The sequence below is a fragment of the Vigna angularis genome, chromosome 11 (assembly GCF_016808095.1).
Source record: "Vigna angularis cultivar LongXiaoDou No.4 chromosome 11, ASM1680809v1, whole genome shotgun sequence".
NCBI lineage: Eukaryota > Viridiplantae > Streptophyta > Magnoliopsida > Fabales > Fabaceae > Vigna > Vigna angularis.
This window is the reverse complement of record NC_068980.1, coordinates 7136100-7205150: the sequence shown is the minus strand read 5'-3', so window position 1 is coordinate 7205150 and position 69051 is coordinate 7136100. Positions and strand designations below refer to the sequence as shown.

Below are 69051 nucleotides of genomic sequence, written 5' to 3'. Positions count from 1 at the left end.
AATTCACTACCTCACTTCCTTTAAAACACACTAAACGCACTCAAATCACCTCACACTTACTTCATCAACACCATAACATATTATATACAGTAACCACTTCTAATCACAGCACTTAAATTCATCCAACCCAGTTCATAATCATCACACTGCAATTTCACATATCAACCCATTTCAATACATTCAATTCACCTCATCCTAAAACTCAAATTTGCGACTTAATCAGTAAAATACCACCACATTCAACATATACACAGATCATACAATAAATTAAAACAGTAGCTAGCTCCCCTTACCTCAGAGATAAACAGCCTCAAACACAGAAACGCTCCAACCGTACCTTGCACTGCAAGGAAACTCAACAGAAACCTACAACTCACCAATTGGTGATAGATAACAACACTTAGAACCTAATTTGAGCTAGAAATTGGAAAGAGGAACCGTTAACCACATGCAATACAGAATCATTGCATGCTCACAGTCTAGAGAAGAACGGACATAAATGGAAACCACTTACCAGCTGAAGAACACGAAATTGATCGGTCCAAAATGAAGCCCTCAACACCAGGATCGCCTGGGCATCTCCTGATCGTTGGACAGATAACTCAGTGGAGATGAATTGTAGAGAGAAGTCAGAGAACTTTGAGGAATAAAGTTCTAGAGAGATGAGATGTTCTTAGAATAATGAGAAGTGTTTATTAAAATTCAATTTATTTTATAAGATTATTTTAAAGTAAAATAATCTATCTCATTATTCTAATACACCAATCTGTTCTATAACACTCTATTTTTCAGGTCTTTACAAAAATGACAAAAAAATAAAAGAAAAAAAAGTATAAAAGAAGGTTTTTGAATTAAGAAAAACTGAATATAAATTAAAAAAAATTATAAAATGATATTTTTTTTTGAAATAACCATATTATCTTTATTATTATAAATTAAATAAAAATCAAAAACATTAAAAAAAAGTTTGTGAGCAACTTAATATATGTCATAAATTCTAAAAAGAATTTTAAAATGATAATTTTTATCGATCGTACCAATTATTAGTATTTATTAACAGGAGAACTGAACTCACAACCTCTCATTTTCTATCTAACTTTACAGCTAAATCAATTTTATAATTCTTAATTATTATTACTCAACTACGTATCATGAATTATTGTTTCATATAGAAGTCTTCTCACTTTAAAAACGTTTGGGGTTCAGCTGGTTTCTCTCTTGTCTATTATTATATAAATAAATTATTATTTATTTTGCAATTCAAATAGATTTATCTTAAAATAAAGACGTAAAATAGATTTATCCTATTCCAGCGTATCTACATTAACATCAGTATATCAATATACTCCTATGTTGATGTAGATTTTTTCATAAGCCAAAAAAAAATAGTGTTTATAAAAGGTGAATGTTGGTTGGTCATTTACATTGAATGCAAAGTGTGCAGATTCATGTGGAGTGTTGAGATTTCTTATATGCCTGACTCAAGGATTTACATATACAATTTGCTACTACTTCGTCTGATCATTTTCACTGTCTTCAAATTGTTTAGGATATGCTGACAGTTCCTGCAAACTACTATACATATTTCTACAAAATTAAGACGTGAAAAAAAAACATTAAAACTGGTTGGCGAAATTTTTAATATTGTCACCCATGTCTTTGTATTGTGTTCCGTATGTTACAAGATAATAACACAGGAGTATCTTTTCCTTGTATCATTGTTTTGGAGTGTTCAAACCTTTTCTTTATGTTCAAAGAAAAAGATACGCAATAAAGCGAGACTCAATTTAATTATGCCTGTATACCCACTGTTTTAATTTTTTTAAAGCAAACATAAATTGATACGCTGGAATATGTATAGATATGATTAAAATTCTGAATAAAAAATGTGTGTGCGTATATATATGAGTTGTAAATTATGTTTTTAAAACAGTTTTATAGAATCAAATAAACTTTAAATTTATTTTTTAGAGATATAATTCATATTAATTATTTATATACTATTTTGGAGAATATATTATCTTCTGTAGATTCGTATAAGACAAAAAGTTTTGTTTGGTTATTGATTAACTAAACTATTGAGTGTTACTTGTATTGTTATTTCTTAATATAATTATTATAAAATTTGTTTTCACAAACATTATTTATATGTTCTTAATATAATCATAGTTTTCTCACAAAAGTTTCATTAAACACTTTTGGTCAATTACTTAAAACCTATAATTTGATATACACAATATGTAAAAGTCAAATCAATATATGATTGTGGAGTTAACTAACAGAGGGTTGGAGAAGGTTTTCCCTTCTACACATCCAAACACTCTTATGAAAAATATATATTTAAAAGTATAACATAGAGCTGTAATAATTTATGTTTCTTTAATTTAAAATTGTCATCGTGTTTATTATTTTAAAGTCATTGTCAAATTTCTTAAGAAATATTTCAATATATTTTTTTTGGATGACAATAATATCTCTCTAACTCATAAAATTACATTTATTTTAAATATTTTATTTTAAACTTAGACCTCATAAATGTATAATTTTGTTCAAACATTGTATATTTCAAAAATTAACTTATCTTCTTTTTAAGATTTAGTGTATACACATTTATTAACATTATTAGTATTAAAATTATTATAAAATAAAATATTATCAAGATTTTTGGTCTTTTAATTTTAAATTAAAATTAAAATTAGTTTATTTTCAAAAATTTGAACTAATTTAATTTTTTTAAGCAAATTTTATTAAATTTATTTAATATTTTAAAATAAAAACGTATTTTAATATTATTTTAAAAAGAACCTAATTATAATTTTCATTAAAAATTAAGATAATAAAAATATAATTAAACTTTATTTTATTTTAGTGTCACTTATACAAATTTTATATTTTGTTATTTAAACCAAGACATATCGATTGAGTAATAAATTATTATTTTTAATTCACAATTTCAAAGATTATCTTAAGACGAATAACTTACTTATCAATATATGTTATAACTACCAATACTCAAATAAAAGAACTTTAGATAAGGACAAATGTATTAAAATAACTACTTATGACTAAGAACTTACTTATGAATGAATGAATAACTACTTACAAAATATACATTAATTATATCTTCTGTCAATGATGAAAGATATTTACACTTCACATCATAGTTTTTATAAAATGTTATAAATATTTCCTGAAAATAACACAATAATTTTAGTTTGAAAGTATGATTTTTAATTAATGATATGATAATTATAGTGTTTGTCGTATTCATTTCTTAATTCTCAATCAACTTGAGGTAATAAACAAGAGTATGTTTTTATAAATAAACTGTTTAATCACTTAATTTTATTATAAAAGTTATTTTAGTTTCTCAATTAATTATTTATTAATCTCAATTTCTTACTCTCATGGTTTTCAGTTTCTTCCCTAACCTATTAAAATATCAGTAAAGACACAAGCTTAATTATTTCTTTATAGTTCAGGTCAATTGATAATTAGATAACTTAAAAATTTCTTCAGAAAAAATTAATTAATGAATATTTTTAAATGACTTATTATAAGTGAAATGGTGAAATAAGTTAGTGGGGGAGATTTGACCGAAACCAGTGACACTAGAAGCAATAAATTGTTGGGTCCACTTCCCAACTCTCCTTGCTATGAGACTGGTTGGTTGGTGTTGTGTTGTGTTGTGTGAGCAGAGTTGGGACTGAGTTTCACACATTTATTCATTTTACCCAACCACACCACACGGAACCTTTGACTTTTGTCCTAAACAATTAGCTAATGTTTCATCGGTGTCTTCGAGAACCTTGGTAGTAGTTTTATTTTTTAATTAAAAAATTAAAAGAAAAATATTAGAAAAATGTGAATTTTATCATGTAAGGAGGGAGAGAGGGACCATTTGAAATTGATGACAGAAGTGGAAGGTGCAAGGGACCCATAAGTGATCTTTTCACGCCGTTCAATAAAAGTGATGGTTGTTAATTTTGAAATTATTTTTGTTGCAGAAAATAAAATAATTGATAAATGGATAGAGATGAGGAAAAAAACATGAATATAGTAAATGGCAATTGTGATTGCATTGGTGCAGGGACAGCTTGCCTGGCTCAGAGGGCATTAATAAGGGAAGCAAAGTTGGAGGGAGAAAGTGTCTTGTGTGGTGCAGTGCAGCGGTGCTTTCTATGGCCAATGCTTCAGAGAAATCAATAAATGGGAATCTTATGATTATTATTAGGCCCACTCTTCAACTATATAAAATCACACATCTCAACTTCTTCCCTCTATTCAACTCTAAAAAAAAACAATTTTTTTTTTAAATTTTAATATATCAATGTTAACTTTAGATGCAAATCCATGTATAATTCTCATGTGAGTTCTCCATAAAATACATATTATTCACAATTCTTTTGTAAGTTTAATATAATTAAATTTATAAATAAATATATTTTATCAATTATGTTAATTGTTCGACCTTGATTCTTTTATTTTGTGGGTATACTAATAATCTACTATCTCAGTTACTTATTTTATAAGGTTGTCTCTTCTTAACTTAACTCAAAAGTCAAAACAAAAGTTGTGTTGACTATGGATACTTTCTTGCATGAATAGATAATCTAAATTTGTCTTATGCGTATATAGTAATGAATAGCAATGGTTCTATGTTAAAAGAAATAACAATACTATATGTTAAAAGTAAAAAGTTTTAAGCTACGAGACAAAATTTTGTAACATACTTTAGAAAAAAAATTTGCAACTTTAAACATATAACAAAATCGTGCAGGACAATTAATAGATTTATTAGCAATTTTTCATAAAAAAAATTATTAACAATTTTTTTATTACTTATAGATTTATTTTGGTAAATTGATAATTCAATCTTCATAGTAAAATAAAATTCTAGTAGAGAGTAATACATATTTATCTTAAAACTGAGTGTATTAGTTAATTAAATAACGTTGAATTAAATAATTTTTATTGTTTGGATACTAATTTTTTTATAAATTAGATATTAAATATTTTTTTATGAAAATTAACCTAATAATTTAATATTTTTTCTTACATATATTAAGAGAAAGTAGTATTCATTATGGGTAATTTTACTGAAAAATTCGTACTCTCTTAATTCTTATAAAATTATCAATAGATGCTATAGAAATTTATCTCAAGAAAATTATAATAGAAATATGTTAGTATTTTATTGAAAAAACTCAAACAACAACCAAGATAAGTTTTACTGTTAAAGTGTCAAACAATTTGAAATGATAAAATACAAAAGTATAATAACATTAGCGAAATATAAATTTTTAATATATATATATATATATGTGTGTGTGTACACACGAAGGTAAAGAATATAACAACTCCTCTATTGGTGCTGTATAATTTATAATTACAAATTCTCATAATATAATTACAAATATATATTCTAAAAATATAAAATAATTTTTTTTAATTATAATCCTTTATTTTGTTTATTTTTTTTTAGTTTTTAGCACTAATTAATCTCATATCTTTAATATTATTTACTTTCATTTCATTTAAACATATCATTACTTAACTCATATGACAATTACAAAATGATAAGGTAAGTAATAATGCAAAATAAATGACAGAATTTAAGATAAGTGAACTATTATATTATATAAGTAAGTATAATTCTTATTTTAGTAAATTAACTTTATAAATTTGAGTTAACATTAAGTTATTCTTTTAAATATCATATTATATAAACGTTTAATTTAATTGAGTTTATAGTTGAGTTTATTATATTATCTATTGTTAGAATTCTATTTATTCTTATGTTTGATGTTCTTAAAAATTGAATATTTTTAACGTCATAGGATATAGTAGATAGTATATAAATAATTATAAATTTCAATTAAACTTAAAATTCACTTTTCAATAAAATAAATATAAAGAAATATACAATTAATTTCATAATATATTTCATATCTTTTACAAAATATATATTCATCAAATTATTTATATAATAATCAAGTTTTTTTTTACCTTAGTTAGAATCTTATAAAAGTAAAATAAACCTATGATATGATAGAATAGTTGTTTAGACATTTATTAAAATTCCTTTCTCTCAAATATATGACAAGAAAATTGATATGGTTCACCATCCAATGCATTCATATATTATCTCATTGATGTACGTTTTATAATTTAATACTCACATTATACTCATACTAAAATAAATAAAAAAGTTGCATATATTAATACTCATTCATATAAAATTAAAATTGTAAAATACAATCTAAAAAGAGTTATTCAGCTATGTGATTTATTGACAAGTATTCGTCAGTACACCAAGTCACTTGTAGTACAGTCGAATGAGAGTTATTTTATTCATAAATATTTAACAAACATATTGATAGTTTATTTTAAGGTTTTTTGTATTTGAAATATATTGATAGTATTATATATTATATAAATAGAGTGGAGTAGAGACTAGGAATGAATTTGATCTCATTCTTTTCCACTGTACCACTATTGATCTTGTTTATGTACTTACGCAAATAATTTACTATCTCGAGAATGCTCTTTAAATGTAACTTAGATCATCAAATTTCAATATGATTCCTCAATAACTGCTGAGTGAATCACTTGTATTACAATCATAACTCTATAACCAACTATAGTCTTATATTTATTCCTAGCATATAAAAGCAGAAGGAAAATTAATTGGATTACAACTTGGAACATGTTCTCACTCAATCTCAAGCTAGTGAAACAAGACCAGTGATCAGTTCATCCAACAATAAACACAAAATAATTCACAAATAAATTGAATTAAAGCATAAATAAATATCCAAGAAGTAGAAATAATAGAATTAGAATTGATTACATCAAACCCAACAACATCTATACATAGGATTTACAATAAGAACATCTCATATTGAGCCTCCAATACTATTCCTACTATACTCAATGCCTAAAATGAGAACATGAGATATGTATTTATAAATTGTCTAGGACAGTGGTCAGCTCCAACTTTAACGCTTAAGCCACAAAGATTTTATTCCAAATTATTTTTCTTAAGGCTTAAGACAAATATTTCGGGCTTGAGCTTTAAAGTTAGGTTTAATAGCTTATTTTGTTCCTAGTTTTGTGAAATTTTGTCAATTAAGTCATTCCTTTTAAAAGTGTGTCAAATTGATTCTCACTTAATAAATTTTGTGTCAATGTCGTCCCTCCCGTTAAATACTCACAAACAGCGTTAACTTCTTTTTTTTTCTCTCTTCTCTGCTCTTCTGTAACACAGGAGACTTTTCTCTTTTCTTTTGTCAATGTTTTCTTTTCATACTTTTGCAATACCTAAAAAAGTTGTAATTCAAGACATTCCTTCTAAATCATATAGAGAAACATTTCACATTTTTATCACTTTTCAACCTACCTTTATAATACGTCTTGTCATTAAATGCATGATTAAAATTGTTCAACTAAAATTAAAAACTTTTAAATATTATATTTGAGATTGCTCTTTCATTATTCCATTTAGTTATTAAATAAAAATAACAATATTTTATTATTATAAATTTAAGAAATATGGAAAAGTATAGCTAAAATTAAAACGATTTATCTTAACGAAATAATACTATATTAGTGTATGTTGGATTTGAGATAAAAAAACAAAATGAATTTAGGATAGTATAATTAAAAAAAAAATCTTTTAGCTTTGATCAATTAGTTTTAGTATATAACAAAGGAACTAAAAGGTAGAAAAAGATAAAAAATTATAATTATAATATTGATATAGATTATGTAGTATGATTACATTTTTAGTTAAGAATATATTTTTCATATTTATATTATTTATGAAAACTATATTTCGTTTTTAATTAAATTAATTATACATTTGTTTTGTTTCTATATGTAAATATTATTGTTGATATACGAAGAAGTTTTATATTATTTTATAAAATTAATAGAGATGAATTTGGAAGACTCAAAATGAGAGAAAAATTACACAAAGAAAAGTGAGAGTGAAGGTGTTTGACTAAAAAAATTACAAGAATTGAGAAAATATTTATAAATTTTTTTAAACAATTTGATAACATAAAAAATTTATAAAACTGTGTAAACAATTTTTATATAAAAAATCCTACAAAATAAACATAAAATTGTCAAATATTTAATATGAAAAAGAATGTTTAATATCATAGCTGGGTGATCCCAAATAATAAGTAAAACTAAACTTAGTTAATAACCAATTTCATTACAATAAACTTTAATATTATTAATTTCATTATGATAAATACTCGTATAATACTATCTTAAAAGATATTTAAACTTAACTCAATATTATATAAATGAGTTATAAAATAAAATTTGCAATTATTTAGATTATCCAATAATTTTATTCTTAACAGATATAAAATTTCCAACCATTTTTACTATCTTTAATAGAAAAAAAGCATTAATTACAAGAATATTTATAAGGACTGATTTAAAAGAAAATTGAGGAATAAGATATGAGAAGTTTTGAAGAGTGAAAGAAAGAAAATTGGGAATTGTAGTGGTAAGTAGTAGTGGTGCAATGAAAATGTTTTGGGATTTGCAAAAGTATGAAAAGATAGCACGGACAAAAGAAAAAGAAAAGTTTGTTCTGTTACAGAACAGCAGAGGAGAGACAGAAAAAATTTAACACCGTTTATGTGTATTTAACGGAAGGGACTACGTTTGATGTGCAAAATTTACTAAGTAAGGATCAATTTGACACATCCTTAAAAGGAGGGATTTAATTGACAAAATTCAGCAAAATTAGAGACAAAATAAGCTATTAAACCTTAAGGTTACATTCCAAATCTTTACAAAGATGAGTGCTTAAAGTTTCTTATTCACGAGGATTTCCTTAACCATTTTTGTGGCACTCAACACCATTTATATCTCCAAGCCACATCACTTACAATTTTTCCAAGATTGCATGATTTTAATTTAATTTTTTTATTTTTTTTACTTTAACCCTCTTTAATGCTTAAAGCTACGAACCAAAATAAATAAGAATGAATTAAGCAAAATCTAAATAAAATCAAAATGATAAATGTTAAAATTATCTTAAAATTCTCTTAATTTTTACAAACTAAAAATTATTGGTATATAAAATAGTCTCTATTTTTTTTTAAATATATAATTGAATTATAAATTAAATTATAAATTGGTCTATAACATTACATGTTTTAATTAGGAAAGAGTTATTACCTAAAATAGTTCGTCATTTGTTATTGTAGACTAATTTAGACATTAATTGCATGTGTTAAAAAGAAATCTAGATTCTAATTCACAATTTTTTTATTTTTAATTTATAATAAAAATTATTTTAAATCTTAATAATTTTTAGTTTATAGATTAGTATCTAAATTAGTAAATGTAATAATTAATTATTTTTTTATCTCTAAAAGTAGATGTTTAATAATTTTCTTGTATTCAATACATTATCATAATAATTTAATTCCACAATTAATAACAAAATATAACAAATAACTTACTCAACACTCACACAAGAAATGTTGACCTAGGAATAGAACTACTTTAACCCAACCAATTTGAAACAGAAAATATCAACTTTATTCATAATTATTCCCATACAAAACTCTCACTCAAATCATTATTGACTATCAATTGTAACTAAAATTAAAAATTAAAAAAAATACTATCTTCCTTATTTTAACTTTTCTTATACTTAAAAATTATAAATGTTTAGCATCTTAAGAATCTTGAATCATCATTCTATATTTTTGAAGTGATATGAATATAAAATTAATACAATTTTTATTGTTATTGCAGGGAATAACAAGATTTCAAAGTTTTCTTTATTAAAAATTAAATGTTTTTATATATTTTTAGTATCTTTATTAAATCATTAAATGTTTTACAAACTTAAAACATTGAGTGGCTTTGTACTTAAAACATTTTAAATGCTTTTACATTCGTAAAGCATTAAATGCTTTATTAAGTAAATAAGAACATAGGATTATATAATAAACTTGTAATTAGTGTGTTTTGTTTTTAACAATACTTCGTCTTTTTAAGTGTATTAGTTTTTTTTTTTTCACTCGTTTTTTCATTCTTAAAATAGTTTTAACAGATTTACTGGGAATACTTTTTTTAGTTTTTTTATTTCAATAAATTTCATTATATTTTCTTTTTTTGTTGTTATAACAAATTTTCTCTTTCATATTCGCAAAATTAAGTAAATTAAGGGTACAATTAAAAAATACATTTTATTTTGAAATTAAAAAAATATTATTTAAAAATCAACATTTTAAAACGAACAATGATGTTTCAATACTCAATTTTTATATACAATAATTTTAAAATAATTAGTCTTCGATTTTTTATAATTTAATGATACTAACTCATATTTGAATATTTAAAAATATGAAATAAAATTAGCTCATGTAAAATTAGTTAATTTCTCGCTCTTTCTCTAAGACCTTTTGTAGTAAAATAAGAAATATAAAAATACTAATAATTATATTGTTTTAGTAAATGATACTTTTTTTACTTTATACACATATTTTAATTGATGATATGACTTTTTAGTTTTTGACCTTTTAAGTAGTCAGGTTTACCCATTTTTCTATTTCTAAGTCATTCTAAAAAAATATATTTAGGTATACACACAAGAATTGAAATAAAATATATGAAATATTAATACAATATTCTTTATTTTCGAAGCGGTGGATAGAGAATAAATACTAGTTTTAATGTTATTGCACAATTTAATAAAGCTTAATGTTTTTAAAATACTATTAAAAGCATTAAATGCATTTTTTTGTATTTTTAATATTTTCATTAAATATATATTTAATAATGTTTTATCATGAATAAATGATAATGTATATAAATATATATAACATCCATTTAATATTGAATATAGTGTAGTTAATGCGAAACAAAATTTAAAATAAAACTCTACTACTTATTTATATATATATATATATATATATATATATATATATATATATATATATATATATATATATATAATATTTTTGTGTTTTTTTGTGCATAATAAAGGTTCATAAATTGGACTATGCTTTTTCTGATTTGCACGTCACAAACGGGTGTCATGTTTTCGTGGAATTTATTATATTTATCTTGAACACTTTCATATAAATGCATTATGTTTTTGTAAAAAAAGTAAATGCATTATATATATACATGTTTAGCAATTGTGCAAGTGCTAAATACACTGTACAATGTGTTACAGAACCTCTTTTTATAATTGACAACGATGTTCTATGTTGTTGAATTGAAAGAGTTACAATAATAGCCAAATCATTATTGATCATCAACTATGCTTGATTCATTTATTTCACCAAATGTATTTCGGTTTAAATGCTTACTCTTTGTACTTACACAAGATACAAACTACGCATTAGTATGTATATGGATACGAACATACATACATTAATTTATATATATATATATATATATATATATATATATATATATATATATATATATATATATATATATATATAGTATACAAGCTTAATATGATTCAAATCATTTTGGAGAAATTGCCAGGTACAATCAATTAAAAGAAAAAAAAGAGTCTACGAACAAAATGGAAAGTTTCTTGTTCCAAAAGGACACTACCATCTGTTGGAATATATATGATGTCATAACATTTCAACCTATGGAAAAAGAATCAAAGGTAGAATCAAGGTAGTCCTCAACGCAATTACAACGGATGATGTAATGCAATTAACAAATTATCAAGTCACGGATCATGGTCATTTACAAAATAAATAAATATGAAATTCTGTAATACATGGTTACGTACAAATTATGATATTTAAATAGTCCTTGTTGCATTTAAAAGGATGATTACCCACAGAAAAAAAAAGGATGAAACTATATAAAGGTAATTTATCCCCAAGTTAATTGACTTTGGAATGATAATAACGTGCAACACAATCATCATGATTGGTTCATATGTAACATGGTCTTAAGTCATATTCACCATACTTAAATCATAATGCCTGCTACAATAAGCTTGTCTAGATATTATGAAGATTAATATGACAGAATAAAGAAGAATTGTTGTCGGAAAGTGAAGGAAAATATCATCCCATTTATTTAGAAGATAAAAAAAATAAAAATTAATTACAGTAGTTACAGAGAAAGTTATTATACTGTTATTAATTCAATTTGTTATAGCAGAAGATATACAAAGATGTACTTTTTTGGAGCTGAAACAATAATAACACAGAGTACGTTTAACTTTTTAATTTTATCCTATCCCTAACCAGTTACCATTAATTATAGTTTGTGTGTGTATGAACGATCTTTTCATTAATGCAGCACAGAGGTGTAGGATAACCAAGTCAACAAAATTTCCTACAACATAACATGCAGATGCGTTTTCAAAATCCAGGCTAGCATCATCTCTTTGTGTTCACACGTCAACACACTTTTTCAAAAATAAAGAAACAAACTTTACAATGAAGGTATCTCCATAATGAAAACCTTCGTCTTGGTTCATACATATGTCTGTGTTTTTACTGTAACACAGTATAAGAGAAAATCAGAATTAGAAGCTGAGCAAAAGTGTGTAGTGTTACAGTATCTATGGTAGAGTATGTGAGAAAGTAAATGGAGTGTATAGAAGCAACAGAAGGAAGTTTGGTAGCCGTCATTTGTTGCACCATCTACTCTACCGAGGGCAAAAAAATTACTTGCAAAACAAAAGAAAAATGTCACTCTCTCTCTATCTTTTTCTTTCTCTCTCATTCACTAGCAATTACACCTCTTTGGCTCACCATTAAATGCAATTGCACCATCTCAATGCCCTCAGCAATAACTCATCGCTGCCACATTTTCTCCATCTGTTTCCCTCTTTCTCCTCCTTTTCTTTACTCCTTCAATTCCTTTGTCCTCTCTCCTCTTCTTTCTCCCCTCTCACTTTCTCCCTTCAAACCAAGCTTTTTCCCATCACAACACTCATCAAGCTTTCTATACTTCCCACATATAACCAACTTTATTTCCATATCTTCTTTCTCCAAGTCTTTTTCTCTACTATGTTTAAAAGGCTCCCTTTTTTGGCAACAAGCTTAGCCCCAAAGTAGATCTAAATACTCATCTTCTTCTACCTATAGCTATCGTCTCCGGCAATCACCATCCACTGGTAAGTGCAGGAGAACTCCTGGTACATGTTGCTTTCCTACACGGTCGGTATATCATTCACGCCACTTCAGATCATTGTTTTGGCCACACCAAACTGTTCATACAGCTAGCAATTTTATTTTTTTTAAATCTTACTGTTTTTTTGTGCATTTGGCTGGCTAGGGTTGCTAGAATGCGAAAGGAACGGTAGGTTTGCCATATATATATATATATATATATATATATGTATATATGTATATATGTATATATATATATATATATATATATATATGTATATATATATATATATATGTATATATATATATATATATATATATATATATATAATTACTGGAAAGAAAAAGAAGGTTGGATGGATTCTCCTATATGTTTAGCTGTTTGTTTCTGATTTTGCAGTATGAGAAAAATTTTCAACACTTTCTGTGCATTTTAATATGGCATATACACTATGCATTTAATTATTCATTTTTATTTAATTATACATGCGAAGTCACGTTTCTGTGCCTGGGTTTTTTGGCTTATTATGTTAGCTTGTTTCCTTTTTGAAGTGAGCTTGTCAGAATCCAAGAAGAAACCCAACCTGTAAAATTTTTCAACATAAAAGGGTCTCAGAAGATCAACACAACACTGGACACCAGAGAGAATTGAATTCTCTAGAGTTTGAAATATGCCAGCTGGTATTATGATTCCAGCAAGAAACATGCCCTCGATGATCGGAAGAAACGGCAGCGTTGGTGGCTTTGGATTATCTTCGGGGCTCTCTCTTGGCCAGGTCAGTGTGCAACCTTCATCATTTAATCTTCGATAATCTCTTTTTTTTTTCTCTTTTTTTTTTTCTTCCAATCTCTCGAATTTTGTCCCATTTTTGTCATAATTTGGTTCTGATTCTGATGCCAATTGATTGATGTGTTGGGTTTGCTCAAATTGACTTTATCCTTCAAAAGAAACCTTGTTTTTTCACAAGTCAAAATTGGTCTCAGTGTGAAGCCAAGCCAGCTCAAACTCTCTCTTCTATTCTTCTCGTTATTCGTAAAACGCGTTATTCCTTCTCACTGTGTGAAGCTACTTGCTCACTTTCCCCAAAAAACCATGTCAAAATCCCCGTGTTTTCTGCACAACCTCATACCAAATAATTTAAATTATTCCATCAATTAGTCCCCTACCTATACATGTGAATTAGACACAAAGCCAAAAAGAAACATAAAAAAGTGTTCTTGTTGCTGCTATTTTATATATACCTTGTCTCTTTGTGGGTACTATACTGTACTATATACCTCGTATTCTTGTGTTGTTAGATTGAAAACCATAAGGGTCCGGAATCTCAAAGATCTGTAGAAATGTTCCAGCCAAACCTGATGGAAGCTGGTCAACTTCTCCCTTTGGACATGCCCCAGAACACTTCAGAGAGCGATGTCCCAAGAATCCGCGAAGATGACTTTGACAGTGCCACCAAGTCAGGAAGTGAAAACCAAGAAGGTGCTTCCGGTGAAGACCAAGACCCTCGTCCCAACAAGAAGAAACGCTACCACCGCCACACTCAGCATCAGATCCAGGAAATGGAAGCGTAAGGCATCCAAAATACACTCATTTCTTTAATGTAATCTCATTGGGTACAGAACCAGACTCACAGTCCTGTCTCAGTCTTACAAAACCATACAGTGGAAACTTAGGGCTTGAATTTCATCAGGACTTAAATTTGAGACTATTGACTAAACTGGAATGGACTTAGTGAGAGTTATTGAGATTAATTAGTTTTTTCTTTCAGGTTCTTTAAGGAGTGTCCGCACCCTGATGACAAGCAAAGGAAGGAGCTGAGTAGAGAGTTAGGGTTAGAGCCTTTGCAAGTTAAGTTTTGGTTTCAGAACAAGCGCACTCAGATAAAGGTACACTCCATTTTTAGCTTTTGTTTCTTTTGTTTAAAAGTAAAAACGAAGAACCCTTTAAACGTGTGATGCTTTGTGTTACAGACACAGCATGAACGCCATGAGAACACACAGCTCCGAACTGAAAACGACAAGCTTCGAACTGATAACATGAGGTTCAGGGAAGCTCTCGGCAATGCCTCCTGTCCTAATTGTGGAGGACCAACAGCTATAGGGGAAATGTCATTCGATGAACATCACTTGAGGCTTGAAAATGCTCGCCTCAGAGAAGAGGTATATTTGGGAGCTGCTGCATGGTAGATGTATAGCAAGGACTATTTATGCTGAAAAACCTTTTCTTTGTGTATATAATTAACAAATTAATATCACTCCATCTTACAGTACCATAACAATAATAAAGACAAGGTTCTATCATTTACACTATTTGTTTAGAAAATATTTTAAAAATAATAATTTAACAGAATGTTACTTTCATAATTATTTGTAAAAATAAAAAATAAAAAATAAAATTAATTAAATTATTCAAATTAACCGTTCATAAAGGCTGAATTAGTTTTAAATAAGGTTTTAGACTTGCATCTTTTGTGTATGTGTATCTTACTTAAACATAAACATGATTGTGTTTCATGAAATATTCATAATCTAGAACTTATTTTTCTTAATTCTTATACACGTCGGTGGTCATGTTCAGATTGACAGGATTTCTGCAATTGCTGCAAAGTACGTGGGGAAGCCTGTGGTGAGTTATCCACTCCTTTCTCCTTCGTCTGTTCCTCCTCGTCCACTTGAGCTTGGGATTGGAGGTGGTTTTGGTGGCCAGCCTGCGGGCATTGGTGGAGACATGTACGGTGGAGCTGCAGGAGATCTTCTTAGGTCAATCAGTGGACCTACTGAGGCTGATAAACCCATCATAATAGAGCTTGCTGTTGCAGCTATGGAGGAACTCATTGGAATGGCGCAAATGAGTGATCCTCTTTGGTTGACTACTCTGGATGGCACAACCACTGTTCTCAATGAAGATGAATACATCAGGTCTTTTCCTAGAGGAATTGGTCCTAAACCAGCTGGTTTCAAGTGTGAAGCTTCACGAGAAACTGCAGTTGTTATCATGAATCACGTTAGCCTTGTTGAGATTCTCATGGACGTGGTAAGTAAGTGTACAGGGAGAATAAAAAACAAAACAAAGTTTGATTATGTCACAACTTATATATGTAACAGTTTCCGTCTTATTTTATCTGACATTGTTGTACTTAGATATTCTCCAAAACAAAATTAATATTTAGCTTCTGACTTGTTATATATTTTGTTGTGCTCTTAAGAACCAATGGTCCACAGTGTTCTCTGGCATTGTCTCAAGAGCAATGACTTTGGAGGTGTTATCAACTGGGGTGGCAGGAAACTACAACGGTGCATTGCAAGTGGTAATGTATTTTATACAATAGAGTGTCTCTTTCCTCCTATGATAGATAGTGAAACTTAGTACATTCAATTTGTTTGTCAAGGATTCATATATAAAAATAAAATGCACGTCAATTTATATTATTATTATGCAGATGACAGCAGAATTACAAGTACCTTCACCCCTGGTGCCAACTCGAGAGAGCTATTTTGTAAGATATTGTAAGCAGCATGGTGATGGGACTTGGGCTGTAGTGGACGTATCCTTGGATAATTTGCGTCCTAGTCCCTCAGCCAGATGTAGAAGAAGACCTTCAGGCTGCTTAATTCAAGAAATGCCCAATGGCTACTCAAAGGTTAGATATAATATCATTAATAAATAATTATAGGGAATCAAATTCATTACATGTCTTTTCCATGTCTCACTGTTAAAAAGATAAGATGTCTTTTTTTAACTTGTAAGCTTGTTTGAATCTGATCATGGATCATATCATATCCTTGAGGAAATATATATATATATATATATATATATATATATATATATATATATATATATATATATATATATATATATATATATATATATATATATATATATATATATATATATATATATATATATATATATAAGTCTTGTGGTTGCATTTGGTAAATGTTTTTGCTCTCCATGTGGCTTAACTTGAAGCTAAATTTTATCCTAGATCATATGGGTTGAGCATGTTGAGGTGGATGATAGAGGTGTTCACAATCTATACAAACAGCTTGTTAGTTCTGGGCATGCATTTGGTGCAAAACGTTGGATTGCCACCTTGGATAGACAATGTGAAAGGCTTGCTTGCGCCATGGCAACAAACATACCCACAGTAGATGTTGGAGGTATATATATATATATATATATATATATATCACGGAATTCATTTCACACACATTTCTTGTTTTTGTATTTTTACATATCAATCTTCTCCTTAATCAACTAATCAATCTTACAAATATTATAATGTAATAATTAGTGATAACAAACCAAGATGGGAGGAAGAGTATGCTGAAACTGGCAGAGAGAATGGTTATAAGTTTTTGTGCTGGAGTGAGTGCATCCACTGCACACACATGGACAACACTCTCTGGAACTGGAGCTGATGATGTAAGGGTCATGACACGTAAGAGTGTTGATGACCCAGGAAGGCCTCCTGGCATTGTTCTCAGTGCTGCAACTTCTTTTTGGCTCCCAGTGTCACCAAAAAGGGTTTTTGAATTCCTCCGTGATGAGAACTCCAGAAGTGAGGTAACATGCATTGCTAATTATGTGTTCAAACCAGACAATAATCATGCACCAATGATTTTCTTCTTGTCCAATGTTCTAGGCTGCATTATTGTCTGCTCATAGGTTACTAGACATTGTTGTTCATTGGGTAAAATTGCCTAGTTTGGTGTGTGATGTATCTCTATGTTGATATATGTAGTCATAATATTTAGTTATCATACGTCAAGTTTCTAAACTAAGTTATTTCATATCAATTACTTTTAATTGCAAACATCCTTTTCAAAGTGCAGAAGACAAAGTGATGATCATGTAGACCATGAAACTTTTTGTTCATATTATTTTATGCCATTTTACATTTCACAAATTAATTTTATCTGATAGCCTATTCTAATCCCTTTTGTAAATTAAACTCTTTTTTCTTTTTTTACTTTTCCGTCAGGAAATTATTTTTTTAAAGTTTTTAGACTTTTGTATATGACCTCATGTTGTCCGTCTAAATTGTCTTAGTTTTTTTAATTAAGAAAGAAAAATACTTGTGTACATTCATATCTTATAAATAACAATTTGAGTCGGTGCAGTTTATATTATATTATAAAAAATATTAATTTTTCAAAACATTCATATTTGTTTTTATCTGAAATTGTCATATAACATGAAATTGTCATATTTTGAAGTACTATTTTATTAAAAAAGTAGAAAGAAGTTAGTATATGGAAGATTGAGGGAAGATTTTTCAAAAGTAAAATTAGAAGTGACTGCAAAATGAACAAAATGGTATAAAATTCTAAAATTCTTTTTTCAGTTATAAAACTAATACACAGATTTAAAAATAAGAGAAATGACATTCAAATGATATTTAAGAGAAAATATAAATTTAAAATATTATTTTGCATATGGAAGAATTACATAAACTTTATTATATTTATAGCAGTTTTTCTTGTTTATTCAACTGTGCACGGATTTGTAAATTTTTTTTATAAATATTAATGAATCTGTTCTTGTTAATAAAAAAAAATGATGAAATAAAATATGGAAGGATAATAGGTGTTGATGTATAAGATCTTTAAACATAATAATATCTATGAATAGTTAGTCTTTGGATTAATATTAATTATCTTTTTTTATCTCACTGAAATTTGTTTATTTAATGATTCATCTAACTTTTTCAACCCTTTGAAAACAGTGGGATATTCTTTCTAATGGAGGAGTTGTCCAAGAAATGGCACACATTGCCAATGGAAGAGACACAGGAAACTGTGTCTCTCTACTTCGTGTGAATGTAAGTTTATCAGAGTCACATTGAAAACTGTTCTCTTTTTCATTTATAGTGAAATCAAGTGAAGATTAAAGCAACCTATGTAACATATGTTTACAATGTTCCAGAGTGCGAATTCAAGCCAGAGTAACATGTTGATATTGCAAGAGAGTTGCGCAGACTCAACGGGTTCATTTGTGATATATGCTCCAGTAGATATTGTGGCAATGAACGTGGTTCTGAATGGAGGAGACCCTGATTACGTGGCCCTTCTTCCTTCAGGATTTGCTATTCTCCCAGATGGGACCACTGCACATGGAGGAAGCATAGGTGACACTGGAAATGGTGGATCTCTTTTGACTGTAGCCTTCCAAATCTTGGTTGATTCAGTTCCAACTGCAAAACTCTCTCTTGGATCTGTTGCCACTGTTAACAATCTTATTGCCTGCACTGTTGAGAGAATTAAGACTGCTTTATCTGGTGAAGTTGCTTGATCTAAGGGTAGGTAAGAACAAAATGGTTTGGTTCTCATTTTCTTCTTTGCAATTAGTCTCTTTAATCTTATTAATGGTTTGTTTATTTGTTAAGTTGGATGCAGTTTAAAAAAAGGATGCATTTTGGAGAAATGGGAAGGTGTTGGAAACTTCGGCTTATAAAAAAAAGATGAGAAGTCAAGAGCGCACCTTGCATGATCCTTTCTTAACACTCAAAACGAGAGGATTAAGGTTCGGGAATTGACTTCCATGGAAATAGTAAATGCTGTAAGAGCTTAAAAATCAATGAAGACCATATACTTTTCTTCACCTTCCAAAAATGCTTATTTATAGTTAGCTTTCTCGTTTGTTATTATTAGGTTGTAGCTTTGAGGTAACCTCTCGTGTTCCTTCTCTTCAGTTGTTATTATTTGAATTTCAGCTCAAGCACCAACACTATAGCTAGTAATTGGGAAGCTTGAACCTTTAGTGTAGTGGTTAAATTATCACTATACTATATGTTTGACCCTTCTAAGATTTTCAAATGAATGTTTCTTCCAATTTGCCAAGCCATCTCCCATGTTCTTTTATTTTTGTATATGTTATTTTTACTAAGTGTTGAATAACCTTTGTGTTTTAGTTTATTTCAAAAGAAATGTAGAAATCTTTGAAGGATCAATCCATTGGAAAAACACTTCAGACTGACCCCTAGGGTTTCAATTATACAGTGTTTTGGAGAAGATAAAATACAGTGGCCAAAGTTCCTCTTTTTTAATAAGGTATATTCTTTAAATGCATGTGTTACATAAAAGGACAATTAAGTTAAGGAAAAAAGATTTTTAAAATACCTACAACTCATTACATAAGAAATTTATTTATTATATGATGGAAAAATTAATATTTTTTTATAATTGATCCAATGGATAAAGAGTTGTTTGAAATCTATATCAATATCCATCTTAGTTAACAAAGTCCAATGGTGAAATTTAAACCAACTAAAGAATTAAGGCAAACAAAAAAAAAATCCATTAGTCTCATTTTAATTTTTGTGGTAAAAAGTTTAGTAGGAGTAGTTAGGCAAGCTATGGGTAAAATTTTGCTAAAAGGGATGGAGATGAAGAAGAATGGAATAGATAAAAACATGCAAGAATTTATTGAAGATACATTGTTTATTTGTCAAGCAAAAATTCAAAGTATTTTGGCTATTTTAAGAACATTATACGGGTTTGGTTCAAAGTAATCTTATCTTTTAAGATAGGATCAAGCGATATATTAAACCTATTTTTAATTGTCATCAGGTTGAAGATTAATTTTAAAAAAAATTAAAGTGGGGCATGAGTAACCAGTTCACTATAGAAATATTTTTAATTGTAAAATGTCTATTTGTTTTACTTACTTTGGCTTAATCATGGGAAAGTGCATTCTAGAATTGTATAATACAAAAGATTAGAAAAAAAGTAGCTAATGTGTACTGATAAAATTAGTCATATAGCCTTACCATTATTTTATCTATCCAGTTTAGGACGTTAATAAAAGTGACGAAAAAATAAAAAGGAATTTAGAAGAATTTTATGAGATTAGGGATATGATTGCAGGAATATAATGGGTAAATTTGGATAATATAAGGGGAATCTAAATATAAGGGGACTTAGGAGTTACATACGAGAAAACATGTAATTCGGTCTTACTTACAAAATGAAAATGGAGAATAGAAAATGATAAATGTGAAAGAAATTTTGGTATCAAAGTAAGGGTGTTGGAGAAATGTAAGATTGAGTAATTATCCTATGAAACATGTTAAAAATGATATGTATGAATTTTTTATTCTAAAGCTTTTGATATAATAACTAGGCCAACCACATTCCTTTCCATATAATTGATTTTGTTTTCCATTTATTTGCATAAGATGAAAGTGCCGGAAATTGACACATGGTTTGTTATGATCCATTATATTCGAACCAACTCACTGATCACACATCTCCCATATTATTTTGATTATTTTACAATCAAAGGAGAGATGTTTAACACTTTTCTCACTTTTTGCAAACAACTTGCATAAGGTATTGCCTAAATGTATACCCTTGCTAACTTTGTCTTAATTGTCACCTTATCCATGGAGCACATTTAAGCACCTTAAAAATTTAAAAACACTACTGTCTTTCCCACCTATAATACCTTGCAATCTATTATATACAAAACTTATTATATATGGTATTTCTTCTTCCTCTGACCATACTCAGGAAAAAATAACAGTTTCTTTTAATCATTTGACCATTTATGATATGTAATACGTCATGTTTATGTATTTCTTTTCTCACTCTAGTCTAGCTCTTCTCCAAATTAAATTACATACTCTAGTCTAGCTTTTCTTGGTTTTCCATCCCTAGTCTTAATTTCCATTTTGCTAAAAGAACTTTGTTAAAATTTTCAATATCTCTAATACCTCTTGTTCCTTATATTTATAGAAATTTTCCTATGGATCCTATCCTCAGATACCCAACCCCATAGGAAGTTTCTTTTCACTTTTATGGACTCTTTACATATATTTCTCATGGTTCTAGAATCTCTTTCCATTTCCCTTGGTTTTCCACCCATAGCCTCCATTTCCATTTTGTTATAAGGACTTTGTTAAAATTTTCAATATCTCTAGTACCTAGTCCCATTGTTCCTTAGATTTACACAAATTTCTCATTTGATCCATGTTATCTTTTTATCCTCAAATCCCCAGCCTCAAAAGAAGTTTCTTTGTACTTGATGAGCTCTTTATGTATATTTTAAGACGTTTTGAAGAATGATAGATAACATAGGAGAAATATTCAAATGACTGATTTTATTAAGCATACTCGATCAATAAAGGAATGAGATTTGTCTTTTTAGCTACAAGCTTGTTTCCCATTTTATTTGTCATTTCTTGCCAAAATTGTTTTTTCTTTGGTTTCTCCCTATTGGTATAGACCTATGTACTTGAACCGGATTTTCATATATATTGAAATCTTTTAAAGATAATATAGGTTAATATATTTGTAGTTTCTTTTTGTAATTTTTTTAGAGTGGATAATTCTATATATATACTAAAATTATAAGAGTTATTTTTGCTATTGACTATTCTCAGGAAAATGATTGTGCAAACAAGTTAATTTCTTTAGGATTAAAAAATAAAATTTATTATAAATTATTATATTATGCAATCTATCTTTATTCTTAATATTTTTCATCTATATTTAGAGTTGTTTAGTTTCTTTTGAAATTGTTATGTATTTTGTGCATATATACGTTTGGTTTCTCTCAATGCTTTTTATTAATATCTTTCTTTTTTAATAATTTTTTTTATGATAACAAATAAGTTATGTATTTTTTAATGTAGTATAGCTTAGATGTCCTAATACATTAATTAGTATTATAAAAGAAAGTGAAATATTTTATATTTAATTTATAACAAATAATTTTATTATTTATTATTTTGAATTTTATTTTCTTATATAAATGTATTATTATAATAAAGAAAAAAAAAACATTCCTCGTGAAATCACATGTAATTTTGTTCACAAATGATTCTTTGAAGTTTTGCACGAAAATCTTCACTTATAAAAGTAATGAAACAAACCGAGTGTTTCATCCTAAAATATCTATAGAATAAGTAGCAGAAATATATAAATTCTACCCCTCACATTCAGAAAAGCATTCCAATGCCTACTCAAATACATTGTAGACTGATATAAAAATTAAAATAAATAAAAGTAGTTTAAGTATTGTCATCTACTATATTACCAACTAATATAAAATATATATTTATTAAAAATTTTGAAAATGAAAAAGTAATATTTTTGTTTGTTGAGAAGTTTTATAGCTAATTTCAAAACTTGTTGCTTTCTAAATGGAACCTCAATCTGAAATGATGTGGAACCTTGAGGTGGATATGAAATACTCTTTTAAAAACAAAGTTATACTATGAAAAACCTAAATCACTAATGCATTATTCAACTTATATTTTTTAAACTCAGAAATATAATTTATAATTAAATGTATTTTGCGAAAAACTAATAAAAAACATTTTAGGTAGGTTCTTACAAAAAAGAAACAGAGCGAACATTTAATTTAGGTCTGATAAATATAAATATAACCAAAAGGAGTATAAAATTAAATTCCTTTCATCTCATTGTTAAACAACATTTTATAATCAAATTAAAAAAAAATCATTATATGTTTTTAATCAGAAGTTATGATTAATTAATTCAAGTATTTGACACTGTTTTAAAATTTGGCTCGCACCTTATACTAAAATATAATTATACAATTGGCCTAAGTCACTCATTATATCAGAAATTAATCACAGCTAGAGAAATTAATCAACAAAGTGTATGATATGGACAGATCATGAGATGTGTTTATTAAATTGATGGAATAGGGAAAGACCTTTGTATTCGAGGACAGAGAGAACTCCTGAACAGAAAAGGGAAGGAGAAAAATACTTTTTTTATTCCCTTTAAAACAGAAATTACAATCGTATATAACCACACTCCAACATTATTCCCTAATGGGTAACAAACATGCACAACACAACAGTTTCTAGAAGTTTGCTGACTCAATATCTAATAATGAATAAAATCATCTCAGCCTGTGGGCTTGTGAGTCACACGTTTGGGCCTCTCCCTGTTAATGATACTAGTGCCTGGAGGAGTTACTGCAACAATACCCTCCCCATGAGATTCAACCTTGTCCTCAAGGTTGTACAAAGACTTCAGATCATCCCAATTTTCCCAAGATGTGTCGTCAGGGGACAGACCCAGCCATTGAACCAACGCCAAGCGGGATGACTTGTTATTAATGTCCTCAATTTTGAAGTCAAGGATAGCTAGTGGAGTGATGAGGGGGTGACTGTCAACGAAATTAGGTGGAAGGTGATCAACCTCAACCAGGGGAGGACCGACATGGGGCTTCAGACGAGAACAATGGAAGACATCATGTATTTTGGCATATGAAGGCAGCTCTAATTTATAAGCTACTGGGCCAATACGCATCAAAACCTTGTATGGACCATAGTAGCGTTTGGCTAATTTATGGTACTTGGAACCTAAGAGGGAAATCTGTTTGTGGGGTTGTAACTTGACATACACCCAAGAACCCACTTCATAAATCACGTCTCTGCGGTGTTTATCTGCGTACTCTTTCATGCGATTTTGTGCCTTGAGTAGTTTTTGTTGCAGCAGCTGAAGGATGGCCTCACGAGATGACAATGTTTCGTCTACGGCAGCAATTGATGATGACCCAACAATATAAGAGGGCAAGGAGGGAGGAGGCTTCCCGTAAATAACTTGATATGGGGAAAGGCCAGAACGGGAATGAACTGAGGTGTTATAATGGTACTCTGCCCAGGGTAAAAATTTGTACCAAAGAGAAGGTTTGTGAAAAATGAAAGCCCTCAAATATTGCTCAATAGTTCGGTTCATCACCTCCGTTTGTCCATCGGTTTGCGGATGGTAGGAAGAACTCATCCAGAGTTTAGTGCCACTAAGCTTGAATAAATTAGTCCAAAATCTGCTAAGAAAGATGGGGTCCCGATCAGACACAATACTCTTTGGAATGCCATGAAGCTTGCAAACCATCGAAACAAATAAGTCGGCCACCTTATAAGCAGTGAAGTGGGTAGGTAACGCACCCAAGTGAACCCCTTCAGAAAAACGGTCTACAACCACCAGAATCACAGTGTATCCAAATGAAGGAGGGAGACAAGTAATGAAATCCATAGACACATCTTCCCACACATTAGACGGAACCGGAAGAGGAGTCAAAAGCCCTGCTGGTTTCATAGCTTGGTACTTCGTTTGTTGGCAAACTGTACACTGTGATACATAGTCACGAACATCCTTCTTCATTGAGTCCCAATAAAAATTGGCACTAAGACGTTGCAAGGTCTTGGTGACACCCGCATGTCCCCCTGTATTGGTGTCATGAAACTCTCGGAGTATTGCTGCCTTATAACGAGAATTTGGAGGAAGCTAGATTCTTCCCTGATACAATAAAAATCCATCCACTTTCTTGTACTCGGTATGGGAAGAAGGGTTGGTGTCACATTTTTCCAACAGGGCAATGTAAGATGAATCACTCTGAAGCTCTTTCTTCAATTCGTCCAAGAAGACAAACTACGGAACCGTTAATATTAAACAAGAGGCCGACGTGGGATATTGTGATCGAGACAAAGCATCAACTACAATATTAGTGTTTCCCGGTTTGTATTGAATTTGGTAATCATATCCAAGCAACTTGGATAAATAATGTTGCTGATCAGGGGTTTGGATTACCTGTGACATTAATTCCTTCAAACTCTTTTGGTCTGTTTGGATTACAAAAAAATGGCCAAGGAGGTATTGTCGCCAACGCTTGACCGCACTGGTAATAGCATGAAGTTCCCTTAAATATGCAGGCACGAGCCATTCAAGGACAAAATACCTTACTAAAATAAGCGATGGGGTGGCCTCTCTGTAAAAGGACCGCACCCATGGTCGTGCCAGAAGCATCAGTTTGGACAAGAAATGGTTCAGAAAAGTTCGGCAATATTAGAACTGGAGTTGCTGTCAGTGCCTTCTTCAACGCATCAAATGAATCATGTGCTGCTTGTGACCAATGAAAATTATCCTTCTTAAGCAACTCGGTAAGAGGATGAGCAATGGAAGCATAACCCTTCACAAATTTTCGATAAAACCCGGTTAGGCCAAGAAATCCACGAAGCCCTTGAACGGATGTAGGAACTGGCTAATCAATCACAGCTGAAATCTTTAAGGGATCAGGTGATACTCCGCCATCAGAGACAATATGACCCAAATAAGCAATCTTAGGTCTTCCAAACTCGCACTTCTGAGGTTTCAAAAAAAACTTGTGCTCTGATAATATAGAGAAAACTTGTTGTAGATGGGCAACATGATCAGATAGAGAGGCACTATAAACCAATATATCGTCGAAAAAAACAATCACAAATCGACGTAACCATGGGCGAAAAATGTCATTCATGGTGGACTGGAACGTGGAAGGAGCGTTACATAACCCGAAAGGCATTACACAATATTCGTAGTGACCGTCATGAGTGCGAAAGGCGGTTTTGTGAGTGTCCTTGTGGTTTATGCGGATCTGGTGGAACCCGGAAGTCAGATTAAGCTTAGAAAAACACCGAGCATGACCCAATTCATCAAGAAGTTCATCCACCGAAGGCAGCGGGAAGCGATCCTTGACAGTAATGGCATTAAGGGCCCGGTAATCAACACGCATACGCCAAGAGCCATCTTTCTTCTTCAGTAATAAGACCGGGGAAGAGGATGGACTAACACTTGGTTGTATCCACCCATTGGCTAACAGCTTAGAGACTTGAGCTTCAATCTAAATTTTCTGGGATTGTGGGTAGCGGTATGGTCGAACATTGACCGGGGTAGAGTTTGGGAGTAATGGAATGAAGTGATCAGAAAACCTTTTAGGAGGGAGAGAAGAAGGTTCAGTAAAAAGGAAATGGTATTTGTGTAGGAGAAGTTGGAGTGGAATGTGTTCATGTGCGAGGGTAGGGAGGGGTAAAGATGTATCAGGTTGTGGCGTGACGCTAAGAGAGAAGAATTGTGCTGTAGGGTCTGAATGAAGGACACGTTTTAATTGGTGAAAAGAGATAGGTTCATGAGGGGAAATAGTCTGGCCCTTCAACACAATAAGACCATTAGGATGGTTAAACTGCATAGTAAGGTTTTGGTAGTCCATGAGAATTGGACCCAGTTGTTTCAGCCATTGGGCCCCTAAAACAATAGCAGACCCCGTCATTCCCAATATGTATAAATCCACCTGAAAATTATGCCCCTGTATCATTAATTTCACCCTTGTACATACTTCAGTGCATGGTAGAACTTCACCGCTTCCTACCATAACTTTCAAAACTGAAATTGGGCTACGAGATAGGCCCAAAAAGTTAGCCACTACTTCTTGGATGAAATTATGGGTACTGCCCCCATCAACCAAAACTGTTACCTGAAATTGGTCAATCTGACCTGAGACCCGCAGCGTTTCGGGAGCCCCAAAGCCCGACAAAGCATTCAAACAAAGTTGGGCCTGATTCGGATCATCAGTGATAACGGGTGAAACAGGATCTGGTGGGTTGGGTTCCAAAATTGGAGCATGCAAAGAAGATTTGCATGAGTCATTATCCTCTTCAGCAACCAACAGCATGTAACGTGCAGGACAACGATGATTGCGTGAGAATTTTTGGTCGCAATTGAAACACAAACCACGCTCTCGTCGATCAGCCATCTCTGCCTCAGTTAATTGCTTAAAGCGTGTGCGCGGAGGGGGAGCCGGTAAGAGAGGTGGCAACTGCTTCAGAGGAACTAAAGGTACCAGAGGAGTAGTGGGTGACCGGGTCAGCAACGACAACGGTCCGGGACCACTACGCTGTCGAATAAGACGAGTTAGATCCTGAAACTTTTCCTCATGAAGACGAGCTAACCCAGAGGCTTGAGAAAGCGTTTGAGGCTGTTGTGAAAGCACCTCACGGCGGATTTCTGGTTTTAACCCAGAAATAAAACAGCTCAAAAGAAATTGGGGTTGCAACCCAACAATCCGATTAGCAAGAGTCTCGAACTCACTCAGATAAGCAGCAACAGAGGAAGTTTGAGTTAACTTGAAAAGCTTACCTCGAGGATCATCGAAAGCGGTCGGCGCAAAACAGATCTCTAAAGCTTGCAGTAATTGTGGCCAAGAATGAATTTGTCCATTGCGGTACATCCACTGAAACCACGCAAGAGCAGGTCCGTCGAGGTAGAATGACGCGACAGTGATCCGTTCTTCCTCTGGTGTGGAATGATAGTCAAAGAACTAACAGATCTTGAAGATCCAACCATGGGGGTCAGAACCATCAAAACGGGGCACATCCAGCTTGAGAAAATGCCGATGATTAACAGGTGAAGAAAATGGAAGAGGAGAAGGAGGTGGAGAAGGGGGATGGTTTTCCAGGGCGGAAAGGCGGAGATTTAGGTCATCCATCTTGGAGATGACAAGAGACATGTTATGGAGCATCTCATCCATTTTTTCCGACTGGGTCTTCCGAACGAATTCCGCCATGGAAGAAAGCAACAAGAGCACCAAATGATGGAATAGGGAAAGACCTCTGTATTCGAGGACAGAGAGAACTCCTGAACAGAAAAGGGAAGGAGAAAAATACTTTTTTTATTCCCTTTAAAACAGAAATTACAATCTATATAACCACACTCCAACATTATTCTCTAATGGGTAACAAACATGCACAACGCAACAGTTTCTAGAAGTTTGCTGACTCAATATCTAATAATGAATAAAATCATCCCAGCCTATGGGCTTGTGAGTCACACGTTTGGACCTCTCCCTGTTAATGATACTAGTGCCTGGAGGAGTTACTGCAACATAAATACAAGAGAGACACACTCAAACATTGAGAATTTTTCAATGAATTAACTTACCATTCATAATCATAATTATTTAGTTGAACAAATAATAATAATTATAATTATAATTATATCTATCTATATATAATTTGATTATCATCCATTAATTCGAACAATATTAACTTATTAATTATGAATTTCAACTGATTGAGAAGATATTTAATGTTCTCCTCCAAGTGATGTATTATGAGATGTAATCATCATTTGGTTGAAAATTTCTCCAATTAATGGAACTCTTCTTTTAGAAAATAATAAAGTTAAATAAGTTTTCTTGTCCAGTAATTTATCATGAAAGAGAGTAACTACTGATTTTGACAATTGTGATTGATGATTTTAATGATATATCTTGATTATATAATGTTTTTTTTTTACGCTTGTTTAATATCTTTTTAAATTATTTAACTAATGTTCTAAAAATACTTAAAATGTTTCTTCTTTTTTTTATATATTTTTATTTGCCATGGACTTGTGTTGGGCTTGAAACGTTGGAAATTAAAACCAACTTTGCTTTTCGCACCTCCTGTGTTAATAATAATACACTTTCTTTCCATTTCCGTTATGTTCAGTTTTTCTGTGTTCTATGAACTAGTTTATGGGGAAATCTATTTCTGAATGTTGGTATAAGTTTTTTAGAATTAGTTTGTTGAAATATTATAATTGTACAATTTAAAAGCGAAAAAATAATTTTAGGTGTAGGTGGAGATTCTAGACTTTAATTTGCAGAATATTATAAATACATATTAAAAACTCTATTATGGAATGTATATATATATATATATATATATATATATATATATATATATATATATATATATATTTCTTTTTTTTTTGTGTTTACATTTCGTAATGTATTTACAATAAAATTAGATAAGAAGTGACTTTTTACAATACTATCTTTTATTTTTTTTATCACGTAGAATGGAAAAGAGTGTGAAAGTGTGAAAAATAATAGTCAGTGTATGAAACTGTGAATGTAGAGTAATGAGTTATAGAATGTTGGGATCAGTTCTAGAACATATTCTGGAAACCAATGCATAATGACATTCAAAAGAATTGGTAATTGGCCTGGAGGATCTTTTTAGAGATGATGATTCAACATATGCAGATGATGAGGGTTAGTGAAGATGGTAAAATTGAAGAGATCTTGAATGAACCTTTGCCTCAAGGTGAATATGTCAATGACTCAAGTCTTTACAAAGGCAAATTGTTTAAAGGCAAATGTTTCTGATTTTTTCAATTGGAACTACAGTAGGAATGACAGAGAAAAGGTTGGAAGGTTGGAGTGAGAGAGATGAAAGAGAAAGGATTGAGAGGAATGAGAGAAGTGAGTAAGGGTTTGGGGGGTTTCTTTTTTTTTTTTTAGTTTTGAGAATGAAAATTATTAAAATACCCTTAACCTTAAAACTTAGAATCCATGATATATATACACATTGCTAAAACGTACCAACTGAAAAACAGGCGTACGCGCGTTAGCAAACCCCATATATATATATATATATATATATATATATATATATATATATATATATATATATATATATATATATATATATATATATATATATATATATATATATATATATATATATATATATATATATATATATATATAAATATATATATATATATATAAATTAATTAAGAATAGAACTTATTAGAAAATAAGTTCTTTTGGATTTATATATACAAGCGCAAATACAAGTGTTACGTATTTTTTAAATATTTATAAATTATTTACATTTTAAAAATGGTAATTAAAAAGGGAAAATTGATAAAACATAAGAAATATATAATTATAAATAAAATAAATTTTAGTTATTCAAGTAAAAATATTATAAGTAATATTGTGTAAATAATTTTATTATTATGAGTAATTATTTAAATATAAAAAAGTAATTATAATGATAAAAGAGTAATTATTTAAATTTAAAAAATAATAATTAAAATTCTAAAATCAGAAAAATAAAATAGGAGACTAAATAAGTGTATCCTTAGGTTAGTTATATATATATATATATATATATATATATATATATATATATATATATATATATATATATATATATAATATTAATTTTAATTATAAAGAGCAAAATAGTAATTTATATCTTAATTTATTAAAATATTTTTTTAATATATTACATACATTAAATCTTTCATAAACTTTCATATATTATATCCTTACGCCTCTTCACTTTCAAAATCGTAAGAAAAACAACAACAAAATTAAGTTTAATTTCATTAATTCATTCTATTTCATATTATTTTTTTGATAAAAACAGAACCTAAGTGTTTTAAGTGACTTTCGTCTCGCAAATTGAATCCAAAAGAAAAAAAGTATTAGAGTAAATATTCACATACTTAACTACTAGGTTCCTTTTAAATGTAGTTTAAGTTTATTTTAGAAAAAGTAAGAAATGGAATAAATGTTTTACTTGAATAAAATATTTAAAATACATTCTTTATCTTAAATATTTTCAATTTTACAGCAGAATAAATTATATTTAAAGATTAAAAAAAATAGTTAATTATGATCTAGCTAAAGTGTTTGAGGAATTTTGTAGCATAGTAGCCAAAACATTTAGAAGTGTATATCCCCTTTGACAAAATAACTATGCAAATTGAAAATAAATCTTTGCTTTAACTTTTTCTTTAATATTAAAACAATTTGCGAAGAAATTTGTGATAATTATATTTTTAAATTAAGTTAATCTTTAATATAAATAATAATAATAATAAAATAATAATAATAATAATAATTTTTTTATCAATTAAATATTTTTTCTTTACCCAAATTCTCTTAAAAAACAACAGCGAAATATTATTACTGAGTTACAGCGTGTTTGAAGAAGAAAAGAATAGGGTTTTATTTTTCTTTGTTCTAAGGGAGTGTGTCCCAACAAGAGAAGGAGAGAACAAGAAAAGAGGAAAGATGAGTAAAGAATCAAGACCGGTGCCGAGGAGAGAGAGTCCATGGGGAATCACTGGAGACAATCATCCTGAACCCAAAGCTCACCGTTGCAACGACCGTGTTGAGGATGTTATCCAGGTTTAGCTTTTTCCCCTTTTCCATTTTCAAGTTTACCTTCACTACTTCTCATCGATTTCTTCATGTGATTCGGGATCTGTCTTCACTTTTTCTTGTTTTTCGTCTGTTTAATTGGAACATTCTTTCTGTTATTATTATTATTATTATTATTATTATTATCTATAGGTCCTGAATAAAGGCGGTGAATTGTGTAGGCTTGCTTTGAGGGAAACCCATTCAAGACTGTTCCGGGACCTTTCAAGCTCTTCTGGCAGTGCATGCGTTCAAAACCTGGGTCAGAATTATCATCTACCTTGCAATTATATCTACTCTCTTCTTTTAAGATAATTTCATTTTATGAATTGAGCTTCGATCGAGATATTATTGTGGGTGGATATAATTTGGGAAGCACAATGTGACAAGGGACATGGGTATGACACGATATGGGATAGGGAAATATGATACATTATATTAGACATAGCGCAGATGTAAAACTTTCTATAAAATACGAAAGAGAGAATCTGTGGTTTAGAAGTGAACTCGAATTGTTTTAAGCATAATAAAATAGTTTAGGTAAAATTACATTGACCCTTTTGTTAAGTTTCCTAAATAACGATCATACCCCTCTAATTTTTTACAACACTTGTTTTCCCTGAGATAGCACCAGAACATATGACCATCCTCCAAATCTCATAAAAAACATGCAATTAATAGAGAAATGAATGGAATGTAAAGAAAGAGCAAAGGCATTACTTGCAAATTGCAATACTAGCAGAACTCTTGAGAATCCAGGAATGCATAACATAGCTCCGCGTCTGTAATGTACAGCTGCTTTTATATTCTCTGGAATTGTAGGATGATGAGTTGTAAAATAAGTCTTTGAGTAAGTACCTTTCAATTGGTGGAGTATATGATCTTGCAGGGGATGTGCCCAAACAAAGAAGAAGTGAATGCTCAATGTAAAAACTAGAGAGTATGATCATTAGTTGAGAAGATTTTAGGAGATATGAGTGCAGTTTTCCTTATAACTCATCATTTTGTCGCATTACTTGATATTCTCTTCTGAAATGGCATACAAATTTAAAACATACAAGTAAAAGGATTAAACACAACTAGGAACTTTTTAAGTGTCCGTAAAGTGACTGACATATGCTTGCGAGATAAGTGTGATTATCAGTTACCATTATTTCAAAACCTATGGTTATTTTATGTTGAATATATATTAATTCAAGAATAGTTCTAATAAAGTTACTAATCATTCTCATTTTCGTTTTCTCGTCATGTAATAGTTATGAAAGAGTTACTTATTAGATATACTTGATTCCTTAGAGATTCTTGCAAGTAATTTGATCCTTTCCATGTACGTGTATGAGTTATTATATTCTTAGCAACATCAGTTCTTGAAACATTGGGAGGCTTTGATAGCAAAGAGTACTTCATCCCAGTTTGGGGTGTTTCTGTTTATGTAGGTAGATGGGAGATAGGAAAAAAAGAAAATGAAGAATATAGATTGATCTTGGTTACTGGACGTTATATAGATTTGAACCTTTCTACCGATAATCATATATCCTAAGGTCCCAATGAATTAGAGTAGTTTCTTGAATTGAATTGGAATGTATACATCATAACATTGGCATCAGAGCAAGGTTGGCTCATGTAATTTGTAGAATAACCGTAATGTAAAGGTTTCTAATGTGATGCTTATTAAATTATAAATTTATTAAAGTTATGGTAATTATTGTACAGTTATTAATTAAAATCAATTCCCTCTCTTCTCACTTTATTAAGGGTATTATGGTATTTTAATAAATATTTCAAATGGCTACCTAAGTTACAATACAGTTCATCTGTGAATGAGAGAGGTTACGTTCCTGAAGAAAAAAAAAGGCAAGTAACTTGAAAGAAGAAAACATTCTCCGAACACATTTTATATCATCAAGAAAGTCATCAAAGGAAATATATAAAGGGAAAATATGCATCAAGAGATCTTTTACAATAGATCCAAGTAAATTCTTGAACCCTTCTAACATATAATTTTGTGAGAATCATAGACCATAGGTCCCTATGAAATAGAGTAGTTTCTTTAATTGAATTGGAATTTTCCCCAAATTGTAGAAATCCTAATTTTAAAATTATGAAATTTTGTGGATTGCATTTTGCTGCAACAATTCTTCGTTTTTATTAGTGGTTGCTGCATTTGTAGATCTGAATGCATTTGATTGAAGATTAAATGGTCATTTATACTGTTACAAGATTCATGCAAATTGAATTATTTGAAATAGAATTAAATGCTTTAAATTGAAAAGTGCATTCTCTTATCCTGACACGCATGGTGTTTTGCTTCATGAAGTAATTATATGTAATTTCTAGTTTCAATTGGATGAAGGAAAATTGAATTCTGCTACTGTATTGTGAGTTGCAATTCCGATTGGAATTGAATTGGAAGGTGAATTGCAATATAAGAATTGAAAAAGCATGTTCACTATTACGTAAAAGTGTCACTGTCAATCATGACCATTTGTTTTTAATGACATTGCTACCTATATATATATATATTTGGTTATGGAATATTGTATATTAATTTAGGAATTAATGGTATGATAGATCTGTAATCTCCAAAGTGATTAAATCTTTTTGTTTTAATTAATTCCAACGTAGAGATGATTTTATTTCAATTAACCTATAAACTAATTATTTATAATTGGTAATTAAAATCTAAATTAATACAATATTCCATACCAAATATATATATATATATATATATATATAGAAAAGGGTAGCAATGTCATTAAAAACAAACATGTGGTCGTGATTGACATTGACACTTTTACGTAACAATGAACATGCTTTCTCAATTCTTATTGCAATTCACCTTCCTATTCAATTCCAATTGGAAATGCAACTAACGAATACAGTAGCAGAACTCAAGCCATCAAGTATTGGGACATGTGGATTGATCTTGGATATAGATTTAGATTGGTGTCTCTATGTACCTGGATGTGCTAGAAGTTTAGTTTCTGTTGCAATGTTGGATAAATTAGGATTTTATTTTAAGATTGGACACAATGTTTTTTCTTTATTTAAAGACACCAGTTTAATGATGTAGTTTCATACATCCCAATTTAATTCAAGAAACTAATCTATTTTATAGGGATCTATGATTCTCACAATTATATCGTTAAAAGGGTTCAAGAACTTACCTGGATCCATTGGAAAGGATCTCTGGATGGATATTTAATGTGCTCCGTAGGATGTTTTCTTCTGTCAAGTTACTTTTTTTGGTTGTTCAGGAATGTAATCTTTCTCGTTCACATAAGAACTATAATGTAACTTCTAGATAACTTTTTCTAAATATTTATTAAAGTACCATAATATTCCTAATGAAGTGAGAAGAGAGGGAATTGATTTTAATAACTATGAAGTAATTCCCATAACTTTAATATATTTATTACTTAATAATCATTGCATTAGAAACATTTACATTAAAGTTATTCTATAAATTACATGAGCCAATATTAGATTAAAATAATCTAACAAGAATTACATGTCTTACGAATGAAAAGAAAGTGATAAGAAAATGGGGTGAAAAATATGATGAAAGAGAAAGTAAGCATTTGAGTATGATTATTGAATAGCAAAGGGTTTGCCCTTGTAAGGATTAAATCAACTGCTGCTTGGGGTGGCTCTACAGTGAAGATTAATGTTATTTTAATGCCTTGTCATGGCTTTCCTTTCCCCATACAGTTTTTCTATTACCTTGTTAACCGTGTGACGTTTATTTTGTGGCTTTTGCAGTGAGGAACCTACAGAACCATATACTTATCTAGATTTTGATCCTCCAAAGAGAGAGGCGAATCTTGAGAAACCTGATCAGTAGTGCCACTTTTATTTACAACTGCCTTAACAGCTTTGGCACAAGATGGTCTTGTAGTGGTTTTCAAAATTTCCTTCCTTGTGGATGTTTTATGAGAAGGAAATATGTAACTAAATTGTTTTTGTTTCTTACAATAAAACAGACGTCCTATGCCTTATTACTTAATAAGAAATCATGGCTAGTTGCGTTCTTGAATAATTTTCATGATAATCGATTGGTTATTTGTTTGATGTTATGACATCATTAACTAAAATTATGCTGGATTGGTTTTAATTTTCAATGTAATAGAATTTGTATAGCAACAAAACAAGAGATGAAAGGAGGGGAGAAAATGGGGGAGGAAGAAAAACTTGTGAAGAGATTGACTGATATCTATTTATTCCAAATTCAAAACTGAGATTTAACCTTTAAATATAAAATAAGAAACCAAAATAAGAATGAAAAGTTAAGCAAGGAAGTCAGAAAACTATATATAGTCTTCTTTCCTTGCCTTTATTTTATGTTATTTATTTAAATTTTCTGGACTAAATAATACTTGACAAGTGAAATCTACTTACTGTTAAAAAATATTCTTGGTTGTCAATTTTGATATATTTGTATGAATCACGTTTATGAATTTTAACCTATAGAAATTGTACTCGAAATCTTACTAAATCCTTTTTCATTGAATAAAATATGAATAATGGTGTTGGTTTAATTAAAGAAGCTAACGAAAGAGTTGGTGTAGCTAATTTGTTCGTTGTGGGAGAGGTTTATATGGGATGGGACATCATTTCTTCATTCAACAAATAATATCCATTCTTGATAGCAGGAAATCTGTTCCCCATTACAATGATTGAACATGTGATGTCTCTGTTGTAATTCAATTTGTTGCAATTCAATTTATCTATCTACAACTTTGCATACTCAGCAATACTTTCTTTTTTAATTTATAAAAGAAAAATAATTAAACTAGTTCCTTGTAAAAAGAATTGTAGGGACCATATCATCATAGAAAATTTTCTTCCAAGAGGGTTATCACGAACATTTTTTACTGAATATCTTAATGCAGTAATACTTTTAAGATATTCTTCTGTAAATATAAAATTTATAGTAGTAACAAGTTTTTTGAAAAAGTAGTTTAATAATGAATTAAATTGTTAAGGTCCTAGTGAGCTTCTGAACTAATTCACCAAAACTTTTTTTATAATTTTTTTAATACATGTTATGAATGTGAAGTTTTTGAAATTTAGAAAGTAGGGAGGTAAAATTATTTGCGAGAGTTGTTTACTATTTATAAAAATACACTATTTTAATTAAGACACTAGATTTACACTAATCTATCATGTATTTCTTTTATTTTGAAACTTGTTAAATTAAAGAGCACTCATTAGAAATAAATTTTCTGTCCTGCTTTATTTTTTATTTTTTAATTTGTATCGTATTCTCAAACATTTAGATGTTAATTCAGTCATATTAAAAAAAAAACCGGCAACTAGAGCAATAAACGTTTATGTTTATATTCATGTAAGTTTTTTTTTTAAATTGTTTTGTTATGATTTTTTTTCTATAAAATCATTAAAAATAATTCAAATAAAAATTTTTTTCAAACAATTTAAAAAAAAAAGAATTTCACAAATAAAAAGAAATGCTTTTAAGCACAATTTAACTAAGAAATTTTTTAATAAAAAGTTAAAAACGTATTATCAAATACTTTAAGAATATTCATGTAAGCAAAGACGATATATTTTGATTACTATTTTTTTAAAAAGATTACCTTTGTCGAGTGTCCAACAAATTACACTATTTTTATACATAAACCCAATAATAACCACACTATTATATTAACTCATTTTTCCAAGTCTGGAGACCATCCATTTAACTCGTTCCCATGGGAAACATGTGCAATGACCACAATGATTTGATGAATCATTTTCAGTTTTCGACTACAAGCTATGGGCTCCACATCGTCTATCATTTATTTAGTGCGTGTACTAACAATATAAAAAGTTTTGCAGGTTTGTGAACTAAGAATTTTGTGATTAGTTTAACTTCATTTTTCAATAAAATAATTCAAAAAGTGAGGACCAACTTTTGAAAAATCTTTCCTCCTTAGGTCAACTAAGTAAAGGATAATTTCTACTCACAAAGAAAACCTTAAGCCTAGATAATGTGTGAACTTGGTTGGTAGGGTACAAAGATTCTCCTACAATGGGAGACATAAAGATTATATAATTAAACTTTAATTGGCTGCATTTGTTTTCTTCAAGAGAAAATACTTTTCTTAAACATCCCAATGCTATAAATATGACATAATAAAACAATGATATTTGAATTTATGTATTTTTTCTTTTTTTCTTTATATATGTTGTTCAAAATTTTTCACTTTTACTCATAAGGACTTACATTCATATTTAAATTCTCTGAACAAATAATACTACTCTTAAACCATTATCTGAATGAAAACCTCTTATTCATGAACAAGTTGGAGACTTAAAAAACTGTTGTGTATGAAAGTAGATTTGTCTAACTCTAGTGTATATTGGCCTGAAGTAGACCGTGATTGTTTATTTTCTCTGTATATATCCTAGCAATCTCACAGGCCAAGGTACCTATCCAAGAAGGTAGAAATTAAAGTATTTCAATGCTGACAAATTTGTGTGACTACTGTTATTATGGTATGGCCTAAACAAGAGAAGTAAAAGAAGAGGCTACAAAAATATACATGGATACTTAGGCGGATGAAGAAGATTGGCCATCTGAGCTCAGACTGCGTCTTCTTTTCTTACTCTTCTGCTTAAGTATCTCTTTGATTTCTTTTTCTTTCTTATCCACAAAATAAATCAAGTCTCTGAAGCTACTAGTGGTTCCGAAAGGTCCTTTACCTTTAGGCCTGTCTGGTGAATTTTCCTCGTCATGTTGCTCAGGTTCTGGGCTGAATTTTGTGTACTGAAATAGAACTCTAATGAAGAATGCAGTCAAAGCAAGGAAACATGCAATGCCACAAACCAGAAAGAGACCCCAGAAGCTACTCAGAGATAGTTGGTTTAAATCCACATCACTTTCTTGTGTAGAACAATCCTGTTTTAAGAGCCATTTGTCATGGATTTTTTGCAGGTCACCATTCTCTGAGAGTTGAAGAATGGCAGTTGACATGTCAACAGCAAGGGGAGAGTCCCTCTGGAATGCCTGTTATCATAATGGTATCAAATAAGAGATGAATATGAGTTTTGTGTAAGGTATAAACAAACACTAGAATACTCATAGTAAGAGTATTCTCCATATTATTGATGAATATCTAGGAATGTAAACCTTAGACTTGATAAGAAAGATACTTACAAATCCCCAACCACTTTTAGTGAACTCCTGCCCAACGGTTCTGAACTTGCAGTTGGTATTTGACATTAGTATTTCAATATAAGGAAGCTCATCAACAACAGCTACAACCCCTCCATCTTTTGGTCCACGCTCAAGAGCATCAATGTATGCCTCCATATTTTTCAATGTAACTATCCTTGATGGTTGTATGTTGAGTTCTTCTGTCAAATACTTTCGTGCAAACGACCCTTCTTGAATTCCAATGGGTTGATTGCTTGAGATCAAGCTGTCAATTCCTTCAATCTGTGATGACAGTTGCTGCACTGTGAGGATTGATGTTAAGCTAGCTGTGTAGCTTGAATTGATAATTAGCACCACAAAAAGCCATATGATTAGAACCAATCTCCCAAGACCACTCACTGTGTTCTCTCCTACACCAAGTAAAAACAGGAAAGTCAGTCACAAAATATGGACTGTAACAAGCCAGAATTGAAGTTATGTCGTGAATGAGAATCTTTGGGCACGTACTGTGTGAGAAAAACATTGTTGAGAAACTAAACCTGCAAAAGAGGAGCTTATCTCAGAAAATGTTGAAGTAAGCCATGCATCTCCTAGTACTATGCATGCTATGCGAGGGTTGGAAAATCAGAAGGAGACACATTTATTCCAAGACATTCTTTCAAAAGAAAAAGAAAAGAGAGGTAGATATGAAATCATATATTAACCTCAATTCTAACTAACAAATTACACTCCCCTATAACCCTATTCAGTGGCTGCAGTATGTTATGATAAATGATGATTGCATTGTCAAAGAAAACCTGCGTCAGATTCCAAAAGATTGAGCTAAGGGCCATGAAATGGTCAGAATATACTAACCAAAAGACTGTCATGAGTTGTTTCTTTGGTTTACCACGGAACTCCGGATTGTGCCGGTGCTCAAGAATCCATACAACGGTTCCCACAAGGATAAAAAAGGCACCAGTAACACACCACATTTGAGGAGTGAATGGCTTGAGGAAAGACCAAGGACTTGATTTGATCTCCTTGACAGGAACAACAACAACCAGGCCTGATTCTATGTAAGGTTGTGTAAAATCCAAAAACCTTGTCCTGTTGGGGACAATTGTAACATCACCAACAGCTGCATCATAGTTCTGAAGAAGTAAAAGGCCAAATTAACATAGCTAATTGGAACACAAAAATGTATTCTACAATCTAGATACTACATGGAAAAAACTATAGAAGCCTATTAGGCTGCAAAGTACTTTTAGAACCTTACATTTAGTGCAACTTGACTTGCAAGGTCATCGTAGCTAGGATTTCTATCACCAGGTCCAAATAATATGTATTGTCGCGGGACAGGATAAGGCAACAAGTTTATGGCAGCTTCAAATACATCAATGCAATAGCCTCTTACTCCAGGGGGGTTCTTGTCTTTAGAAACAAACTCTAAGTAGCTTACTCGGTTAGGCACTGCAATTCTCAGTGGCTTTCCATTGTTGGGAAACACCCATCCCCTTGGTTTAGTTGCAGTTTCTCCAGGCCAAATAACACCGTATAGTTGCTGGCTGCTTGTTGAAGTGTTAGGTGGCTTCTTATACAGAATTTCTGGAGCCACAACTGAGAGACCTGAGTAATTAGACCAATAACCAATTCTGCGCATTCCAGATCCACCTATGTTCAAGATATCATATGCTGGACGAATTCTATTCCTTTCATTATCAAACTGAACTAGTCCTGTCAGACCAGTGAAATTGGTTCCCAAAACTGTCTGCAGAAAAGTAGGGCCTTCATCAAAAACATGAAGTGATTCTAAATGCAGTGTGCTTCCATTTGTGTCGCTTAACTTAGGGTCAGAGGAGAAAGATACCACACCACCTTCGTTTAAAAAAGTATCAAGAGCCCGGGCTACTAACCAAACTGTATCATATGCATACACTGCATAGGAATTGAAGCTTGGAGTCTCCTTGTTTCTCAGTCTCTTCATTCTGGAAAGAAAATTCTTCTTTTCATTAGTATCAGGAGTGTGATGACGTAAAGCCAAAACCCCTTGTAGGAGATTCAATATCTTAGGATCAATTGGGTCTAATGAATCAAGTGCTGAAGCAAGCGAATCTGTTGCAATCCATACATAGCCACTGTCCATCATTCCCAGCTTCTGAGCAATAGAAAAAATGCTCAAACCAGTTTCAGGATTAACGTGCAAAACGAAGACCCTTGATTCCATTAAGTTCACTCCATTTAACAAGTCACTGATGTCTTTCCTGGGTGCTCCAGGAGGGAATGCAGCCTTGTAAGAGATCTTGGCACGCTTTTTTGCTAGAGCATCTCCAAGTACTGAAATTCCATTTCTTCCATTATCATCATCTACATAAATGGCTATTATCTCCCTCCATCTGTAATAATCAACCAAATCTGCAATTGCATACATCTGATAATAGTCACTTTGGGTGCTGCGAACAAAATATGGGTACTGAAGGGAAGATAGAGAAGGGTCTGTTGCCCCAAATGAAATAAGAGGGACATGGAGTTCATTGACCACATGAGAGATGACATGGGCTATTCCTGAGGACTGTGGACCAATTGCAGCAATCACTTCATCCTCCATTAACTGCAAAGCTGCATAAATTATCAAGAAAAATCAATGAAGCTTGTTCACCTCTTTTCCACACTTCCAGAGAGGGGACTAAAAGAGAGAATGTGCAAATATAGTCTTCAAAAATTCATCCCTAAATTCTGTCCCAATATCTTTGCAAATGGCATAATATGAAGCTAATGAACTTAGTCAATTTTTTCCCACAAATTAAAATCAACATATAAACCTCAGTTTTTGGAACATTATAAAAAAAGTAGCTGTACTTAGTTGATTTTAATTCGTTTGAAGTTTGATTTTGTGTTCTCTTCTTGTTCTTAGTTTCACTTCTAAACATGATTTAGCAAGATTGATAAGAACCCAAGTTAATGTGGAAGAAACTGAATGATAGTCTTGAAATGAAAGATTCTCGAACATGACAAATCAAAATGTTACATTGTTGAATCATACACAGAATGAAACATACCACGTGAAGGTAATCGGAAAAATCAAGAAGTTTAATTTGAAAATAAATAAACTCTTAACAAACAAGGCCTCAAATTGAACAAAGAAACAGCACCTTGGTAGCTTCATAGATTCAAGTTTTGATAAGTACCTTCCATTGTTCCAGCAAAGCCACTGCAATTTGTATCATGCAAAGCAGCTTCAAGTTTAATGCCAGGGAGAATGCTTGAATCAGCATTAACATCTTCGAAAGCAGCCACGATTGCAGGTTCAGCCGATCTTCCAATTATAGAATCAAGACTGAACAGTGCTCCAACTCTGAAAACTCTCGGTGTCGAAGAAGTAGAAGAGTTTGTGACATTAGTTCTTGTCCTTCCCACCACTGCCTGCGTCTGAATCCACAAGAACAAAACCAAGAGAAACAACACCCTTCCCACAAAAATTCTTCCATGACTTTTGACCCACATCACCTCCATCTGTGAGAAAAATCCTCAAAGTTCTTCAGTTTAAAGCAGCATCAGAACTCACCACCTGTCACGTGCCAACCATTTCATCAGCAGCACATGATAAGGCAAGAATAACCATAGCTGGAACTACCCAAAAACCAGAATCTTTTGGTCTTAAAAGTTAAAATCAAACCATTCCTATTCCTGAAGAAAACATAAACACCCCCAGAAGACTAGTAGTTTCAATTCCCAACAGGAACAAGCCATATGGTACTATCAGCAATTTGGATTATAAAATTCAGATATTCACTTACCCAGATACAAATAAAGAATTCTATTATCGTATCCAGAACTTGTATTTTATTAAATTTATAATAAGCAAATCAAGGTCAGAACTTCTAAGGTGAAAACCACCACTGAAGCATATAAAAAAGTTGATTTGTTGGTGAAGACAACACCCACATGCCTTGTTTCTTGAGAATATCAAGAAAGAAACAAAAACATTATTTTATAATATAATATAATATGATGCAAGAGAAAGCACGAGAGGAAGACAATGGACATGAGAGTATCTAAGATTACCTCAACACCAAACTTAATGTGTGAAAGCTTGCCGTGTTGCAACAGTTTTGAAGACTTGTTATATATGATCGAAAGCATGTGATTGAAGACTGAAACTTCCCTCTTCACTAGTAAAAAGAAGGAAGCTATTGTGTTTCACACTGAAAGCAAAGAATCACAGTGCCTTCAAGTTTAGACCATTAACTTTGTCTTCTCTCCGACTTAATTTTCAACAAGTGTGTTACAAAATCTTTGTCTTCTCGTGTGACAGAGTCATAACCATGATATTTCGTGAATCACATTTTTTTTATTATGAAAAAGTGTCGGGATAAGTTCATAATGCTGGTGACGGCATCTCTACAAAAAATAACCACATCAACACCTCCATTATATATATATATATATATATATATATATATATATATATATATATATATATATATATATATATATATATATATATATATATATATATATATATATATATATGCATATGCTGCTAATATTTTTATTAGCACATGTTTTAATCAGGGGTACACATTGTCGAGTGTGACCCAACAACACAGTCAAGACTATATCATAAAGGAAAATTATACTGAGAAACTAACAGTAAAGATAATATTTTTTAAAGGAAAAATGTATGATAATGAATTTTAAAAATAAAGAAAAAGTATCACATTCATTTTCTTAATTAAAAAATTACAGTGATAAAAAGTTTTCAGTGTAATTACTGTTATATAAATCTTACATTGATGATAATCTAAAAATACACATTGTATTAGTAGTACAAAAAATGTGGAATGTAGTTTAAAAAATCTATGCAAACTAATGTTGAAAGTAAAAATTGTTGGTTGAAAATTTATTACGAAATTTAGAAATTACTGCTTTCGGCGTCATCAGCGAATGTGGACATCATAAATGAAAAGGTTGAAATTCTTTCTATCTCCAACTACTTCCCATCTTGGGCGCATTAATTTCTGATAATTTTTATAAATACATATCACAATTTTTAAATAGTAAAATAAAAAACAATTGCTTGTAATGTATCATTAAGCTAATTGATGTTTAAAAAATCCAGTAACTTGGTTTTATTAAATTTGGGACCAAAAGAATTAATTAATGCTTTATCATATCAGTCCGATCTCATATTTTTTTTTTAATAAAACTATTTAATTTAGCGACGTTCTCAAAATTTTAATTAACTTCAAGAATGATAAAAGCGTATAATTATCTAACATGAAAATGATAGTGCAAAATTTAATCTCAATACATTAAAAACATATATGATAATGGATTGGAAAACTATACTTAAAAAAAAACTACGAATTCATTCATCTTTGACCAAATACCATTATTGTAATTAAAATAAAATACCCTATTTAGTCAATGCTTTGTTCTAATGAAAGAACATAAAACACTTTTAAACAACCAATATATGATAATGGTGTTTACATAGCAAAATTCTCTACTAAACTTTCGCTGATTTAACAAGTATTTGATACATATCCACTTTACATATATAATCATTTTTAAAGGCTTAGAAATGTAGTATATGGTAAGAATATTATATTGTATTAAACATAATATCTTACTCTAATATGCTAAACTTTAATAATTTTTTTATTAAACTTTAAAAAATATTTATTTTTTTATTTTTGGAATTGATTCCTAAAGCTTTGTACATACTAGTTGGCCACCGATCCCAATGGTTGTATAGATGTGTTAAAGTTGATGAATAATTAAGTTTATATTTAGTTAACTCATTTCAATCTTAATTTTTTCTAATCAAAATCTTCTTGAGGAAGCTTTTAAAAGCAATAATTTATTTAAAAAGTGATTATTGTAAAAAATGGCACTAATGACAGTTACTCCAACTAATACGTTTCTAACTGGGGCATCTTTTTCTTTTTTATTTGCTTGTTCGATTATAATACATTTATTTATAATATCTCTGCTTTTTTAAGTAAAGTTGATATGTGTATTCGCTAAGGACATAAAAGGTGGGTTACAAGCTCATAAATATATTTTCAAGCTTTTGGTGAAAGAAAGCTGAAAATGACGTTCCAATTCAATTGATGTCTCTATATATTTTGAATAGTTTTTGTTGTAAATAATACTCTTTTAAATTAAAGTGATATTATTTGTAAAGGATACACTATAGTATATTTATTTCTTAAAAAATGTATGGTATGATCGGGACCGAACAATCAACTAGTCTATAATCTCATATGAGTCGATCGGTAAATCGAATGGTTTGACTAAAACCAGAGTTAACGCTAAGAATAATTACCTTAATCTTAAGTCAGATCATCATGTTTGGGTCGTAATAAGGCTAACACTAATTAGAGCTATAAATACATGTTTGATATTCAAGTAGTTGGTTACATTGATTGCACATTTATTACTAACGCTATCAGATAAACACTGACTTTAACATTGGAGTACAACATCAGATAGCATCTTAGTTCAACCAAACCGTAGTTATAGGAAATTAGAAATAGAACTTTAACCTAACCTTAAAGATTGAAGATCTTTTATAAAAATATATTAACATCGACCCATTAATTAATCGAAACAAAAAGAAAAAATGTAATTAATAAAAGATAAAAAAAAAGATAATAATATAAATTAAAATATCTATTGGAGAAAAAAATTGTTTTAATGATAAATACATGTGTAACTTTTAGCAACCAATTATGGCTTATATAATTAATTAGAGGAACTAATTTCCAATCTATAATTTGTATATGTTGAATGAAGTAAGTGCTTTGCAAGTATGTCATGATGGTGACCTTGAAGGATTGGAATATGATTGAAGTTCTTTTGACTATTAAGAGTTAACCATATAATATGTTTTTATTGGGTAAGAAAAAGTTGAATTAGTATAAGGTAATACGAAATTAGTGGGAGAGACATCATTATTTGAGAAATTGGAAAAAGATGAAGAAAGTTGTCTTGTCAACAAAAGGCAAGGCACTATTAAAAGATTGAAGTCTGGTAGGGACTTAAGCAGTTAACTTTGCAAGATAAGTACATAATTTTCACAACTTGCCCCAAGATTCCCAAACAGTCGTGCTTGATGTTAAGTTTGACTGTTTGGAAGTCCTTCATTCATCTGTTCTAAAATTAAATATAACTAAAAACTGAACTATGAAGATCATTAAAAATGTCTAAATTAATCTGAGGCTAAAATATTCCATTAATTATCGTATTTGTTTAAAAATTTTAAGTAGTTATCTTTTTATATTTTAATTAATTTTAAATTGGTTTTGTTTTTGAAAATATATCACAATTGAGTGTATTTTATTAGTACTATATTAACGGCGTTGAATATATATCATGATTGTTTTTTATCTTCCATTATATCTAAATTTCAATATGATTTTTATATTTATTATTTTGATTCAACTCACTTTCATTTTAATTTTTCTATATCTTTATTAAATATTTTTAATCATATTGATTTTATTTAAATTTTGTTTTAAAATTTTAATTGTATGTGTTGATTTTATTACATCAAACTTTAATATTGTTTTTTTATTTGAATTTATATTCAAATAATTGTATAGAAATTTATACATTTATACTTCAAATATTTATATAACATTATATTTAACGCTATTAGTATACTACTATTGAAAATGACCAAATTATTACACATTTTAAAAATTAAAAATTAGAGACTTAATTAAGAACAATCAAAATATGAAAATCTAGTTGAGAATTTCTAACATGCAAGGATCATCTAACTATTTTAACCTTAATCTAATAACAAAGTTGTATTGGAAGATGCAGTAACATCGAATTACTAACAAGTAATGGGATAGCAGCTGCCAAAACTTAGTCATGGAGAAGCAGGTAAATGGTATAACTCCGGTGTATAGATTATTAGCACTCAAATTGCACAACATGTTGCTGCAATGGACATGAGTAAACCCTCTTATGCAGCAGCACTTCTATTTGACTATAGAGACTGTGACAGAACAAAACCCCAGTACTGCAACTAATATACAGGACCATCATTATTTGTCACTATACAAAGACTATATTTCAATCAGGTATCATATAAACATCTTAAGTAAACAACCTGAATGACAGTACATTACTGAAACCTACAAATTCGTGCCCTTTTTGCAACACAACTACAATGAACTCAGTTGGGGTTGTGATGATTGTCAGATGGAGCGAACATTTTCTTGATGGCCTCTTCCTTCTCATCAATGAAGTTAAAGAAGTTAACAACAACCTGGGAACAGTGACTGCCTGATGGTTGTTCTGAGGACGAAGAAGCAATATCCTTTTTCTTTTTTTTGAAGCGGGCGTATTGTCGAATCATTCGCAGCAGAAACAAAACGAGTGCAGCAAGAGAGACAACACCACATGAAAGATACAGGCCCCAAAAGCTAATCAAGTGAAGCTGGTCAGGCTTGGAGTTGCTTGTCCTTTCTTCAGGACAGCCCATTTTACAGAACCACCTCTCCTGTATCCTATGAAGATCCCCATTCTCAGAAAGTCTCAAAATTGCTGTAGACATGTCAAAGGCAAAAGGAGATTCTCTTTGAAAAGCCTGATGTATTGTTACAAAATGTCAGGAAATGCGAAATATACCATAGAACATAACTAAACAACAGATCATTTTTATAAGGACTGCTTATAGCACTTCTCATGTATGATGCACCACTACATGCCATATCCAGCAATCCCTTGAATCATAAAAATACCACAAGGATAACCCTTTGTTTCAAAATCAGTTCTAAGAATTTAGAAAATCATATATTGCACAAAACTCTTCTTGTTAGATGTTTTTCCCATTAAAAAGTTACTTATATTTTAGTCTGGTTTAAGGAAACAAGTTGCTACTACAATCTATATTATCACTGTCATGAGGAAATCCGGAGCATTTAATTTTAATCATATATACTATAACATGTTTACTTTGATATTCTAGTTAGATGGCCACTTACAAATCCCCAACTGTTTCTTGCGAATGGCTGTCCAATGATACCAAAATCAGTTTCTTTTGACAGAAATAACTCAACATACGGAAGCTCATCTACAATAGCTCCCACCCCTCCATCAGAAGGTCCCTTCTGCAGTGCTAAAGCATATTCCTCAGGGGAGCCTAATGAAACAAGCCTTGATTTTGAAATATAAAGATTATCTGCCAGATAGCTGTAAGCAAATGACCCCACTTGGTACCCTATAGGCCAGCTACTTGCAATCAAGCTCTCGATTCCTGTGATGGGCGATGAAAGCTGCTCCACTGTAAGAATTGAAGTCAAGCTTGCTGTATAGCTAGCCGTGATCACCATCAACAGAAAAAGCCAGACTATCATCACCATTTTAGAAAGGGAGCTTACGGTATCTTCCTCTGATTTCATGACACAGTGAAAGATTATCAGAAAGCATAATAAAGATGCCACAAATATCATTCTTCACAATATAATGATGAATGCCACCAAAAAAGTTCATAACCAGTTTGGTTTTGTCTTTGTTGATTTTTCATTTAAACAATACAATATGGTGCAAATGGAAGCAAAACTGAACGGAGAATGATATACTCAATTTGACATGTTTAGGTGAGCATACCATCCATAAAAGATACCGATGGTCTAGCACTGTTGCATGACAATACTGTTAAATAAATTTTCTGTGCAGATGTTACAAACATTTACTTTGTGCAAGACTTATATTGACTGATTAAATAAACATTACAAAAAAGCACACACAAAATTAAGACTTTAACAACAAACTAAACAATTATCTATATATATAAAACTTGGGAAACGAGATGGAATGGATATTAGCTGACATTATTTGGTTTACACGTTGAGCTCATGGATTAATTATATGATGACCTTGAGAAAGAAAAATAAAACAAAGGAACTATTAGACTTTGGAGTAAGATGTTTTCTTACGATTTTTCTTAAACAGGGTTGAGAGACTGAACCTGGAAAACAACAAAATGACAACATGCAGTTAGAATCTAAAACAAAAGATGAACATTGGGGCACCTATTGCTGCACCAAATTCAATAAACTGACCCTTAAAGGTAATCATATGACGCTACAAAGGCTTACATTAACATTGTTACAATTTGCTTCTTAGGAGGACCACGGAAGTCATTATTGACTCGGTGCTCAAGAATCCATATAACAGTTCCAATCACCAAAAATGAGGCAGCCGTAGCACACCACATATCTGCTGTAAATGGTTTGAGGAACACCCAAGCACTTGATCCTGATTTGTTGATAGGAGCCACTATGACAAGGCTAGATGATGCAAAAGGCTGAGAAAAATCCACAATCCTTGTACGGTTTGTCACAATTGCAATGTCTCCAACAACAGCATCATATACCTAAACAATTTTCAAGGATTACATGGTTAACAAAATTAAGACAACACTGAAAAGAAACCAATGCTGATTACAAATATTTCAATTTTTGTTCCCTTCTTTTCTCACTGCTATTTTAACCAAAAAAAATTATAAAGGAAGAAGAAAAAGAAAGGACAGGTAAAAGTTTTTACAAACTTTGGAGCAAGAAAAAACATAATACTATGTCATCCATCAGAATTTTTACGTACAGGTTAGCTGTTTTTTTAGTAAAAACACTGTATGTCAACTCAAAAACAATCGTAACTAATTTTGAGTAGATACATATGAATTAACCAACGTTGAGTATGTTTCTTTTTTTCATCACGGGTATCACTTACATTATCAGCAACCATTTTCACAAGTTCGTCATAATTGGGATTTGCTTTACCATTGCCGAAAGGCTTGAATACATAGGGAACTTCATATGGAATAAATTCTAGGGCTTTCTTGAACACATCGATGCAATACCCCCGAATTTCATGACTAGTTGGCACTTCAGTTACAAATTCAACAAAACTTGCTCTTTTTGGCACTCCAATTCTCAGTGGCTTGGTATTGTCAGCAATCACCCAGCCACGTGGTCGATCTGTCTTTCCACCAGGCCAAGTAATGTTGTCAAGCTTCTGATCTTTGGAAAACCTGCTGTGTGCCCTTTTTTTAAGAGTCTCAGGGGGTACAACTGAAAATCCAGAATTATTAGACCAAAAACCAACCCTAGAAATTCCCAACTGATTGATATTGATAATATCATAACCACCACTCACAATATTTCTGTCAGAATTAAACAGAACTTGACCACTCACACCAGTAAAATTTGATTGTAATAATATCTTGACCAGATCAGATCCACCAGTGAAGACTTTGAGTTTGTCAAGCTGAACGCCAATTCCTTCTGTATGAGATAGCTTATAGTTATCATGAAGCATGAAGGTAAAATTATTTACTTTGAGGAATTTATCAATTGAAAGTGCAATTGCCCAAACCGTGTCATAAGCAGAAAATCCATAGGAGTTCAGACTAGTATTTGTCAATCCATCTTTTTGCCTTTTCATCCACCGAGAAACAAAATCTCTCTTTTTTCGGGAATCCAAAATGTGTTGACGAAGACCAACAACCCCTTGGAGAACACTGAAAGAGGTTCGATTCACTGGGGATAATGAATCTAGTGTAGCTGAGAGCCAATCCGTGACAAGCCACACGTAATCCTTGGCCATCATTTGAAGTTTATGAGCAATAGAAAAAATTCTCAAGCTCGGATCAGGGTTGGCATGAATAACATACACACGAGGACCAAACAATTTAGATTGATTGAGTAAGGTGGTGATTTCATCCGGATCAAACTTAATACTCAAAGGAAGTTTATAAGAAATTTTCAATCTCCTTTTTTCAAGTTCATCACTCAAAGCAGATACTCCATTTCTTCCATAATCATCGTCTAAGAATACAACAATGACCTCTTTCCATCCATTAAAGTCAATAAGATCAGCCATTGCAGTCATTTGTGCCAAGTCACTTTGCGTAGAACGAATAAAGAAAGGAAACTGGAGGGAGGACAAGGTTGGATCAGTGGCAGCATATGAAACAAGAGGAACTTGGAGAGCATCAGCAATTTGAGAAATCGTGTGAGCTACAGCGGATGACTGGGGACCAATGATGGCTGCAACCCCTTTCTCAAGTACCTGAAAAGCTGCATAAAGATAATAGATAATGAAGATAATGCAAATTACAGGTACCCCCATGTTTAAATTTGGACATTTTACATCCAATGGACAATGTTTATGAATAGCCTTGACCAAGTCCTACAGCAGACCAAACCTAAGAATGCACCCAAGTAAGTCTTTACTAAGCACAATACTCAAGCCTAGTTCCACACCACAGACTAGCTCACACCACGGGCCAACCACTGCAACTAGTTTATCCTACTACACAATTATCATAGGCCAAGACCGAAGAGATTCTAGTGCTTCCTCACATGTGACTAAGGTGCAACACAAGCATCACTACCTCTCACGTGAGAAAGGCACCAGACCCAACAAAAAGGTGGGAACAGTTAAAGAACATACTCCATAGATATGTGCAATCCTCTCCTTGGAACTGTAACATTGGAATAAGATGGGCTGTCGCTAAAAATCTAAACATGGTCTAATCATCATACAAAAAGATGTTGTATCATAGTATCAAAAAGGTATATTATCAAGCATGATTAATATTCATTAAACAGCATAAAAAAGTTTATGCTGGCTGAGAACTAAGACGTAAGAAGTAAGCAACATTAGAAATAAAGGAATTCACGCTTAAACCTAGAAACTACTAAAGGGGGAACTTCTACAGTTAGCTACTCCAGCAACAGTAACAGCAACAGCAAGAAGAAGAAGAAAATTGATGAGGTTCAGGGTTGGCACCTCCAATTGATCCCAGAAAAGCATTGCACATGGCATCCTTCATTATCAAGTTGAGTTCAGTTCCGTTAAGAACTGTGGGGTCCTCTTTGACATCAGAAACGGCCATTTCCATAGCTTCCTTCGCAACTCTACCTATGACCGAATCGAAAGCAAAAACCGCACCAATGTTCACACTGGCAGGCGTTGTGCAGTGAGCAACACCACATATCCAAATCCATGTCACAAGGTGCAAAACCATGAATTTCTTCATGCTTGACCCGGAATTTCAAGTGACCACAAATTTCTTCACCGTAAATACCCGAACTTGCAGACACCCAGCATCCAAAAGCGCAAAAACATGGTTGAAATTGAAGAAAGTTTACACTTTGACCGGTGCCCAGATGAGTTTAGCTGGAAAAGCAGAAGTACAACCATGCCCTGTAGCCTAAGAGTTGTTGAGGTGAAGTTATAAGCATTCAATTCAACCCATTCACTGGCACATAAGAGAGATGCTATTCCATTTTTCCAAAAGATTGAAAAATGATGCGTGGACCCAGAGAAAGAGAGAGACAGAGGTATGTACCACATATATCATACTAAAAACAAGATTAATATTATTTAGACATTAAATATTGAGAAATACTTTATTATTATCCTCCATTTTTGTATATAAATACTTTATTATTATCCTCCATTTTTGTATATAATATTTTTAACAGATTATAAAAATTACGACTAATAATCTTTTCTAATATTCACAAAAGATAAAACAGCTTGTTTTATTAATTTATAATATTTATGGACCAAGTTTTTAAAATAAAAACATTTTAATAAAAAATAGTTTACGCCGATAAAGTTTCTGCATAAAGAAATAAATGTAGTGTTTTTCAAATTTATCAAAATAAAAATATAAATAGTACTCGTAGATTGTAAAATGTTTTAAATAGTGTATTTGAAAATGCTGTATTGCTAACATTTTTAAAATTTACAGAAAAACAAAATTATATGAAGAAAAGAAAGAAAGAGAAATAAAAATAAAATAAAATAAAAGTTATTACAAAAAAATATTGAATATATAATATTATTCAATGAAAATAATAGTAGTTGATAATGAGGATTAACTCTTGGAGTGTGAAAGTGCAGCACCTCTTAAGGACATGTTTGAACACAGCGTGGTTGACGACAATGTCAATTCTCTCAAATTGAGGTCAAATTTTTTTGTAGTTATTATGCAAAAAGTTGCATTTATTTCTCATTCTTTTTACATCTAATACTACAAAAAAAACATGATTGAAAAAGACTTTAACCTGAATATATAAATTGTCTTGCTTCTTGTCTTTTGATCGAAAAAGGATGTGACTAAAAAAAATAGAGATTTTGTTAAAATATCAACCAAAATTAATAACAAAAATTAACCAATAAATATTATGCATTAATAATATAACTAAAAAATATATAACTTCAAAACTTAAATTAAAAATAATAAATAAACTTGTTTTTATAGGTATTTTTGTTTCTACTTTTATGAATAATCTTTGAATTAATGGATATTAATATGATACTAATATGAGTATAAAGAATATTCATTTTTTTTTAATTGAGTATAAAAATAAAAATAAGAATATTTACATATTTGACCCGTCATTATCGTTCTCATCCTAATAAGTATCTTAGTCTTAATTTTAATCTTATTCTCATTTACATTACTAAAATATTTATAATTTATTAGATAACCTAAAACACCTATTTATTTATTTATTTATATATATATATATAATATTATTTTCTTAATATTTAATTTTGTAACTTTTTTTTCCTTTTCTTATATATGTATTTTTTTTTTGTCTTTTAATTGTTTGGTTTGTTTTACATCTACAAATTCATTCACATCTCAAAGATATTTTCTTTTTTATCACAATTTTGATTGCACATTCTTTTATATAAATATATTCAGATAATGTATTATCAATTTCAGTAAAACAAATGGTTTTTAAGTCTCACATTAATTTTTTTTCTACTCATTTTAGTATTTTTATTTATCATTTACTTTTTTTATGTGAAAATGCTTGACTCTCACAATTTCAAAACTCAACCAGCTAAACATTTCATTTACCAGTAATACAAAAAAAAATTATCCTTAATGATGCATTTTGTACAATTTCATCCAATGGTATATCAAATTTTTTCTATAACACGCATTTAAATTTTTTACTTCATTTTAATATTTTTATTTGATGATTTTTTTGTCATATAAAATATATTTTTAATGATTTTTTATATAACTGTTTATTTATTGTAATATAATAATGCAAAGTATTAATAGTTTAATCTTTTCTGTATGTGTGAATTCAACTGGTATTATAATTTTTGTTAATTATAAAATTAAATTTATTTATAATTTAGAGAAGGAAGTAAAGAGACACTTGAGATATTTTTAAACTAGATATTTTATAATTGTTTAAAAATATATTTTTTACTTTATCAACTTTGTTTGGTAACATTTTCAAAATTAATAGATATTTTAGTTGTTATGAAATTTTATTTACTTGTAATTGTGAAAATGTTTTTACATAATTCTTTCATTTACGTAAAATAAAATTTTCATAATTATTATGTATACATTGTTATTTGATACTTTATTTTAAAATTTATACAATATCATTTATTTTTAAATATTTGAGATTGTACTTATTTTTTATTGAATATTTAATAATATCACCTTTTGTTTATAAAATTTAATTAATTAATATTGAAATAATATTAATATTGAAATAATAAGAAAGTGGTTATAAACATTAGTACAAATATATCAATTAATTAGTAGAACAGGAATGAGACAAAAATTTCATAGTTGTTAGATATTGATTGGGATAGAGATGTGTAAGAATTTTTACTTCAATAATGAGATGAGACAATCAAATTGATATACACCATCATAAATTAAAAACGAAAAATTTATTCTAATTTTGTATAATTTAGTTGTGTGTAATAAAAGAGAAGGTATAAAATTTTCACAAGTTAATTTTGGTACTAATTTTTGGCGATTCTGGCTCTCTAACTTGATTGTCACTCATTTCATTTTCATCATTAAAGTTGGAATCCTACCAAGAAAATTTTCATGTAATGAAAATATGTATTTATTATACTTGTCAAATTAATTTTAAATTTTTAATAAATTTTATATACTTTTAGATGAGTTTTTTTTAATCTATGAGTAATAGTTATATATTTTTCCATTGAATTTCTATAATTTAATTTTCTTTTTTATTAAATGATGTGGCTACCTATATTGTCATCTTACTTTTATTAATATTAACATAGTTTTGGAGTGACTTTTACTATTAGATGAATGTAAATTGAAATGAAGAGAAAAACAAAACGAAATATAAATTAAGCAAATGTTTGACCAAAAAATTATTCATCACTATAAGACCTTTTTCGACTCTCATTTATCTAAAAATCAAAGTCTTTGTTTGCATGGCTTCATGCGTATTCATAAAGTGAGAAACATAACTCTCATTTAAGTGCATACCAAAACTAACTATGATTTCTAAGATAAACCAACCACGTACGAATGTTAAACTAAGTTAGAGCTAACATGCCAAAACTAGAATTACAACATAACTCTCATTCAACTGCATACCAAAACTAATTATAATTTCTAAGATAAACCAACCACATATGAATGTTAACCTAAGTTAGAGCTAACATGCCAAAAATAGAATTACAAAAGAATATATCTTCATATTCCCCAAATTGAATTACATTCTTACCTATAAATTTATATAACTCAATGAAAACAATTTTAACTCCAAAAATATAAATTCACTCAACCAACCCTCCATTTAAACCAAGAAAGCACCATTACACATTTTTTTATAGCCTCAAGTTAGTTAATTTCTCTATGTTCATTTTATCACAAATCCAAACAACTACCAACCAGAATTCATCTACAATTAACCATTGGAATAATCAAAATTTCATAGATGATCATATCTTACTCCATTTCATTAAACACAGATTTCAATTATAAATCTCAATAGAATTTATCATACATCAAATACACCGAATTTTAAACAATAATCATCAAGAAACCATCAATTCAAACAAATATCAAAGTCAGAATAAAAAAAATAGCTTTCATTACCTTGAAAGATAACTTTAAAGGCTTTAAGAGATCGAACTCTCACAACTCCATAAGATTTTTTATCTACACATAAAAACATCACAAACATGATTAGATCATACCTCTACGATTAGTGATCAACCGAGAACCATAAAGATGATTCTAGGAGCACATGCAAGCCAAAAAGATTGCATGCATGAATAAGGGCATATTTGAACACACAAAAAAAGATAAAAACTTACTTGAACAGAGAAATTGATTTGTAGAAATTGAAGAGCATGCCTCAAGGATCACTCTGGCGATCTTAGATCTTCAACCAGACAAACAAAAAGTGAGAAAGAGAATAAAGAGGGTAGAGAACTTTAAAAAAGTGATTTCTAGATAGATAATGTGTTTTCAAAGTAATGAGACTAGCTTATGATAATTCTATTTATACTCAAGCCTTTTAATATTAAATTAATTGAGTCTTGCTATTCTAAAGGCACTATCAACTCTAAAATATAACTTTATAGGTTCTTACTCAAGGTTCTTACACCAAGCATCAATTAACATTTGGGCCTTGAAAGCCTTTGGATGAGTTTTTGGGTCAGTATCACTTGAAAAAAAGGGATCTTTAGCATCATGAAGTTTTGAGGTAGTTGCTCGTCCATGATTTCCCTCACGAAAGGATGACCTTCCTCTAATCCTCAGTGGATGAGCGAAAAATCTCGTATATCTTGAGATTACCATTTTTCTACATCCACTAATGTAATTCCTCGCTAGCTCTTTACAACTTTTCTTGCTGACGCAAAGCTTTCTCTGGACAATGGTGTGATTCCTCTGCCTTTATGTGCAACTGCTCGCGTTCTGCCTCAACTTCCTATTGTAGACGGTTGCGCTCATCCTTAACTTCTCGCTGAAGTCTTTCTCATTCAGTTTCCACTCTGACATAGCCTTCCTCTGAACTTTGTCATATTGTCTCATTCTCCCGTCTTAACTCTTCAATACTCCGCATAATCTGATGCATGATCGAGGCATCTCATTGTTGTTTATGGTGTTCCTTGTGGTCATTAGCTATTGGTTAACTGGAGTTGGGATCAAGTTTTACTGAGACCCCACGGTGGACGTCAATTTTTCTAGCAAAAAAGTGTATTTTACTGGAAAAAAAAGTATGATGAACTCTCTTGACTCAAAGAAAATAACACTTAAGCCAAAATAGTTTCGTCCTTTAGTTGTGTGATTTAACATTTTATTTATAAGTAAATCAGTTACAAATCATTTTTATTCCCCAAATTAGAGAATATTTAGTTACAAGGATAAAAACTAAAGGATTACAAAGATAATACCCAAAAGATAACCAAAGATAATCCCAAAATTAAAAATAAATAACAAAAAGACTACTAAATGGACTTTGGCTTGAACTTTTGGAGATTGATTTTTCAATGTCAACTTGACCCATAATTGGTTATACTAAAATCAAATTTATCACGATTATATTGAGGTCAGTCAAATATTTTCAAGTACCTGAGCATTAGTAGCCAACTCATTGATGATCCATGGTTAACCTTATTGAGTGGTCTAATGATAAAGTTATTACATGTTATTATTATGCTCGACCCTCAAATTGACTTTAAGATTATTACATTGAGGTCAGTTAACTCTAGATGGTACAATAACATATTACTGAAACTCGTATAAATGTGTACCTCGCAAGGTTATTTCTCTTTCTTTCCTACTCTTTAATTCTCTAGCATCTTGATTTATTTTCTGATTCAGCTTCTAAGCTCGCAGAACTTATTCCTTTTCTTTAATTCTTATTTTGGTTGTTAAGGTGGTGGCTCATAGTGTTTATGTGTGAAGAGAATGAAGATGGGCAATGAAGTTGAAAGATAGAATGTGGAGGAAAAGATGTGAGAAGGTGAACCAAAAGGATATATATATATATATATATATATATATATATATATATATATATATATATAGGTTATGTGTCTTGATGGAGAAAACGAGATTTAAAGGTGAAGAGAATTGAAGGATGGTGAAGGACGAATATCTTGATACCTTGTGTCAACACCCAATTTTGTCCGAGTAAATTAAAATTCATCCCAAAAATAAATAAAAAAAACATAAAAAACAAAAATGAAAAAATACTATTTGTTTTACTTTTTGCACCCCCAAATTTTCTTTTAAACACTTAATCCAATGGCCCAAAATAATCTCTTACTTTTTTACTTCCTCACCACCCATCTTCTCTTACCACACTCCACTCTCCACATCACCATCCACATCACCCTCCATATCACATTCCACATCATCTACCTTTTTCATTCACTTTTTCCACCTCATTTCCATATTAATTTTTATATACCAACTTTTCTAATTATTCCACTTACATTTTTAATTATATCTTCTCCATCAACATTTTTTATTATCCATTTTTCTCCACTTAATTTCTCCACCAACTTTTTATATTATTTCTTTCACTTATTTTTCACATTAACTTTTATTATTCACTATATTTTATTTCACCTAATTTTTCCACCCACTTTTTTATATTATTTCTTTCACTTATTTTCCACATTAACTTTTACTATTCATTATATTTTATTTCATCTAAATTTTCCACCAACTTATTATATTATTTTTATTCATCAACTTTCTTCATCCTTAACTCTATAAATACCTACATTCTCTTCACTTCATCACACACACAATTACATAATATCCATCTCTTCTCTCTCAAAATCTCTTCATTCCATCCCAAAACTCTACTTCATTTTTCTCTCACATTTTACTATTTCCTAATCCCTCTATACATAGTAAATCCCATACCACATTTCTACTATAAATTCATCTTCTTCACCATCAATCTATCTCTTCTCACAACTTATTACAAGCAAAGTCTTGCTTCATCATTCAAATCTTCAACAAGGTACACATTTTCTTTTCATTCTATTTGTATGCATTTTGATCATTTTTTTAGTTTATAAATTTATCCTATTTTCTACCACAATTTTATCCTATGCTTTTTCACATTTTTATGTCATAGATATTTCAACTCACCTCTCTTTCTTAATAAAAAGAAAATAAAAAAAATATAAAAACTTTAAAAAACATGTAATGATATAAATATCGGTATGAGTACTCGTGCAATCGTACGCATCAGCCTAGTATTCATTATCCAAAATATAAAATAAACAAAAAAAGCCGTATGAGTACTCGTGCGATCGTACGCATCAGCCTAGTGCTCATTACGCAAAAGAATAAAAAATAAGTAAAAAAGTCGTATGAGTGCTCGTGCGATCGTACGCATCAGCCTAGTGCTCATTATGCAAAAAATCTAAATATTACATCAAAAAATACCAAAAAATATAAAATCTTCAAAAAAACTAAAAACATCAAGACTTTCAAGCAAACAAACAAGATACCAGCCAGAACTACGTGATCCTTGATTCTCCATCACAAGTGATAGGAGCAAGGCTAGTCCTTGTCAGGTTCATTTCCCCAAAAATCCAAATTTATCCATAATCAATTTCTCAAACAAATTTCTCAAACAATTTCCAAACAAACTTTTCAAACAGTTTCAAAAGAACTACGTAACCTTGATTTCTCATTTTAATGAGAATACGTAGGAGCAAGGTCAATCCTTGTCGGGCACAAAAAACTAAAAAATATATTTTGTCTCTTTAGAGTTTTATTTTAGGGAATAGTTAAACATTTTGAAAACCACATTCATATTCGCGTATTTAGTTAAAGGTACTGCCTTAGGGCAGGCGTTGTAGGGTGCTAATACCTTCCCTACATGTAACCGACTCCCGAACTTAGAATCTCATTTTCGTAGACCATGCCTTATCATTTTATGGTTTTTCCATAGTTTTCCAGAATAAACTATGGTGTGGACTCCAAATCTCTCTTTTTCAAAACGTTTCGTTTCTTTTTTTTGGATCGTCGTCCCGTCGCAATTCCGATTGCAACACCTTGGTAGTGAATGTATTGTCCCTAGGTTGAGATGCAGTGAATGAGTGTGTGATGATTTTGAGAGAATTATAAGCCTCTGGAGATGGAGATGGAGAGAACAATACAGATGTATGAATATGGAAGATGAATTGCAAGGCAAGAACAATGAGTAAAGATCAAAATGTTTCGAATAGAAAAAAATTTGTAATAGAGAAAGGGTGGGAAGAAGTTAAAAAGAGTTACCTGTGTCACCTCCAAAATGGAGAGGGTTTTGAATGGTTAAAAAGAAAAGCATCAATGTTAAAACATTAGACCAATAACTCAATGTAAATAAGGGTTAAAAGGAAAATAAAAAAAGGGTTAAAAAGCAAATAAGAAACTGAAAACATTAAAACGAAACTAGACTGTGAGTCCGATAAAAAAAATGTAAAAAAAAAATACGAGTAGAGGACGTAAAAAAAACTATGCCCAAAACAAAGCCCAAAATAAAAAATCTTGTTCTCTATTTTTGGAAAAGTTCGGGCCAAACAAAAGGAAGCCATATTGGTTTCTATTATTCTTTTCTCTTTTTATTTCTTTCTTAATTTTCTTAAAGAAGAATTTTCTAATTAATTTTCTTTTCATTTTTTAACTAAAATTAATTCTTTTATTTATTTATTTTATAGTTTTTATTAATTTTTTAAATTTGAAGAAATTTGTATTTCATGTCATTTTATTTAATAACCTTTTTTTTTATTTTTTTGAAATAAATTTTGGATGTTGGCAAAGACAAATAAGCAAGATATGTTAATACATTAACAGAAAAAATTAAAAAGTAAACACTTAATTAAAAAATATCAATTTTTTAGTACTCAATGGATTAAAAAATTATAGTAAAGATTCAAAAATAATCAAATTTATTAGAAACTTAAACTTAGTTAAACCTAATTTTTCTTTTGATGATATCTCTACTTAACACCTAGGCAAACACGAACGATTCTAATATAACACATGATGTGCTATAAAATAACACATGATCTATTATTTTTCTCTCTCACCAAAAAAATATTAGATGGTGCAAAATTGTTACTATTTTTACTAGTTTATAGATAATACATAATTGGGTTTATTAATTGTTCTTTTGGAAAATTTTAAATGTGTCATGTATATTGTGGATACCAAGTGACTTCAAACTACTAAATTATAAATAAGCAGCTCGAACACTCTTTCGCAATGCTTGAATTGGAATAGTGTACTTTTTACTTTCGTGGATCTTAGATATTTTTGTTTCATTGAATTTCAAATTACCCTGGAGATCCCTTTGTCAAGAATTATTTCCATGATTTCTCACTTTTTTTCTCACCAGGTTATCATGGCCTTTACCTGTTGTTAAGACTCTGTTGCTGAAAGATGGGGAAAAAGTTCAGTCTTATTGATTTCTAAAAACATGACTACTTATTATAGCCGTTCTACAAGAAGAGAAAATGAAAACAGATCACATTTACATATCCCCTAGAATGTGACCCCTAAATTATTGAAATTGAATAGTCATTCTCCTTAATTAATCACAGAACAAACAAAAAATCTAACACAAAAGGGTAGAAAATATCTCTCTAACAAAAATGGATAGTTGTTCAAATATAATTGTTACATGTCACAACACACATGAAAGGAACTACCAATAAGAGTAGAGATAATAATAATAATAATAATAATAATAATAATAATAATAATAATAATAATAATAATAATAATAATAATAATAATAATAAGGAGCTCTCTAGCCCCTACATGAACAAGTCATCCTCTTCAGTCTAGTGCTTCCTCCTTCTTGTCCTCCCATTTGCTCAATCTCTTGGCTGCTTCCTCCACCTACAATCAACAAAATTGACAGTGACATCAAGTTACCCCTTTTCTGCATTCTTATAAGCAAGAAAACCAGTGTAGAGATGGTCTTTTACCTCCTTATTCCAGTTCGTTCTAAATGTAACCCACAATAGAATCACTGTTTGCATGGCTGTGCCACCAAGCATTCCCAGCCATATTCCCTGCCAAGTAAAGAAAAGTGTATTTGTTTCTACTCAAATATAGACCAGTTTTTAGAAGAAAATAAAAACTAAACCCAACTTTAAATTAAAATGCTCATGCATAAAGAAATAAATGAAGAACAAATAACACATGTACACAAAGGATAAAGTTGGTAAAATAGTCATGTTTGGATACTTGTTATCGTTTCCTAGTAATAAAACTGATATTTACAGAATAAAACGTATACTGGAGTAGATGCTCGAAATAGCTAAAACTATATATCAATTTTCAAATGAAAAGGCCAAAAGTACGTACCTTGGCACCGTAGTCGAAATAAAAGCCTAGAACCGCTCCCAGTGGTAAGCCAACTCCATAATAACAACCCACGTTTACATAAGCCACGAAAGCTTGCCAACCACATCCAACAGCCACCCCTTCATTCATATGCGACAGGTTAAACTGCATGCAACAATTTCTAGTGTACTAACTAATAAACCAAAAAGGCTGCAGAGGTGTACAGAAGAGTTATAAAAAAAATCTTGAGAATTTTTAACAATGCTTTATGTTCAAAGATAAAACTAACAATCAAACATGTTACGCCTCAGTAGATTGGCTGATGAGAAATTAATTATTGAGTATTCACAATCAGTTTACTAACGATTATTCATCAACTTGTTTGAACTTGAAGAAGACAACGAATAATTCGATTTACAATGGAATGAAGAAATGTGATACTCTTAAGGTTTGTTGGATCAATATGATTATGAAGTAATTAATATTAATTACCAGATAAGACGGGTTGGACGCCATTGAGGACAATACAAAGAGCAAGCAGTGGGCAAAGATCTGAAACTGCAGCAGCAACCACTTCACCCCCTGTGAAGGCATAGCTGATAACATCCCTAAGTACAAGAATCACTATTGCTATAATAGCTGATATGATGAAAGAAATCGCTGTCACCACCACCACCGAAAAGGACGCTGATTTTGGATTTCCTGCTCCGAGTTCGTTACCCACCCTCACGCTGCATTCATCATTAAATATCAAACTTCCCGCTTTTATAATTTCCTATACGCTTTACAATAATTATTTATTTAACAATTTAATCTATATTTTAATTTTAATTTAATATCTTAACTTAATATTTTGTTATTAATTAAGGTTGTTAAATGGATGTACGAACTTTTAGAAACTCTCAAATATAACTTTTCCGTTATGATTGATGATTCTCTGCATATTTTTTTTTTTTTGTTGATAAAACAAACTTTATGAATTTCCTGGTGCTCGATGTATCTAAGCAAATGGAAATTTTGTAAGAAATAAGAAGACAGAATCTAACCTTGCGGCAGCTTGGAATCCAACGGAGATCATGTTAAACCAGCCAGAAAGTGTAGTACTGCAATAACAAAAATAACACGAGTAAAGCGTAGTGCTTGTTTGATAAGGTTAATTTTGAAAAATATATAATAATTTCCCTAAACTAAATAATAGTAAACACACAATTTAAATAAAAATTACATTCAGTCTCCAGTATTCAAATATATTTTTATTCAAACAAAAACTATTAATAAAAATTAAATAAAATAAGTGTATGATAAAATTAAAAGATTAAATATGTTTTTATATCTAAATAATGATAAAAAAAATTGAAATTCATAAAACTTTTATATATATTTTAATTTTTAAATTTAAAAAATAACAAATATAATTATTTGAACTTAATTATGTTAAATTTTTTTAGGTGATGTTTCGAACTAACATTTAAGTTATTTACATTATAATTAGATTAAAATATTATATTCATTCCGTTTTAAAATTAATGATTAAAATGAATCAAAATTAGAAAAAAAAATTTTAAATAAAAGATTCAAGTATTAAAAACAATTTTAACTCAAAATGGAACGAAATTATTTTTGGACCGTAATGGATCTTTAACCAATTTGGTAGTGAACATTGTATCTTAGAAAGGCGAAATGCATTACTTTTAATTTTTATTAACTACCAATGAGAATAGTCTGAATAAATTCTTAAAATGCTTTATGTATAATATTAGACTATTAAAAGTATTCTACTGCTTAAATTAGTTTAAAAAATATATATTCTCAATTATTGATGGTTCTTTTCGTTTAAAAACAATGGTAAGAGAATGCATTAATATCGTAGGATTTTTATAGTCTTTTTTTATTAATGAGAAAATAAAGTGAGATATTTGATGCATGTTATTTACTATTATTTATTAAATTCAGAAAACTAGTTCATAATCAATAACTTTTGTGAAAAGTAATCAAACAATATAATACACGTTATAGACTACTCAAACCCGCTTCTATTTTCGATATTATATTTAGTTTTAAATATATTTTTAATGTCTAAAATATATTAAATCTTGCATTTTTTTTCTAAATTTAAAACTCATTATTTCAATAGAAGAGTTTCTTTTAATTCATTTGTCCAAACCTTTTTATGTTGTCAAAATAATTTTAAAAAATCGTATAATTGAGTTTTATTTTAAAATGTTGTTAAAATAATTTTAAAAACAAATATTTAATTTAGATCTATATTTTGTTTGGATTGGAGAGAGAATGAAAAAAAAAATGAAAGAGAAAGAAAATGAAAAGTTGAGTTGTTTGAATTATGGAAAAGAAAATAGAATGTAAACAAATATATAAAAAATATTTTTTAAAATAAAATCTTAAAAATAATTTGATATAAAAAAGTAAATCAGACTTAAAATAAATTTTAAATCCAAAAAAAAATTACCAAAATTTGATGAATAAAAAAATTTATATCTTTAATAAAATAATATATCAAATTAATTACTTTATAAAAAAATTAATCAATTTAATTTAATTTATTATTTAATATTTTCTATTTTAATCATATGTTTTATCATAATATAAAACATAATTATTAAATTAATTATTTTATTTGTTTTTGTAATATTTTTATTTTAATTATTTTTTTATAATATAAAGTGTATATTAATATAATATTAAATTATTTTATTGTATTTATTACTTTAATATTTTTATTTTATTACAATATAGAATGCATATTAATAAAAAAAATTAATAATATCTATATTTTATATAGCTAAAACTCATAATGCATTTTTCTTTTCACATAAAATTTCATTATCATTTATATATATATATATATATATATATATATATATATATATATATATATATATATATATATATATATATATAATCGATTATATGCACTTTATTCGCAAATCAATGTATATTATAAGAGAAATAATTTGTATTATATGCGTAGTGTTTTTTCATCACGATTTTTGAATTTTCACTTCAAATGTATTCGCCTCACGGTTATTGTATAGAAACAAACAGAGGTTTATGTTATATATATAGAATTGAAAAGACTATAAGATTAATAAATTTGTAATTACAACTCATGAAAACAAAATGTTAAAATCTTTTCTAATGATATTTGAAACACATAAAATATAATTTTCTTTTTAAATTATAAATATTAAAAATTAATTTCAAATTTAAATAAGACAAGTTAATTTACTCATTTAGAAAAAATATTTATAATTTACATGTAATTAAAATCATTTTTTAAATTTAAATAAGACAAGTTAAATTTAAATATTTCAAATTTAAAATATTTTTAAAATTTTTTAATTAATTAATTAGTGTATATAATTAAATAAATTAAAATCATTATTAATTTAATTAAAATATAATTTACATGTAATAATTTAAGTTATAATATTATATATTTATAATTTTAAATAATATAATAAAGAAAATTAACCTTTTATAATACTTTTTAATTTAATTTTTAATTTTAAAATATGACAGCATACATTTAATTAATAAAATGAAATAAATATTTATTATTTAATAGTCTTAATTAGATTAGAATAAAATTCACAATATCACAAAAATTAATCTAATTTATTCATGTTTAAATTTAGTGATGATCTCAGGAATGAATACTTGACTGGAGTATGCAGTTGGCACAAGAAGGAGGACAGGAAATCATTAAACTCGGAAAAGGACAAAAAAAAGGTGAGAGATAAACCAAAGTATTTTTCTAACCATCCATTTTACAGATATTTTGGTTATTTAAAAAGACGTAAAATGTGTAAAAATGAATTAAGTGTGGGAATAATATTTCGGGGGTAATAAATATGAAAGGCAGAAGAAATGGACTAAATAAATATGAGGGTCATAGAAAGTGACAAAAGAGAATGAAATTCTTACCAGACTGATAGCGAATCAAGGGCCAATTCAGGTTGAGGAAGCAGGCCTGCGAGCAGCACCAGAATTTGAAAATACCACGTCTCCAAACACAGCATAACGGCGGAAGCAGCAGACAGCTTGAAGAACGACGGTAACCCGGAAAAAGCCTGCAACGTGAACCCCTGCCACGTCTGCTTGCACTTCGGGCTCTTCACGATGTACACGAACTGAGCAATCACGATGATCCACCACGACAGGCTCAGCGTCAGTGACGCTCCCAAGAGTCCCAACCCAATCTTGTACACCACCAACCAGCTCAGCACCAGATGCAACACTAACGCCCCCGCTGAGATGTATGCGCTCGGCGCCACTATGCTCTGCGCCTGCATAAACTTCTGGATAGGGAAGTTCACCGCGTACGCGAAGATCTGAGGAATCAAACCGTACACGAAAAGCGCCGCTGCCGCAGCAATTTCCGCGGACTCGCCGAGGAAGAGTAAAATTGGCTCACTGAAGACGTATACGACGGTCATAAGGATGCCGGCCAATGAAAGAAGCACCGTTGAGCGCTGCATGTATATACCTAGCATCCCGAACTTCTGCGCACCGTATGCTTGTCCGCACAGCGTCTCAACTGCACTCCCCATGCCTAACTGCAATTGGTTACATGTTAGTTTCTAAAATCATTTTTAATTAATATGTCAATTTCCTTCTTTTACCGTTATTCATAAATAAAATTGCAAAAGATATAAATCATGTTTTCGGCAAAATTAATTAAACTTTTAAAACATAAATGTTGAAGAGCTTTATAATAAACAAAAGTAAGAGTGAATATTATTTTATTTTATATAAAAAAGGTAGATATATATATATATATATATATATATATATATATATATATGTAAATAACTTTTTAAAATGTGTAAATATTTGTTAAAATGAACAAATATTTATTCGAACGCGGTATTTGAAGAAGTGGTTGCATATACCATGAGGCCATAAGCTAAGAGTTGGATGCCGGTGTTGCCGAGGGAGGAGGCGGCGAGTTCAAGATTACCGAGGTGACCGGAGAACATTTGCGTGGACATGGACATGACGTAGTTGACGACGTAGACAAACACAGCAGGGGCGGCGAGGAAGAAGAGGAGCTTGAACTCCACCCAAAAGGCGGCCCCGAGACGGTGGAGGAAAGGGAGGGTGTCGTCTGTGAGAATTCTCTCAAGTTCCCCATCGGACACGTGCTTGGAATTTGAGCGAGGAGTTTCTTCCCCTGCAGAAAACCCTGACAAGAGCGGTTCCGTCTCCACCGAACCCATTGATCTGAATAGAAATAAGAATAATAACAAAAAGTAAATATAAAGTGAGAGGAACTGCAGAGGCTTCTCTCCGGTGCTTGTCTCTGGGGTGCTCTGCTATGTTTATACAAGTGGAGCTAATTATTTTACGTTGTTGCCTCCTCTTAGCCTTCACACTGTACAGTGCACAGTACACAGTGCCAACTCACCTCAATCACCCACCACCAGCATGTCAGTGTATTATTATATTATTCTTTAACAAAAGTTATGTCACAAACAAAATGTAAACTAAATGTGTTTGTTTAAAAAAAATAAAAATTAATTAATTAAAATAGATGATAAATAATATAATAAATCTTTCTATGCTTAAAATTTTTCATAAAAAAATTATTTTTAAAATTTTATTAATAAAAATCTATTTTTAAAATTAGTTTTTTCACTTAATATCTTAGATTATTTTAATCTCCTCCATCCCTCCTCTACTCTCATTCACTGTATCTACCATTCAATTTTGAATTTATTTGTTCAACAACCAGTTTTGGTGGTCAATAAATAATAAATATATTTTTTACTTCTTCCGGTATTAAATATATTAAATAGAACAAATATTCTAATTGGTACTTTGTTTTAAATAGGGTATGTTAAAACATGCTAGTATAAAGATACATGGTTTAAAAAACGTAGTATTGTTTCAGAAACATACACTGATATTTTGAAGGTTTTGCGGTAAAAGTTTATATCAGCAATTCTTGAAAACCAAATTCATATTTTTTTCTTAACAAGCTAAATCATTAGTTTTTTTAGGAGAGTTCAAGTTATTACATTTAATATGCTTTCCATCTTTATTAATACTCAGCAAAATTTTGTAATTACAATATTTATTATTACCTGTTTAATCCCTACACCGTGGAAACTCTTGGTCTAAAAAAACTATATAACACAGCCATGAAATAATGAAAACAAAGAGGAAAATAAAAATAGCATGTTAACCTAAACACGCTGCTATTAACCAGAAGTTACTCTAAGTTTCTTCCTTTGTGAAGTCAAAATATAAAAACATTTTATAAAGATTATATGGGTTCTTATCAAGTCAAAATAAATGAAGTAGTAAGTGTTTTGGTTAAAAGTAAGTTTAAGATAAATGTACAACTGAGATGAAAGCATGTCCAAAAGCAGTATGTGGTTTTTTACAAGGTTTAATCATATGGTTTTTATTTATAATAACTTTTTTTCAAATAGGTCATTAAATTTAATTGTTTTGTTTAATTGAATCTTTATCTTTTATGTTGATACTAACGCTATTAAAAATGGTGTCACATGTCAATTCCTAGTTCATTTAAATTTTTTAAATAAAAAAATTATTACATGTCAGACATTGTGTTATGTGACAATAACAGTGGGATCGATAGTGTTATGTGTCACTGTCATACCATGTATTATTGCATAAGTCTTTTTAGTTTGTTTCAATTTAGTCCTAGTTATTTTAAAAATTAAACAATTACATAAATATTTTTATTAAAATTAATATTTTTATTAAATATTTTTAACAAGATTATATTTATTTATATTTTCATTTAATTAATTATATAAATTTTAATTATGTTATTTAA

At 30.1% G+C, this 69051-nt stretch overlaps 6 protein-coding genes across 10 annotated transcripts; 2 read left to right on the top strand and 4 right to left on the bottom strand.

Moving 5' to 3' along the window:
- Positions 1 to 12798: 12798 nt before the first annotated feature.
- Positions 12799 to 19974, top strand: LOC108334319 (homeobox-leucine zipper protein HDG2). 4 transcript variants are annotated; one of them, XM_052870646.1, is made up of 13 exons: positions 12799 to 13144; positions 13692 to 13915; positions 14439 to 14707; positions 14909 to 15026; positions 15111 to 15299; positions 15718 to 16173; positions 16346 to 16447; positions 16580 to 16780; positions 17126 to 17300; positions 17435 to 17706; positions 18869 to 18964; positions 19069 to 19441; positions 19529 to 19974. In XM_052870646.1, the coding sequence occupies exons 2-12, from the start codon at positions 13811 to 13813 to the stop codon at positions 19432 to 19434; spliced, it is 2349 nt and encodes a 782-aa protein (XP_052726606.1). In that variant the 5' UTR covers positions 12799 to 13144; positions 13692 to 13810; the 3' UTR covers positions 19435 to 19441; positions 19529 to 19974. The 4 variants fall into 4 exon arrangements, with proteins under 4 accessions (XP_052726606.1, XP_052726609.1, XP_052726608.1 ...); XM_052870649.1 differs by having other exon boundaries at positions 12808 to 13144; positions 19539 to 19974; XM_052870648.1 differs by having other exon boundaries at positions 12808 to 13144; positions 19069 to 19445; positions 19539 to 19974.
- Positions 19975 to 26781: 6807 nt separating this feature from the next.
- On the bottom strand, positions 26782 to 28500 carry LOC108332889 (uncharacterized). Its single transcript, XM_017568187.2, has 2 exons — positions 28278 to 28500; positions 26782 to 28229 (listed from the first exon to the last, which is right to left on the bottom strand). Exons 1-2 carry the CDS (start codon positions 28498 to 28500, stop codon positions 26782 to 26784), a joined length of 1671 nt encoding a protein of 556 aa, XP_017423676.2.
- Positions 28501 to 31699: 3199 nt separating this feature from the next.
- On the top strand, positions 31700 to 35959 carry LOC108332510 (uncharacterized). The gene is made up of 3 exons (XM_017567808.2): positions 31700 to 31908; positions 32103 to 32182; positions 35683 to 35959. Exons 1-3 carry the CDS (start codon positions 31792 to 31794, stop codon positions 35762 to 35764), a joined length of 279 nt encoding a protein of 92 aa, XP_017423297.1. The 5' UTR covers positions 31700 to 31791; the 3' UTR covers positions 35765 to 35959.
- Positions 35960 to 38108: 2149 nt separating this feature from the next.
- On the bottom strand, positions 38109 to 43359 carry LOC108334433 (glutamate receptor 3.4). 2 transcript variants are annotated; one of them, XM_017570274.2, is made up of 7 exons: positions 43124 to 43359; positions 42247 to 42626; positions 40338 to 41677; positions 39935 to 40212; positions 39587 to 39618; positions 39080 to 39489; positions 38109 to 38929 (listed from the first exon to the last, which is right to left on the bottom strand). In XM_017570274.2, the coding sequence occupies exons 2-7, from the start codon at positions 42569 to 42571 to the stop codon at positions 38474 to 38476; spliced, it is 2841 nt and encodes a 946-aa protein (XP_017425763.1). In that variant the 5' UTR covers positions 42572 to 42626; positions 43124 to 43359; the 3' UTR covers positions 38109 to 38473. The 2 variants fall into 2 exon arrangements, with proteins under 2 accessions (XP_017425763.1, XP_017425764.1); XM_017570275.2 differs by lacking the exon at positions 43124 to 43359 and adding an exon at positions 42856 to 43070.
- A 3594-nt stretch (positions 43360 to 46953) lies between these two features.
- Positions 46954 to 52431, bottom strand: LOC108334146 (glutamate receptor 3.7). Its single transcript, XM_017569810.2, has 6 exons — positions 51881 to 52431; positions 49817 to 51165; positions 49183 to 49460; positions 49021 to 49052; positions 48067 to 48473; positions 46954 to 47669 (listed from the first exon to the last, which is right to left on the bottom strand). The coding sequence occupies exons 1-6, from the start codon at positions 52128 to 52130 to the stop codon at positions 47256 to 47258; spliced, it is 2730 nt and encodes a 909-aa protein (XP_017425299.1). The 5' UTR covers positions 52131 to 52431; the 3' UTR covers positions 46954 to 47255.
- Positions 52432 to 61300: 8869 nt separating this feature from the next.
- On the bottom strand, positions 61301 to 67668 carry LOC108332890 (protein DETOXIFICATION 40). Its single transcript, XM_052870859.1, has 7 exons — positions 67136 to 67668; positions 66168 to 66799; positions 63269 to 63325; positions 62715 to 62953; positions 62244 to 62362; positions 61862 to 61948; positions 61301 to 61772 (listed from the first exon to the last, which is right to left on the bottom strand). The coding sequence occupies exons 1-7, from the start codon at positions 67460 to 67462 to the stop codon at positions 61710 to 61712; spliced, it is 1524 nt and encodes a 507-aa protein (XP_052726819.1). The 5' UTR covers positions 67463 to 67668; the 3' UTR covers positions 61301 to 61709.
- Positions 67669 to 69051: the final 1383 nt, after the last annotated feature.

Bases quoted from the DNA above. Each gene is read 5' to 3' on its own strand.
- LOC108334319 (XM_052870646.1), top strand. From the start codon at position 13,811: ATGCCAGCTGGTATTATGATTCCAGCAAGAAACATGCCCTCGATGATC. The intron at 14,708-14,908 runs GTAAGGCATCCA...TTTTTCTTTCAG, and splicing joins CAGATCCAGGAAATGGAAGC to GTTCTTTAAGGAGTGTCCGC. The intron at 17,301-17,434 runs GTATATATATAT...TGTAATAATTAG, and splicing joins ACCCACAGTAGATGTTGGAG to TGATAACAAACCAAGATGGG.
- LOC108332889 (XM_017568187.2), bottom strand. From the start codon at position 28,500: ATGGCGGAATTCGTTCGGAAGACCCAGTCGGAAAAAATGGATGAGATG. The intron at 28,230-28,277 runs GTTGGATCTTCA...ATTCCACACCAG, and splicing joins TGATGGTTCTGACCCCCATG to AGGAAGAACGGATCACTGTC.
- LOC108334433 (XM_017570274.2), bottom strand. From the start codon at position 42,571: ATGGAGGTGATGTGGGTCAAAAGTCATGGAAGAATTTTTGTGGGAAGG. The intron at 40,213-40,337 runs GTAAGGTTCTAA...TTACTTCTTCAG, and splicing joins CAAGTCAAGTTGCACTAAAT to AACTATGATGCAGCTGTTGG. The intron at 38,930-39,079 runs GTAAGTATCTTT...TTATGATAACAG, and splicing joins CTAAAAGTGGTTGGGGATTT to GCATTCCAGAGGGACTCTCC.
- LOC108334146 (XM_017569810.2), bottom strand. From the start codon at position 52,130: ATGAAGAAATTCATGGTTTTGCACCTTGTGACATGGATTTGGATATGT. The intron at 49,461-49,816 runs GTAAGTGATACC...AAAATTGTTTAG, and splicing joins TGAAAATGGTTGCTGATAAT to GTATATGATGCTGTTGTTGG. The intron at 48,474-49,020 runs GTAAGAAAACAT...TCATGAAATCAG, and splicing joins AACCCTGTTTAAGAAAAATC to AGGAAGATACCGTAAGCTCC.
- LOC108332510 (XM_017567808.2), top strand. From the start codon at position 31,792: ATGAGTAAAGAATCAAGACCGGTGCCGAGGAGAGAGAGTCCATGGGGA. The intron at 31,909-32,102 runs GTTTAGCTTTTT...TGAATTGTGTAG, and splicing joins GTGTTGAGGATGTTATCCAG to GCTTGCTTTGAGGGAAACCC. The intron at 32,183-35,682 runs GTCAGAATTATC...TGGCTTTTGCAG, and splicing joins TGCATGCGTTCAAAACCTGG to TGAGGAACCTACAGAACCAT.
- LOC108332890 (XM_052870859.1), bottom strand. From the start codon at position 67,462: ATGGGTTCGGTGGAGACGGAACCGCTCTTGTCAGGGTTTTCTGCAGGG. The intron at 62,954-63,268 runs GTTAGATTCTGT...TGATGAATGCAG, and splicing joins GGATTCCAAGCTGCCGCAAG to CGTGAGGGTGGGTAACGAAC. The intron at 61,949-62,243 runs GTACGTACTTTT...TTTACTTGGCAG, and splicing joins ATTTCGACTACGGTGCCAAG to GGAATATGGCTGGGAATGCT.